Genomic DNA, 72,089 nt, shown 5'->3' with positions numbered 1-72,089 from the left:
TGAAGAGAGCGGAATGTGAGGAGCTTTGAAGATCGTGAAATTTTGGTGGTAGAACTAAAGAACATTATGCTTAAATCCCTTTATACATGGACAGCGGCGTACACAGTTTGCATTTTTCTTTTTCTTTCTTTCTTTTTTTGAATTTTTGAATTTTTGTTCTTCTTTTTTTGGGTCTCTCTTGTATACTTCTTGTGTACTTGGGTTGCACCTCTGTGCTTTTAATAAGAAGATTGAATTAGTTATCAAAAACAAAATAAAAACCAAAAAAAAAAAAAAAAAAATCCTCAATTTAGGAGCATAACAATAAGAGAATCATTTTTCTATAAATACAAGATTTTGAAGTTAGTAGGCTGAATTGCGAATTTTGCTTCAATTTGACATCTGAATCTGTTCAGTAATATAAGGAGTCATTTTGAAGGGCATTGCTATACGGAACCCCATCAGATTCAGTATAACTATGTGTGGTATACCCATGAATTTACTAAAACTAGGGTATCTATGCTCACAATTTTATTTTATTTTATTTTTAAATCTTTTGCAGTCTGAATCATGCTCAAACCCTCCAAACTGTATTTTATTTGCTTATGTTAAGTTATTTGTTAATATATAAATGATGTAATTGTGGATAAAAAAGGAAGGGACAAAGGTGTATTCGTTTAAAACTTATTGTGAATATGGACTTCTCCTTATATATCTGTCTTGGTATATCTTCATTATAACTACTAAAGGAGAGATATACCTCTGACGTCCAGTGTCCCTGTTTCGGAGAACCAGTTCGTTGCGTCTTCTTCCAGAACCGAGTGGGGATCTCGACCAGAAATCGCCGCAGTGGCTGTGAGGGAAGAAATGGGTCTGGTCGGGATGATGGTCCGATTACGGGAAGCACAGAAGTCGCCGGTGGTTTATGTCCCTCCATCGATATCCATGCACCGGTAAGCCTTGCCTCTCTTCCGGAATTGAGCACTGGGCCAGATATCCCAGCTCCTGGCTCTGAGGCCATAAACGCAGTGGTCAATGTCCCTGGCCCATCTCCCCACATCGTCGGAGGCCCGCTTATTCCCCCTGTAGTCCTTGCCCCAGCAAGTGCATCTCCCCAACCGGATTCTAGTGCTGGGACTGAGCTGTCCGTCTCTGTGTTGGAGGTATTACCCATAGTCCCGATTGTTCCTGCCAAAGTCCCGACGGATTCAGAAGATGTGCTGGTTGTTTGGGCTGGTCGGGGTTCTTCGGACTCTATGGTTTCCTCGGGTATTTCTTCCTCTGTTTCTATGTTGGAGACTGCCCCTTTAACCTCTTACCCCCCTCCGGTTTGGGGCCCAGGAATGGATTGGAGCTAGTTTTGTTCCCGGAGGAAGAGCCGTCTCCTTTGTCTTGCTGTCCTAGTGACAAGGTTAGGGGTTTTTCTGGTAAGAAATCTTCAAAGGACTTTTTGAAGGTGATTCTGGAGTACAGCTATTCGGTGGGGTTTACGTGTGATGGCTATGAAGGTCAGCTTTCAGTCGTGTTTGAAGCTATCCTTGCCGATAATGATAAGAAGGAAACGGGTTCTTGCTCGAAATTGGGCAATAAATTCTCTAGGGAACTAAACAGATTATCATGTTCTATTAATTATGACGCGCGTAGCGGAAGCACCTCTCAGAGTAGGTGCAAAGGGAGTGCGCTTGGAGGTTTTTTATGAAGCCAAAAATTCTTTCGTGGAATGTCAGAGGGTTAAACGAGGGTGGTAAGCGGTTGAAAGTCAGAAACTTAATTAGGCAATGGAAGGCAGATATTATTTGCTTGCAAGAAACTAAATTGGAGTTTATTTCCAACAGTTTAGTGAGAAGCCTTTGGGGATGTCACTTTGTTGATTGGTGCTACTTAGCCTCTTGCGGGGCCTCTGGTGGTATCCTAATCTTGTGGGATAGGAGGATTGTTGAGAAGTTAGATGTGTATGTGGGTGAGTTTGTTGTTGCTTGCTCTTTCAGGAGCGTTGCCGATGACTTTTCTTGGGCCTTCGCTGGGGTTTACGGTCCTAACTTTGACTCTTTTAGAAGCTCTCTCTGGGATGAGCTGGCTGGCCTTTCTTCTTGGTGGGAGTTGCCTTGGTGTATTGGGGGTGATTTCAATGTCACTCGCTTTCCTGCTGAAAGATCTAGGGAAGTTCGTCTTAACGCTGCTATGATGGAGTTCTCAGACTTTATTTTCGAGCAGGGCCTCATGGATTTCCCTCTTGCAGGAGGGACTTTTACGTGGTCCAATAATTAGGAGAATCCCTCTTGGTCTCGTCTTGATAGATTTCTTGTTTCTCCAGACTGGGAGGTCAAGTTTCCAGGTTCTATACAGAAAAGGCTTCCTAGATTGTGTTCTAATCATTTTCCTATTCTTCTTGATTGTGGTGGCATTCATTGGGGTTCCAGACCGTTCAAGTTTGAGAATATGTGGTTAAAGGCTGAAGGGTTTGTGGATAGGGTCCGGCTTTGGTGGGCGTCTTATCGCTTTCAAGGCTCTCCTAGCTTCATCTTCTCTCAAAAGCTTAAGGCTTTAAAGGTTGATCTGAAGAGATGGAACGAACAGGAGTTTGGTAATGTGGAGTTTCGCAAAAAAATGCACATGGAAGAATTATGTACTCTTGATAGGTTGGAGGAACAACATGGTTTATCTCCCGAAGAAAAGGAGAGGAAATGTGTGGTCATCAGAGATCTGGAGAATTCTATTTTACAGGAAGAGATTAGCTGGAGACAAAAGTCTAGGGTTCTTTGGCTTAAAGAGGGTGATAAATGCACTAAATTTTTTCATCAAATAGCCAACTCAAATAGGAGGTCTAACTCCATAGAGTCGCTCTCTGTCAATGGCTTTATTTCTTCCGACCAGCAAGTCATCAAGGATCATGTTGTTCAATTCTATGAGTCTCTTTTTGCATGATCTCTCCCATGGAGGCCTAGGATGGATAACCTTGCTTTCGACACTCTGGATGCAGCTGAGGCCTCTTCCTTAGAACTTCCTTTCGAGGAAATGGAGGTCTTAGAGGTGGTGAAATGCATGAATCGAGACAAGGCACCAGGTCCTGATGGGTTCTCTCTTGCGTTTTTCCAAGACTGCTGGGATATGATCAAGACAGATCTCATGGGGGTATTCTGGGACTTTCACTCTCATAGCAAGTTTGTCAAAAGCATTAATGCCACTTTTATTGCCTTAATTCCGAAGAAGTCTGGGGCTGTGGATCTTAAGGATTTTCGTCCTATCAGTCTTGTAAGTGGTGTTTACAAGATCATTGCAAAAGTCCTTGCAAATAGACTTAAAAAGGTTGTGGAGAGGATTATCTCGTCCCCTCAAAATGCTTTTGTGAAAGGTAGGCAAATTCTTGTTTCAGTTCTTATAGCTAATGAGTGCTTGGATAGTCGCATTAAATCCGGTGAACCAGGGTTACTTTGCAAGCTGGATATTGAGAAGGCCTATGATCATGTCAACTGGGATTTCTTATTATATATGTTGAGAAGATGTGGCTTTGGGGAGAGATGGTGTTCCTGGATAGCGCATTGTATTTCTACGGTGCGGTTCTCTGTTTTGGTGAATGGATCCCCAACTGGTTTTTTCAGCAGCTCTCGTGGCCTTAGACAGGGTGATCCTCTGTCACCTCTCTTGTTTGTTATTGTGATGGAGGCTCTTAGTAAGTTGTTCTCTGCTACTGTCCAAAGGGGCTTCCTATCAGGTTTTTCTGTGGGTTATGGCAGCAGTGAAGTGATTAACATTTCTCATCTATTGTTCGCAGACGATACTTTAGTCTTTTGCGGGGCTAATTCTCATCATCTTCATTATTTACGTTTGTTACTTCTGTCCTTTGAAGCTGTTTCAGGTTTAAAGATTAATTTGGCTAAGTCTGTTATGGTTCCTGTGGGTTATGTGGATAATATGGGCGATTTGGCTTGCATCTTGGGCTATGGAGTTTCCTCTCTTCCTATAAAGTACCTTAGTCTTCCGTTGGGGGCCCTTTTTAAGGCTAAGTCCTGTTGGGATGAGGTAGTAGGTAAGATTGAGAGGCGGTTGGCTAGCTGGAAGCGGTTGTATCTGTCGAAGGGTGGTAGGGTTACTCTTATAAAGAGTATTCTTTTCAATCTTCCTACGTACTTCCTCTCCCTTTTCCCTATTCCCTCCAGTGTCGCTAGTCGTATAGAGAAGTTGCATCGAGATTTCTTGTGGGGTGGCATAGGCGAAGAATTCAAATATCACTTGGTTAGTTGGTCCAAGGTTTGTTCTCCTATCTCTGAAGGTGGTTTGGGCATCCAGAACTTGAGGATTTTCAATAAGGCGCTCTTAGGGAAGTGGTTGTGGCGTTATGCTTATGAGAGAGAGGCTTTGTGGAAATCTATTGTGGATGCAAAGTATGGTTCTACTGGGGCTGGTTGGTGTTCCTTAGACCCCCCTGGGTCTCACGGAGTGGGGATTTGGAAGAACATTAGGAAGGGGTGGAGCTTGTTTTGTAGCTATACCAGACTTATCTTGGGAAATGGGTCCAAGATCCTTTTTTGGGATGATGTGTGGTGTGGGGAGATGTCTCTCAAGGAAGCTTTTCCAGTTTTGTATGACATAGCTTGTGTCAAGGATGCTCAAGTGGCAGACCACTTGGTAGTGGTTAGCGGGTCCTATCAGTGGGACGTCAGATTTTTTCGAGCGGTCCACGATTGGGAGGTGGATGTCATGGCTTCCTTCTTCTCTTTACTGTACTCCTCCAGAGTTGTTCATGATGGGGGAGACCGGCTCTGGTGGTCTCTTTCTCACAAAGGGTCTTTTGATGTTAGTTTTTTCTATAAAGCTCTTGCTTGCAAAGATACTATCTTTTTCCCTGGAGAAGCATTTGGCGGACCAAGGCTCCTTTGAAAGTAGCCTTCTTCGCTTGGACGGCAGCGCTAGGGAAAATCCTTACCTTGGACAATCTCAGAAAGAAGCGTGTCATTGTGATTGATAGATGTTGCATGTGCAAAATGAACGGGGAGACTGTGGATCACCTTCTTCTTCATTGCGAGGTTGCACGCGCTCTTTGGTATGCCATCCTTAGTCGCTTCAGTCTGTCTTGGGTGATGCCTCTTCGGGTGATAGACTTATTCGCCTGCTGGTGGACGCTCTCGGAGTGAGGTCGTGTGGAAAATGGTTCATTGTTGCCTTATGTGGTGCTTGTGGAGGGAACGCAATGATAGACAGTTTGAGGACAAAGAAAGAACCATAGAGGAGCTCATTTCCTTTTTTCTTCATTCTTTGTACTCTTGGACGGCTACGTATCTCGCACCTCTAGTGATTAGCTATAACGATTTCCTTGTATTGTTTTCTTCTTCTTCTTAATTGCCTTTCTTGTATACCCCATGTGAACTTGATTGCGCTTTGCGTTTTTTAATAAAACCTCTCTTACTTATCAAAAAAAACTACTAAAGGAGAGCAGCCCAAAACATAAACTTCTCTCATCGGAAGTTACTTTGGGAGCATACAGTTGGAGGGAATAACACCTGTTCATAGATTTTGTCCAAGTTTCAAGCAATCACAAATATCTCATATTCATTGAATAGGAGCGACTTCTCCTTCCTGTCAGGATATTGATCTTCTTTCTTTTTAATTTATCAAGTAACTATCATCCACACTGTCTTGATATCATTTTTTTAGAATTGTAGTTGTGGCTGCAACTGTATTATGATGTCTGGTTAATCTGATGGCCAAAAATAGATAACAAATAATATGCTCTATACATTTTGGTAGCACTCCATGTGGCAAATAATCCTCCATTACACACTACTAAGCAATCTTCCATGTGCATCTATTGTATTTAAGTTAAATCATATGTTTTTTCTCCATACTTGTAGATGGGAGATGAAGTCCAGAGTTACACTGTTGATGAAGCTCTTGTAGCCCTGGGGTTTGGAAATTTCCAGATTTTGGTGCTGGCTTATGCTGGCATGGGCTGGGTTTCAGAAGCAATGGAAATGATGCTACTCTCTTTTGTAGGACCAGCAGTTCAGTCTGCATGGGGTCTTTCTTCTAATGAAGAGAGCCTAATAACTAGCATGGTGTTTGCGGGCATGCTAGTTGGAGCATATTCATGGGGCATAGTTTCTGATACGCATGGAAGGAGGTTCTTTCATTTTCGTATTATTTGTATTTAATCGCTGCATTATTTGAACCCTCTTCATTTTATGGAACCTGTTTAATATATCATTTACTTCACAAGCACCGTTAGTCCTTCTAAGTCAAAATGTAATACTTCAAAATGATTTTTTTTTTTTTTTTGGGTCTGGGCTTCTGATTTTAGTTAGAATGCACGTGAAGATCTTGCTTGGATACTCTCTACCAATTATAGACTAATTACTGAAGTATGCAAGTCTAGATTCATCATAACCTTCACCGTCTCTCTCATTTTTTTCCTTTTCCATTAGATTGCGGGTTGTACATTAGGTTTTGTTGCTATAGAAGGAAAAAAGAAAAAGGTGGAGTGGGGGGTGGGGAGGGGAGAGTGCTGCTCTCTTTTCTGAACATGACTTTCCAGTATCTTTTAAAATTGTTGTACTTGTACTAAAATTTGTTCTTTAGCTTCTTCTTTTGCCCTCATGACTCGTATAACATAATTCCTTTTATAGCTTTTTAATAGATTTGTCATTTTGATCAAGAAAGACATACTTTGAAGGGGACAGCTATGTTAGCAAGTAAGGTCTCTTGATCATCATACTGGAGACATGGGATCCAAAACTAATTTCACTGGCCGTGGGGATTTGAGGGATAGGGAGCAGAGACTAAAATCCTGCTGTATAAAAGGAAGGGGACAGCTATGTTAGCAAGTAAGTAAGGTCTCTTGATCATCATACTGGAGACATGGGATCCAAAACTATTTTCACTGGCTGTGGGGATTTGAGGGATAGGGAGCAGAGACTAAAAGCCTGCTGTATAAAGCACCTATAACTATCTCAAACTCCAATACTATCCTACTATGACCTTCAAATGTATTGAATCAAAACTCCAATACCTTGCTACTATAATCTTCCCGACCATGATTTATTGGTTATAGTTACCTAAAGTCTCGAGTAGAATTTGCACTTTTAGATGGACGTTATTGAGATATATTCTTCTTAATTTTACAAGTTGCCTACATATTTGTTTTAGTTAAAACACTTCCCTGATTTTCTGTTTTTAACTTTTATCTATTTCAATATAAAATAATGGCAACACATACTTTCAACAAAGTATCACACTTTTCAGTTAGCTGGAAGCTTGTACGTTATTGCTAGGAATAGCAGTTATTTTTTATTTGAGGTAACTAATCATTGCTAAGATTACTGATGAGCTACTGATATGTGAAATTAATAGTAATAAAATATTTATATCTACAGAAATTATTGGTACTCACCACTGCTTTACCTTAAATATCAATAGGAAAGAATGCTTTACCATGTTTTCTTTGGAAGTATGCAAGTTACAATTAGGAAAAATATGTGCTTATCAATATCAATTAGGAAAAAAGTATGCAAGCATGCTTTTCTAGTTCTTTTCTCTCCTATTTCAAGTGCCTGCTTATCCGTCCTGCTTTCAGCTTTTGCTTTCCAGATTTCCTGAATTCCCCACTTGTTTCAGTAACTTTGGCTTTGCAACTCTTGATAATAAATCACATTTGATTCATTGTTTTCTTGTTTCCATAACTTTTTTTTATATTGAGTGCACTTTTTAACTCTCTTAACAATTCTGCTTCCTATTTTGTTTTGCTTGATCCCTTCTATTCCTTCAGGAAAGGATTCATCATTACAGCAACAGTTACTGCAGCAGCGGGCTTTCTGAGTGCTTTTGCTCCTAATTATATATCATTGATTATTCTTCGTTGTTTGGTGGGTATTGGTCTTGGAGGTGGCCCTGTACTCTCATCCTGGTTTCTAGAGTTCATTCCTGCTCCTAGTAGAGGCACTTGGATGGTTGTTTTTTCAGCATTTTGGACGCTCGGAACGATTCTTGAGGCTTCGCTTGCATGGGTATGCTTTTCACTACCTTCTCATTTTTGTTCTTGTACTACTGTTTCGTACTAGATTTTGGTATCTTAAAACTTTCAATTTATTCTCAATTTTCTATATGTAGATTCAAGAAGTTAAAGTCAATTTTTGTCCTCTTGATAAATTTTTTATGTTGTTTTGGAAGGGACTTTGAAGAGATTTTTAGGACCTCATGTAGAGGGACTTGTTGGCAAGTTTTACCTTTCAACTCCCTTCCACTATTATTATCTTTATTTTTTTTTGGACATCAATTATTCTTAATGAAATTTATTCTTGCTGTCTTACACTGTTGTGGTTAATCTTCTATGTTCTGCACCAATCTTATGTGATGATCCTAGCTATTTTCAAATTAAGTTTGGCCATTGGGTATGTGGGGCTATAACACACTGGTATTTGATCATCATTGTCATCATAACTTGGGAAATCCTGGGGTAGTGAGCAGTGTTGTGGCCATAATGTGGGAAGCTATTCCCCATGTATTATCTTATGGAGTGCTTTCAATGAATTCAGCTATATTGCACTTGAAGAATTTTTTAGAAGAAAGCCTTGTTGTTGAGTAACTTACTCGGGTTCAGATAATTAGATTTTTTCCTAGTTTGGGATTGTGAGTGAAAAGAAGCATCGACAGGTACCTTCATCTCTATGCTGTGTTATTTGCAGTTTGTCATGCCAAGACTGGGTTGGAGGTGGCTACTTGCATTGTCTTCTCTCCCGTCAGCACTCCTCCTTTTTTTCTACAGGGTAACACCTGAATCACCTAGGTATTTATGCTTAAAAGGTAGAACGAGTGATGCAATTAGTGTTTTGGAGAAAATTGCCAGAATGAATGGAACGAAACTCCCTTCTGGCATTCTTGTTTCTGATTACCAAATTAAGCTACGAGAAAAGAGTATCCCATCAGAAGATACACTTTTGCTTTCACCGAGAAGAACTGAAAATGCAACCCCTAAACAAATAGATTCTAATATAGCGGGCATCTCATCACTGTTGGTGCTTCTTTCACCCAAATTAGTTAGGTCTACGTTGCTCTTGTGGGTAGTATTCTTTGGGAATGCTTTTTCTTATTATGGCCTTGTGTTGCTGACATCTGAGTTGAACAATGGACGTACTAAATGCATGCAGACAAAATTGCAGTCACAGAAGTCCCAGGATGTGAACTACAGAGATGTTTTCATAGCGAGTTTTGCAGGTAACCTGGTCTTCTTATATCAATATCATCTTTCTTGGTTATGAAAAGAGAAAGAAAATAAAAAACATTTCATACTGAAAGATTGCCAAGTGACATTTAACTTTGATTTGCATGAAGAGTTACCTGGGCTCCTCATATCAGCTGCTATAGTAGATAAACTGGGTCGTAAGCTGTCAATGTCAGCTATGTTCTTCCTGTGTTGCATTTTTCTACTTCCATTGGTATTCCGTCTGCCTGAGGGTTTAACAACAGGCCTTCTGTTTGGTGCTCGCATTTGCATAACGGCAACATTCACAATTGTATATATATACGCTCCAGAGGTAAATCATAGAATTAGTTTATCATCTTAAGAGTCAATAAATATCATAATGTCCTAATCAGTACCTCTGAGCCCATGCTTCATTAAGTTTTGTCTTGTATGTTATTGCTTGGATCATACATTTCTCTGACATTTAAGCTGTGTTGAAATATCTCTGAATATTTGAAGCCTTTTTTGCTCAATATGTGTGTGAGTCCCCATTGCTGCAATGGTTACAAATCTCTATTTAGGACAGTTTATGAAACCCTAAAACTGGTTCTTGAGGATTAAAACTGATGCATCTACCTTTAATAAAATCCTACCTAGAACACATAGAATTGTATGACATAGACCCTGACGCATGTAGGCAAGGTGTGGCTCACTTTGGAAGCTTTGCTAACTGCTGCTTAAGAAATTACACAAAAATTACTTTTAAGATTTATGTTGACATGGATTTGTAAATTACCCGAATATTGCTTATTTCCACTGATAATATAATCATTTCTTTTCTCTTTTTATGTTGGTCTATTTTACACACCTAGACTGGTGATTTTATGGTAGACTGGTAGTAGTTACCCTACTGTTGGAAGACCCACCTTGAGAGTCAAAGCTGAAATTCATTTACAGTCTTCAAGACATTTTTAGTTGTCAAAATGTTGATTGATATCTGGAGAAACCTGCTATTAATGGAGGTAGCCTTACAACACTTGCATGTTCTCATAAAATTATAAAATTACCCTTTTCTATTTACTTCTGTTTGTGGAATTCTGATGGTTGCAACTGAACTCAACTTTTTATTTGGATTCAATATCAGATGCTCCAAGGACTACACAAGTTCTTACTTTCATTTGTCTAAAGTAAATGTTGTAGCCTATGCAAGAGACATCATACATATGAAGATATGTCAAATTCTTTGAATATTTTCTGGTCTTTGTTAGTGTAGTGTTCTTGCTTATCCATGAAAGAATTCCAATTAAGGGCAAGAATTTAATCTGTATATGATGTTACTTGAACTGTAGATGTACCCAACCTCGGTCCGAACAACAGGTGTCGGAGTTGCTAGCTCGATGGGAAGAATTGGTGGAATGATATGTCCTCTTGTGGCAGTGGGTTTAGTACAGGGGTGTCATGAAACAGCATCCATTGTTCTTTTTGAGATTGTAATTTTCCTTTCAGGGATCTGTGTAGTGCTCTTTCCGTTTGAAACCAAGGGCCGTGAATTGAGTGATAGTGTATCCAGTGCAAAACATACTAATGAATCAGTATGAATTGACCACAGTGAATGAGGCTCTCCCCCTCCCTTATACAATGTTTATTCAAATAAGATGATAGACAAAAAGAATTAGCTTTAACCTTCACTTGATTACTAAGTGCTTAGGTTCTAATTAGCTATTCAAGGGTTATGCTGAGATAGGCTAGAGGTTGTAGATTTTATTTAATTAGGATTGGTGGTTATTTTAAGATTAGTTTCATCAATTAGGATTAAGATTAGTTTTAGTATCATTAGTTTGGGGACTATCTACCTTATCTGTTTGTAAGCCTATTTAAAGACTGTATTAATGTTAATAAGAATCATCCAAAAGAATTCATCATTCAAAGAAGTTGATTACCATGTGACCCAAAGATGGACGTAGGGGAGACCAAAAAATTTGAGTTTGGCCCTTGGACCCTTGGGAAGTAGTTCATGTTTGGTCTCTCGTCTTAATATATTTTTCATTTATGCTTTTGTCCCGTCAGTAAGAATCTCTGATTCCGTCTATGATCTAACCCTTGGAGTAGTTAATTTGATAATAGTGAAGAAAAAGTCTTCTCTCATGTGAGGAGGTACTTTTTGGCGACGATTTGTAATGCTCAGCGACGACTCACTGATTTTTATTTTAACGATGGCACAAATGCGACAACATTATGGTCTTTTGCTCGTCCTTAAATACCATTTTTCATGCAGTGGGTCCCAGTTGATCGAGATATTCCAAGACAACCATTGCAATTTTGACATGTGACTCAGTTGATCGAGGCCTAAACTCGATTGATTGAGGTAAACTTAGCCAGCAAGTTGACTAAATCACTGCCCGGTCGATCAAGATCAACCACTCTCATCTCAGCCATTGGTTTTCACGCGCGAAATCCCTCCCGACATGTGGAAAGCCTAATTCAGATGATCAAGCTTCTTGAAAAAACTCTTCACATTTCTATTGACGGACAGTTTTGACCTAGTAAATGGTGAAATTTGAAAATCTTTCATAAAAGATCAATTTGTATCCATTTGAATAACCATTTTAATTCCACCAATTTTGTCTTCATCTGGTACTATAATCCCATGATATAGATGTTTCAGTAGGACTCATTCGCTCATTCTCACTTGCATCACCATTTTAGCGCCTATGAGCCTCATCGGGCCTCATCTTTTTTTCTTTTTTTTTTTTTTATGACGGGAAATCTCCAAGGTTAGGCTACTTTGTGTACCACCCCTGAAGGATAAACTCCGGACTCATGCAAGGTGCCTCCTCACACGGATTTGGTAAGACTTAATTTTGTCCCCAACATGGTTTCAAAGAATTATTTGAACCCATGGAGATTCAATTCTTAGACTTGATGAGAATGCCACTGAGTCCAAGGCCTTCACCACTTGGATTTAGTAACATTCTCATCAGATTTAAGGTTTGAATATCCTTCACAACTTGGGGTTTCATCACGCCTTATTTGTCCGCGTCAAAACATATCTTTTTATTTACTATTTCCTTTATTCTATTATTAAATTTCTATCTTTATTTTCTTTCCATACTTTTCTTATGCGGGGTGCTACACATTTTAATATGAGAGGCTCCATGGATGCTTGTCATGTAGCAGCTTGTAGCAGTCAGATTATTGCCATGTAGTGGGGTTGTATGTATGCATGAGATTATTAGGCTTTTTTAAGCCTTTCTAGTAAGTAGGCCTAACGCTTTGGGCCTAGGCTGATTTATGAAATCATCAAATCATATGTTGTATATTCACTTCTAAAACAAATGATTGATTCCCTTACTACTAATGGTTCGTTTGGGTGTTGAATTTTTGAAATCAGAATTGAATTCTTATTTGGTTTGCAAATTTTGAGGTAAAGAAAATGTGTTTGGGTGATGAGTAGAATTTACTTATCAAATCATATATTGTATATTCACTTTTAGAACAAATGATTAGTTCCCTTACTATTTTGGGAAAACGTCAACGGCTGCTGTCTTATTTGTCAAAGAAAAATAGAGTACGTTATAAAAACTTAATTAATGCTTTGGGTATTCGGGAATCAAAAATTCGTTAATTTGAAGAGTCATTTTGAATTATTTGATTTATTAGATCTTGAATTTTGATGAACTTTTTTTCGTTTTACGCAATTCATGGAAAAATGAATCGAGGAAAAACTTATGAATATACCAGCTACAAGAAAAGATCTCATGATAGTCAATATGGGCCCCCACCACCCGTCAATGCACGGTGTTCTTCGACTCATCGTTACTCTAGACAGTGAAGATGTTATTGACTGTGAACCAATATTGGGTTATTTACACAGAGGAATGGAAAAAATTGCGGAAAACCGAACAATTATACAATATCTGCCTTATGTAACTCGTTGGGATTATTTAGCTACTATGTTCACAGAAGCAATAACCGTAAATGGGCCAGAACAGTTAGGAAATATTCAAGTACCTAAAAGAGCCAGTTATATCAGAGTAATTATGTTGGAATTGAGTCGTATAGCTTCTCATCTGTTATGGCTCGGCCCCTTTATGGCAGATGGTCCGTTTGGATGTTAAATTTTTGAAATCAAAATTGAATTCTTATTTAGCTTGCGAATTTCGAGGTAAGGTTCTCAAGGCCATGTATTTCCAATAGGGTTCTGTTTTGTCTACTGAGTTGGGGTCTTGTCCTTCCTTTATGTGGAGAAACTTACTTTCGGCCAAAAACTTATTACAATAAGGTTTGGTGTGGAGAATAGGAGCTAGGAAGAGTATTCAAATCTGGAAGGATAGGTGACTGCCTACACCTATTTCTTATTTGGTGCAATCCCCATATAGGGTGATCCCTGAAGATTCTACAGTGTATATGCTTGTTGATCCTAAGTTGCGAGGGTGGAATTTCAGTCTTATCAATACTATTTTCAACAGAGAAGAAGCTGAGGTCATTGTAGCTATTCCATTGAGTCCCACCTTTCCACCGGACCGACTTGCATGGAATGGCACAACAAATGGGATCTTCTCTGTCCGAAGTACTTATTACATGGGCATGGAAATCCAAGAACTTGGCCAAGGAAGCACGTCCCAAGAAGGAAATGGACACCTAGTTTGGTCCTTTATTTGGAGTCTGGAGGTTCCAAATCCAGCCAAGCTCTTCATGTGTCGTGTATGCAATGACTTACTCTCCACAAGGAGTAATCTGGCCCGACGGAAAATTGTGGAAGATAACTCTTACCCTTGTTGTATGAGAGATGTAGAATCGAGTCTACATGCGATATAGAGTTGTCCGGCTGCTCAAGATGTTTGGGAAGGAGGTTCAGTGCTCTTTCATAAATGTTTGTTCATGGGAGATAGTTTCTTGCAGCTAGTGGATTACTGCATTGACTGGTTCACCAAGGCAGGATATAGGGCTCATGGATGTCCTTTCTCGTCGTATATGGCTGAGAAGGAACAAACTTATTTTTTAGAACAATTTTACTCATTCTCAGGTGTGTTTTTAAGGAAGTTGTGGATTCACTTGATGAGTTTCGCAAGTATAATACAAAGGAGGAGGAGAGGGTGAATATCAATGGGGTGTCCCTTATCCATAGATCTACAACCGACTGGAAACCACCACTTGTTGGTGTTGTCATGGTCAATTGGGATGCATCATTGAACGTAAAGAAGCATTACATAGGCATTGGGATAGTGGCCAGGGATCATAATGGAATTTTTTTGGGTGCATGGGCAGTCACAAAAATTGTAGTGGGTGCACCTAAAGTTGCTGAAGCCATGGCAGCCCTAGAAGCGGTGCTGTTTTGCAAAGAAGTAGGCTTTTTTGAAGTGCTTCTAGAAGGAGATGCTAAGCAAGTGGTAACTGAAGTAAATGTTGCAGGTCCAAATCTGTCAGCAGTTCCAAATCTGTCAGCAGTTGGCCAATTTGTGACAGGGATTCAAGTAGAATTACAAGGCTTAAAGCATACTACAATGGTTTATGTGGGTAGACAGTGGCGGAGCCAAGATTTTGGTTTAGGGGGGAGAAGTTTTTTTTTTCTGATAAATCAAAAAAAAAAAAAAAAAAAAAAAAAAAAACCTAAAGTTAATAAAAATTTAATTAAAATTATTAAAAAAAATATATAGTTAATGCAATATTGTAAGCCCCCACATGGTTCTGAAACTTTTCTTTCTTTTTTCAATTTTTAAACCCTTCAGTAACAAACGAGTCTCCTCCTGCTTGATGTTCAGTATCTAGTTTGAAAAGATAAGAATATAGGCAATATGCAACATCTTCTAAAATGTTGTATTCCAATTGATCAGCATATTCTGTGAACCATGTTAAATTAAAATGACGACATATTTTTCTATATTATGTTTTTAGAAAATCATGATCAATTGGTTAACAAGGTCTTTTTTGTAGATATGTTATTCATATTTGATTTCTATCACTAAGATGGTAATCAATTTTTTTTTTCTTAAACAATGATTTGCTCACAAATTTACTAGATCTACCTCGACACGAACTTGTTTAGAATTTGATTAGAGTTCAATAAAATTATTGTTGTTCTCCGTAATCACATGCAACTATAATTATATATTTCATTAAATCAAAATATGTAACAAAATTATATATATATATATATATATATATATAATTTTTAAAAAGTAGGTGTGCCTGGGTGGATTAAGCCTTGATGAGTTGATGTTCAGAATTTTTTTAAAAAAAAAAAATTAAAAAAATGGCCTCTCAATAACAAAGAGACTCACGTACACTTTAATGATCAATTTATTTTTTTCCTCGACTCTTCACTCTTTCACCGTACGAGTCATGATAGACTCAAATCAGTTTAATCATAAAAAACAAAAAACAAAAGTTGACCGTTTGACGAAATGCAACTCTTCCACAAGCAAGTCGCAACGCTGCGTTTTAGAATTAAATGAAACGATGCGTTTTGAATCAAAACTTTTGTTTTGCAAACTCTTCCACACGCAACACTGCGTTTTGCAATTAAATGTACTGTTCATCTTCTTCAACCTTGGTCTTTCTTCTGAACATATTACACCTGAGCGACCTAATTTTAAAAAAACGCAATAAATCGTTGCGTTAAATGGCTTGAGTCATAAATCACAGTAATTCTGAAAAATAATTTGCCCCTTAATGAGTGGTTGAGGGTGGGCAACAAAGATATTAAAAAAAAAAAATCACAAGGAGTAAAAAAAAAAAATTGGGAAGTGAGGGGGGCACTTGCCCCCTCTCGACCCCCCCTGGCTCCGCCCCTGTGGGTAGAGAGTCTAATAATGTATTGTCCGAGAAAATGTTTTATTTTGATCCCATGGACTTCTAAATGGTAGCTAAGAAAATAAAATACAAGAGAATATTTTTGTAGTCTAAAGAAAAAAGAAAAAAAAAAAAATGGGTCGTCACAGCTAATGGTATCAGAGCCATTGCCCAGCCTGAGATGGGGGGAGCATGCACAAACCCATAAGGGTTGCCAGCGGGCACTCGTTGGGACACCAAGAATGGGGTGATCCCATGAGGGTCGCCAGCGAGGACGTTGGGTTCCAAGGGGGGTGATTGTGACGTCTCACATCGTCTGTGAATGAGAATGTGCTTATATGTATAAACACACCCTTCTTGACACAACTCGTTTTAAAGCTGGGATGGTCATGAACCTATCAGAACTCCGCAGTTAAGCATGCTTTTGCAAGAGTAGTACCAAGATGGGCGATTTTCTGAAAAGTTTGATTTGGGGGAGCCAAAAGCGGACAATATTATGTCGTTGATGGTGGATCATTACAAATAATGTAGCTCATGTTTTATCTAAGGAGGCCTCTTCCAAGGTAATAGGCATGGTATGGCTGGAAGGTATACCTAGCTTTATATTGCAAGATGTACTTAGGGACCGATTGTGTCCCTACATCCTATAATGGGATCAATTTTTTTTTCTCAATGAAAGAATTTCAATTTGTTCAAAAAAAAAATGATTAGAATTGAATACATATTAACCATTTAATTTATACCAACATTCAAGAATGGCTTCATATTGACCCCTCTGATCGTTCACAAGTTTGAAATTCTCCTTTCCCTGCATAAAATCAAGGTTCATTATGCTTGTCGCATATTGAATTTAATTATTTTTATTTTTTTGGTTCATTCATATAATTGATGCTTCACAGCCAAAAAAAAAAAAAATAAGAAAAAAATGCAGTTAATAGAACTTCAGGTACTCCCAGTCGGACTTGGATTCCTTCTAGTGAATCATAACAATTGATGATGTATGAGTTGTTCTTGCTTTTATTTACCATTTTTTTTTAACAACCAAGAAGCTGGGAGACCCAACAATAAGTCCAAAACAAATAGAGTAAACATTAATTAAAAGGGAATGCATCAAATGAATGACGCAATCTTATGGATTCTTAGCACGAATACTAAAAAAAGTGGTCACCAATTAAGGCGGTTAGACAAGGCGCGACTAAGAGCATGATATTCGCAAGACCCTTCAATCCTAACTGAACCCCCAGTACAAGGAACGCAGGTAGGGGCATGACCTTCAAAATACCATTCAACCCTACTTGAACACTTGTAGAGAAACAACAACAACAACAACAACAACAATAAAATAAAATCATAAGAAAAAACATAAATAAATCACCAAACTCAAAAACACTGTAGCACTAACAGAGAAGATGGCAGAGACATGTGGTCATGTGAAAACCACACGTGGGGGCGTGAAGCCATGCGGAGGAGTGCGAGATAGCTACGGGGAGCAGGGAGGCCAAACAAGACGGTGATGAGACACGTTTATAGACGAAGCTGACTGCGGAAGATGGCAAGTTGGAGAGCAAGTTGGAGGAGAGAGAACAGAGTTATGGGATTTGAGATTTTTATGAGAGTTGTTTTTTTGGTTAAATATTATTTTGCTCTCTGAACTAACAGTCATTTGTGATATAGAATCAAGAACTGACAACTCACATGATATGATCCTCTAAACTATCAATTTGATATGATTATCTCCTTTCACCAGTCTTAACCATTATCTTGGATAAAAAAATAAAATTTGACCAAAATGTTTCGAAAATACCCTTAATTTGACCATTGAAAAACCAAAAGTACTCTTTGTATTTATTAATTAGTAGAAAAATACTTATTAGAAAGAAAAAAGAAATCTAAAAAAATCTAAGGATAAATGCAAAAACATTCTTTGTGTTTGGCCGAAATTACAAATAACTCGTAGTGGAATAAAAAATAACTCAAAAGTCCTCGAAATAGGCCAAAATAACAATTTAGTCTCTGCAATTAAATTTCGTCAAAATACGTGACGGATTCCATTAATGTACCACGTGTCATCACCAATAGAATGATGACACAGGGCACTATTTTTTTTAAAAAAAAAAATATGAATAAATTATAAATATAAATAAATAAAAATTAAAAACTTAAACAAATTAATTTTTGGGATAAATGAAAAATCAATATTTGTGGTTGGTCTAAATTATAAATCACTTTTTCATGTATAAAAAATAATTCAGATATCATCGGAGTAGGCCAAAATAACAATTTAGACCCAGTAGTCAAATTTTATTAAAACACTTGACGAATTCCGTTAGTTTGTCACTTCATTGCCAATAGAATAATATCATGTGTCACTCTTAATTAAAAAAACAAAAAACATATTAAGATATTAAATATATGATACATAAAACCTAAAAATTAAAAACTTCAAAATTATTATTATTATTATTTTTAAAAAAAAAATAAAAAAGAAAGAAAGAAAAATTGAAAAGGCAAGGGGGTGGCTCGCCACCACCCCAGGCACATGGGGGTGGCCGCGCGCCACATCCACACCATCTGGGGTGCTTCGCAGGCCACCCTAGAGGTGGAACTGGCGCGCAAGCCACCCTTAAAGGTGGTGCTGGCCACATCTGGGGTGGCTCGCGTGGCCACCCTAAGCTTGATATGAGGTGGCTCCAATAGGGTCGGGGGTGGTCGCGCACTACCCCATGTGCTTGGGGCGCCGCCACCCCAAAGGAGGCCAGTGCCACCTCTGCGAGCCACCCCCCTAGCCTTTTCTTATTATTTTTTTAAATATATATATATATATATATATATATATATATATATTATTTGCACAAGGATAAAATGGGTAGAATTAGATCAAATTGGTCACATGCCACGCACGTAACCAATTTTCCGTCCAAGAAGATAGAATCTCTTAATGGAGTATCTACATCATATCAAATTTGAAGTTCAGGGACTAAATAATATTTAACCCTTATTTATTTATTTCTTACCTTTTTTAATTTGAAGTTTTAAAGAATTGAAGTGGTAGGGTTTAGCAAGCCCCACAACGCGAGACCCATCCCCACACGTGCAGTAAGCATTGGATTTGGGTGTTGAGCTCGGAACTCATAAATTAAAGAAAGATTTCCTCAAAAAAAAAAAGAAAAAAAGAAAAAGAAAAGACATGAAAATAAAGACATAAATTTCCTACAATCCTTATACAAGATTGACATGTGTCATATAAGCATGTGAGAATCACATATTGTTTCATTAATGTTATTAAAAAAGCATGTGAGGAGTACATGGTATTAAAACAACATGTGCAGAAGCTAATAGACACATGTCAATTTTATATGTGGGTTGTAGAAAATTTTATACAAACCAGTTTGTAAGAAATTTCTGTCCTAAAAATATTACATGTTCAAATTATTAAAACTAAACAAAATAAATAGACAAATAATGTAATATCCCATATTTTTAATAATAATAATAATAATAATAATAATAATAAATAAATAAATAAAAAATAAAAAACTTATTAAGTAAGTAACTTAATCAATAAGTTAAAAAAAAAAAAAGAAAAAGGAAACAACAACTTGCACGGCAAGTTGTTTTCTCTTTTATTAATTCTTCTTCTTTTCTTTCTTTTCTTCATCTTCTTCCTTCTTTATTTCTCCTTTTTTCGTTCTTCTTCTTCTTGTCCGGATACAACACAGAGAGTGAGAGGGAGAGAACAGGGAGAGCAGAGACGAGATGAGACAGAGAGAGAGGAAGAGTCAGAGATCGGGAGAGAGGGAAGTTGCTGAGAGAGAGATGCCAAGAGAGACAGAGAGACCTGAAAGGAGAGTTCCGGGAGACCCGTGAGAGAGAACCGTCGAACCCAGGGGAGACTGGAGGTCCGACTTTCCGGCGGTTCATGGTGGGCGACGTTCGTGACTTCCGGTGAACCAGAGGAACCGTGAGACCGAGAAAAATCAGGAGAAATCAGGTGGAGACCCGATCCTTCAGGACTTGGTTTCCGGTGATCTGAAGCACAAATTCCGGCGGCCAGAAGCCGATTTCCGACGGGCCTGACGTTTTTCGGCCGAACCTCTGAAGACCCACGGCCCGTGCAACCTGTGCGACCCGCAACCCAGAACCCCGCGAACCCGTGACCCGCTGAACCCGAGAGGAAACCCGGTTCTCCATGGGTGTTTCCCGGCGGTTTGGAGGTGTGAATTCCGGTGATTTTTCGGTAGTTTTCCAAGAAAATTCTTAATGTAATTTTCCAATCTCTTGAGTAATTAGTTCACTGTTAGATTGATATTTTGGTTGTTATTTTAAATTGTTAAATCTAGATTTGGGTTCTGATTTGAGCTGTTCGGTCACTGTGTTTGGTGAAGGTTCTGATTTTGTGTGTGTGTATTCCGATGGTGGGGTTTTGAAGCTCGATGTCTCTGTGTTGTGTTGTGATTTGTGGAATATTGACCGTGAGTGTAACTTTTGGATAAATTCAGTTATTGATGTATAAGTATTATGATCAAACTCTGTTCAGGGTTGAAAATAAGAGATGAGTTTTCTTGTGAGTGTTTTGAGGCATGCTTTGGAGATTCGAGGAATTATAGATAATGTTAGTGATTGTTTGTTAATGATCATTTGAGTATGGGATTTCAGTGAGTATTGGGATTTTGAAGATATGTAGAGTACTTTTTATAATAAGGTGTAGGTTATATTGGTTAAATGTTTTAATCTTTGGATATAAATTTTGGTTATAAATATATATAGGATAAATTAATTTAAGTCTTAAAACTGAAATTTTAGAACGCTCCGCTAAATTCATCCTTGTGTTTTATCTAGGTAAAAAGTCGATTCTGACGCTAATGGAAAGTCCAGGTAAAGGGATACAACACCGAAAAACCCCCAACAAGATTTTATTACAAATCTTTTGAGAAAGTGTTGGGGAATTTTACAAAGCGTTTGCTCATGTGATTTTTAATGCCAAGTTTTATTACTCATATGTTATTGTTCAAGAATTTTGTGCATAAATCACAGATATGATTAAGAGTATATTTTAAAGTTATGATTTATGCATAATTACAGTTATAATTAAGAGCATTTTAAAGTTATGGATTATGCATACTTATAGTCATGAAAAAGAGCATTTGAAAGTTAAGATTATAGAGCATTCCGAAGTATATGATTTTATTCAAGAATACAGTGTTGAAAGAAAAGAGAATCTAAAGTTTAAAAATCTGCACATGACTACAGTTATTAAAGCGGCTCTTACAGTTTTAAAATAAAGTGTACAGTTATAGCAGAGCCTACAGTATTACAGAAAATGTTCATGTGCAGTAATTGTTTAACCCTGAGGCACTACTACAGTTAAGATCGGTTTCACATAGGATAGCATGGCAAGTATACCAAATTACGGTGTGTGCTACCGGCCGGGGTTGGCCTTCACCTACGGAAGATCCCCAACCCGGCGACTCTTTTCTGTGACGACATGCTGAGTCTATAGGTCCTTTGGACAAAGCCAACGTGCGCCGCTCACGGGAACTGGCGGTGTAGAGTCTATAAAGGGATAAACCACAGAGAAAGGATTAAAGAGAAAATAGATAAAAAAGAATTTATTGGATCATTAATAATTACATATGTCATTATTCATATTCCTCATTCACCTGTTCATAAATTCTGTTAATTGTTCATATGATTATGCCTCCTGCCTTAAAACAATACATTTTATATCACGAATCATGCTTTAACACATGTTTTCTTATAAAACATAAACATTCTAGCATATCATTTCTTAAACAATATGCAAAGCTTTAATCTCCAACTTATACTCACATTAAAATCACATAGCATATTCATACTTCTAAAGATCATTATAATTTCAATATATTCAAAAATACTCAAATTATCCAAAATAAATTAAAATCAACATACAATTGGTTCAGGTTGTAAAACAATATACAATATGCAATTCATCATATGTGTAATTAATTCTTATCAGTGAATAGAATAAATCTGTCATTATGCATGACTAAAGATTATGGCATAAAGGTTTATAGCATGTTTTATTTTCCTGGTGTTGTATTTTCCTTACTGAGTTGTTGAACTCACCCATTTTTCCTCCAACCCTTTTCAAATGACCCAGTAAGATGAAGTCATTTTCTTGTAAGGGCGTAGACCTCGCTAAGAGCAATAGTTCGTTGTGAACCGGCTAAACTTTAGTTTTGTATAGTATGTCTTGTTCCTTTTGGAGTTCATGGCTTTGTAAAGAATTATTAATAGACAGAATTTATAAAATAAGTTGTTTAAATCTAGATATTCTAAATGCACGCTTCCATTTAAATGTTTTTAGCACTCAAATTCACGTTTTCCTTATATCCCAAAACGGGGGCGCGACAAATAAACCCATTGCATAGTTTATTATCAAATGGAACCCGAATTTTTCTATTTCATTTAATTATATAAATAATAAATCTTCATTTAAATATTTTAAATAACGTAACAACATATTTCTTTATTTTAAGTGAAACAAAAGAGAATTTATTTGTTTTGTGTTTAAAAATTTATTTTTTTGGCAACTAAGGTATAAATATAAATAAGTTAAAATAAGTTATGTAATTTAATTTTTTTTAAATAAAATAAAATTATATATGTATAAAATTTAACCTCAACTATAAAATGGATCCTCTTTCACCATTCTTTTTATTGGGAGTTATATTATTATGTATGATAAATTGCTGGAAAATATACTAATATTTATGCTCCATTTGTTTCGGAGTAAATTGGTTTCTGGAAAATGATTTCGGTATTTTTCGATGTCTGGTGGGAGCAAAAATATTAGTTAACCGAAAAATGATTTTCGTTTGACAAAAAATGCTTCGTAAATTTCAAAAAATGATTTACGCTTTTTAAAAGCATAAATCATTTTCCCTAGACAGCAGACACATTCGACCATTTTTTAAATGATACGATTGACCTTCACGTTCAAACAGTCGACATCCACTAGAATTTTGCTGGTGCCGGAATCCGAAAAAAGCCGGTCACTGTTGCATTCCAACGACCATAATGGTCGGATCCTGGCCATTTGGCCATATCTGGCTAGAACGGTCGGGATCTGCCGGATTCCAGCCGTTCTGGTGGGATTCCGGCCAGATGGTCGGATCTGGCCAAAACGGCTGAATCTGGCCAGAACGGCTAGATCCCAGTCATCTGGCCGGAATCTGGCACAAATGGCCAGATTCCGGTCACTTTCGCTGGAATCTGGCCAACCCAAATTCTGATGAAACTATCTTGATTTCGGCCTTTATCTCAAATTCTGGGAATAGTAGCTAGAATTTGATAAAAGTAGTTGGAATTCTGCCGGTCAGTGACTTTTATATTATTTTACATTAATATTTATATATTGTGAATAAAAATTAATTTTTATAAGTTAATTTGATTGAATGAAAATATAAAAAATATTTGTAATTTTTCGTACGGCCAAATACTAAAAAATACTTTAGGCGAAAAATATTTTCTTAAAAAATGAGTTTTCTGAAACCATTTTATTATGAAAATCATTTTACCTCGGAGCATTATAATCAAAATCTACTAATCTAAACTAAGCTGAATCAGAAAGCATGAAACTTCTTCCTGTTTCCGCAAAACATATAAATATGATACACTTAAGGTCATCATTATAGCAAGAGATAGACATAGATACTACTATATCTGTCTCTTTGTGTGTCTTTTGCGTAGATTCGCGTGCCAGTGTTGAAGATCCTTGCCTCTTCTTAGTTTCATGGCGGCAAGTCCAGATCGTACCCCTGGTACTTCTTCAATTCCATTTCTTTTTCTCTCTCTTTCAGTTTACAATAGTTTGATCTTGGCGGTGTTACAATTTTCCTGTTCCTGGTTTTGTTGCGTGTTTTGGTTTGATGGGTTTCAATTATTTATTTTTTAAAAATCTTTTGCTATGAATCTCGTATCGAGTCAATGAGTTCGTTCGGCTGTACAGGACTGACTTGTTCTTGGAAAGATTGCTATGAGACGGTGGATTATGGGAGAAGTTTGTGTGGTAGATTTGATGGGATCTTTCAACACTTTGGGTTTTTGTATTGTGGGGTTGTCTGGAAAAATGTTTCTTGATCTGTGTTGCTGGGAGGTTAAGGTGTACCTTATATTGAGATTGGGGATCTGGCTATTGTAAGGTGATAGGAATTATTGCAAGTTTTGCGTGTTTCTGATCATATACGAACTTCTTGTTCTTCTTCTCTTTTTGATTTATTGGAATTCTTTCGAGGAGATCACCTTGGTTAGAATATTGTTATCAGGTTGGGTTCGTTTGGTTACTTTAATTCTTCATTGACAGCAAATATTCCTGATAAAATATAGTAGAAGATACAAATGGCGCTGTAATTGGTATATTTGGGGTACACTTGAAAGTTACAGAAAGCACGGTCAATGTGAAATTGGATTAGATGTTGAACTTTGTGAATTGGAAAGGGGAAAAAAACTATGTGAGATAAAAATGGAAGAGGATAACTTTTTTGGAGCATCAGCATGCTGCTAATCCTATGGCTTGCCTACAGTTTCGTTCACTATAATAATATATGCACAATTGCTATTATAAATGGCAGATTTTACTTGACAGGGGGGAGGGGACATATGTTTTTCATCGAATTAGTATGAGATGGATGAAGTGGGGAACTACAAGTGTGGAGCGTTTGGTGATGGTTGGATATTGGACAAGTTGAGGAGAAACTTTTTAAGATTTGGCATGGTATACTATCTTTTGCTTTGGTGCATCATGGTTGTTGAAATGTACGTATTTAAGAGGTGTTATGGGTGTCACCATTTGTGGACATGGTAACGCATAACCCTAGTACAGAGGATCGTTTAGATTTTAAGTTGAAACTGCTAAAAGGACAGTTGGAAGCTCTAAAAAGTATGTTGGTCAAGGTGGTGATTAAATGACCTATAATAAGTGGAATATTTGTAGATCTGGTGAAGTGTTTTCCCCTGTCATTCAGCTGCATTGATTTTTCCCACCTTTTTTTATTTTTATTTTTTAGTTTTAAAGCATGTAAATCAGATATCTTTGTAAGGTTGTTGTTATTCTTGATGGTTATATATACACACACACTTTGGATAGCGTCCCGTCTTTGCCACCTAGGTGTTTCTACTTTTGTAGACTTTCTAAATTTATTAGCTGTTCCTCCCGTTTATGGGCACTCTTGTATACTTCCCGTGTATTAGGGTTGCGCCCCTCTACGCTTTTTTATTGAATTTGAAATTACTTATCAAAAAAAAAAAATATATATATACACACTTTTTCACTATGTACAGAAATGAATCCAAATATAGAGTACTTATCAAAAAAATGAATCCAAATGTAGAGTTTCTATGGTTTTAATAATTACAGAATACCTGCACATCTTTAGCAGAGCATCAGTCATCTATTTCTTTTACACAGTCATGAAATATTTCATGTACATAGTGCTCAAGATTTAGCCTTTTTTTTTTTGGCCATTTTCTCCTAGCAATGCCAGCCGTTGAGTAAATAGAATAATTTTTGGATTCTTAAGTTTTATCGACTGAAAACGGTGGTTAGTTTTTTATTCATTGGAAAACAGGTTAAGTATTGTAAATATCCACATTCTTGCACAGTAAAATGCAGGAAAACAATGGGAAAAAGAAAGAACAGGAGAAATCAAGAAAGAGCGGTGCTTGGCTTGTTGGAATCTCCATTTTTTCCAGATCCATTAATTATAAATAGGCTTTTACCTCCTTTTTGTACTTCATAGGGGCTTTGCTTCCTCATTGTTTTGAGTTTGTCATTCTTCATTATATAGTAATAGTGAAACTAGTGATGTATCCTGACTACTTTTACTTTAAAAATATTCATGTTCTCCATTTATCATGTGTGCATAGGTGTGCACGCGTGGATTTGTGCGCACATATTTATAGCTTCAAGTTGTCCTATTCCAGAATTTAGCTTTGTTTGGTCAATAATTTGAACTGCCTGTGTTTCTAAGACTCTACTAAGTCACTGAGCATACTGATCATGGTTGCAGAAGAAAAACCTGCTGAACCAGATAACATGAAGGAACAGGTAATTGTCAACTGCCTTTCACCTGTTCCATTTTATTGCATTTTCTATCAAGACAGTTGGAAGAAAATATTTTTAGTGATATCTTTCATCTGTATACATGATTTCAGCCTCATTCAGTGAAAAATGAGGTGTCAGTTTCCCCTAACTCTTCTCAGGATGCTGCCACAATGGTCCCTCGAAGGGATGGTGCAGGTCAAGCAGGCTCTTTTGGTTCAGGAGGAGATTGCTCTGTTTACCCACCTGATGTCTATGCTCCTCAGGCCCAGCCCTTCTACTATCGAGGTTAGTTTTTCATTCCTCTGTAGAAGCCATAAAATTTGGCTACTGCAGCTGAATCCAGCCTGAAAGTTTACCTCTTTGTGGTGTTCACCTTCCTCGTGTATGGTTTTCAAGCTTTATTTAGGAAGGATTTTCATTTTGCAAAGTAGTCCAATAAGTATCCTTTTTGTTTTTGTATGAATGCTTATACTCTGTACATATTTGTTGCTTGATTTGCTAAGTGTGTTCTCCTGTGTACTTCTTGTGTACTTGAGTTGTATGTATCCCTTGTGTTTTTAATGAATTTGTTTTACTTATCCAAAAAATTTGTTGCATAACTGAGATACACTAAGTGCTGTGTACACCTAAAGTTATCCCAAGAGATTATTTTGAAAATGATAATGCATGGTTCTATATTATGAAGAGAAATTAATAATGTTCTACAAACTAAGGCCACTGTAGGAAACTTCTTTTATTGCCTAGGTAGGTTAACAACTAATATTGTATGCTCAGTTTATTAAGTCTTGTTTTGGCTTTTGCTTTAGTTCTTGGCTTAAATAGGAAAAAGAGGGTGGTGAAAGTTGAGGTGGAGATTGGGTGCTGTCTACACTTGGGAAATAATTTGGCAAGTGAAAATTCCCCAAAAGTGCCTTTTTGTCTCTATTAGTGACTTTGGGTGAGATCTTAATGGTAGATAAGCTAGGAAAGGACATAATTTTCCTCCAAACTGCATTGAAGAAAGTTTCTCCAATACAATCTAGAAAAATGATGTGTCTCTTGAGTATGTGAAAATCACATGCTTTTTTAATAGTAAGGACAAAGTTGGAAGAAATTTTATTAAAAAAGCATGTGCATCATGCTATTAAAAAAGCACGTGAGAAGGGACACGTGCCATTTTTATAAATTAGCTTGAAGGAAGTTCCTCCAACCCAGTTTGGAGGAAATCTTTATCTGCTAAGAGCATTTACAGCAGCTTCCCTATAGGGGTCCTATTCCTTAAATTTTAGGAAAAATTTCAAGAAAGTCATAAAAACCATCCAAGAGCAGCTTCCCTAAAATTTTCTATTCCCTGGGAAGTAAACAATACTTCCCAATGCATAGGGAAATACTGTTCACTTCTAAACAATTGACCTCTCTCCTCTCTGCGCATTTCTTCCTCTCTCTTTCTCTTTCTCTGCCATCACTGCTCCTCTCTCTCATCGCCATCTCTCATCTCTGCTCCTCATTTCCTTGTGCATCTCTCCATTCCTCTCATTCCTCTCTCCTCTCTGTGCACGGCATCACTGCTCCTCTGTCTCTCCGATCGTCTCTGGCACTCTGCAACACGCATTCGGCATCCACCACCCCCACCTTCAATCTCCACTGCCACCTGAAACCCCAATCCCTAAGATCGCCCATGAAATTTCCCAAATTCCCCGAAGTGACAGAAAACAAGAGCGAAATTCCCTCCCAGGCACGATCCCCCACCAACGGCTCCAGAACCCGTTGGTGCACGAATCAATGGTGCAACCATCACATGTTCGAGTTCATGGCCGAATCGAACGCGAGATCAAGGTTGTTGATTTGGAGTGAGATTTGACAGTTAAAACTAGGTGCTGATGGTGGTGGGGAAAAAAAGAACCAAAGTGCTTGTAGAAGTTGAAGAGTGGAATTTTTTGTCGATTCCATGGGTGTGGACTCTGCATCTTGTGGGAGAAGACAACAAAAGAGAAGAAAAGAAAAGATTAAAAAATCATAAATAAAAATTAAAAAATAATATTTAATTGATATAGGGAAAAGTAAAGGGAAGCTGATGTAGAGATTTTTTTGATTGGGAAGCAAAAAAATGCTTTTGTTCCCGACATATAGGGAAAATGGTTGGGCAGAGAAGGGAAGCTGCTGTGAATGCTCTAAGAAAGCATGGAAAGATTTTATTAGATTTTTTTTTTTCTCTTGCAAATGCAGTGGGGAGATAATTGGTCATATTCTACTTCATTGCCCCATTGCCATTGAACTTTGGTCTTTTATCTTCTCCTTGTTTAGGATTTTGTAGGTTATGCCAAAGACTAGTTGTGACAAAATATTAGAAAGATTTTTCTTCCCTTCCCACCCCCCCCCCCCCCCCCCCCCCCCACACAAACCCTCTCCTCTCGGCGCTTGTAGGCGGGTGCTGACACTTTCTTTCTTATGTTTTTCTATTGTACTTCATCTTTAACGTTGGGTTATTGTTGTATTCGGTGGAGATTGTGGACAATGGGCTATGTGAGTTGATTTTATGTTAATGCTAAAGCTTTTGAGCTCTCGGTGGATGAAGGGTAATCATTTCTTCAGTTGGTTGAGAGAAGATGAGGGCTAGCCCATGTTGTGCTGTTGGGTAAATGGAGTGTTTCCTGGCTTAAAAACACGGTGGAGTCGCTGTTCATAAGCTAGAGGTTACGGAGTTCATTAAATTGTCTAGGGAGGGGAATAAGGAAATTATTGTCCAGAGAGGGGCTAATAGATCAGGCCGGTATCAAGAGCTGGTAGAGTATGTGGTGGGAGGCTGTAGAGGTATCATCGTAATCTCGGAGGGGCTGCCGAGATGAGAAAGATTGTGGCTTTCTTTGGGCTCTCCCTTGGCGCTGGGAGTATCGCCTTGCTTTCGAGACCTTGTTTTGGTGGCTCGCTATCAGTTGACGTAGGAGGCTCTTCTTCGGGGTCCATGGGCAAGGAGATGGTGTTAGGGGGTGGTAGGAAAACATTTTCGGAGGTGGTGGGAAAGAGGGGGTAGCTGGAGGGGTGCTCCTTAGCGTCAGTGAAGGCGATGTGAGTTCCTCAGCCCCTTGGACCTCTGGGTAATGCAACGTTTGAGCCCCTAGCAAGTATCGTTGCATCTGATTTGTTGGGTTAGAAGAGCTTTGCTCAAGGTTTGGTTAGTTCCTCTTTTAGCATTGAAGTAGGTGACGAGTAGGAAAGAAGTGTTGGGGTGGTTAATTGTGGTACTCTTCAATTATGGAGATGTCAGTTGGAAAAAATCAAAGAGGAGGTGGACCAGGCTTGTGTGTCATTGAGGGGCTAAATGTATTTGGCTGGAGGATTCTAAGGCCCATTCCGAGTTTAAAAAACCCATTCCAAGGTTTAAAGCCCATGCCGTTAAGAAGACTATTTGTAAGCCCCTTCAACACATGAAACATGCGTTTCACAAGCCCATCTTAAAGTGGGCATTGAAGAAACGGGTTGGGGAGGGCCTTGTGTTGGGTAAAGAACTAGGTTCGGTTTCAGGTTTGGAGAAATCCTCTTCCACTCTGGCAAATGAAGCTATGGATGCCTCGCCGGTGGTCGTCCGTACCAAGTTGATCGTAGAGCGAGGCCTACAGATTCCTCTGGTAATCCTGCCGGTGGTTGGAACCCATGAGCCTACTTGTGGCTCTCGGGTGGACTCGCCGTCGATTGTCGGTGCTAAGTTGGTTCTAGATAAAGCGTTAGACTCCTTTGGTGGACTCTCTGGCAGCCGGAACCCTTTAGTCTAGGTTGGTTACTCTAGTTTTGCAATCGTAGAATGCAGTCATCCTTCCCCTTCGGCAGATTTCGCTAGCGAGGTGGTTGATTTGGTACCCTTTTCTTCTAGGATTTTAGTGGCGAACCCTTTAGCATTGACGATAGGCTTGGAGGTGAGTCTTACCAGGTCTAGCAAGAAAGTGGGGTAGATGATTTTGTTTCTCGAGATTTCGAAATGAAAGACGACTCTATTTTTTTTTCATAGAATTTCCTTTTGTAGAGGCGCTCTCTTCCAAGATGAGCACTATGCTAGCTAACCTAGAATGAGCTATTGCTACCAAGGGAGTTTTCTCTTTTCCCAAAGAGGTGGTACAGGGGAGAAGTAAGGATAAAGGTGTTGAGTTTTTTGAGTTGGTTGGGAGTGTTGTGGGGGGAATGGGTAGGTATGATGTAATTTGTTGATGTCAAATTTCGAATGTGACACGTGGCAGCTCCTGACTGGTCTCCGGACTCCGAGTTGATTGGAGTGGAAAACCTTCGAACGATTTCCTCCACGCCCTGCAAAACAGAAGGACCGGCGGGGTTTCCGGCCAAACCCCCTCCGACGGTCAAATTAGTATGGATTCGAAGATGGAGGGTGGAAAATCTTTTAGATCAGAGAACCTGGAGATGTTTTTTTCTGAATCTTCCCACTTCTGTTTGTTTCTTCTTATATCTTTTTCTTCCTTGGTCCGTACTGCTATTTATTACTTTGAGATGCTCATTTTTTCCTCATTAATTCCCTTCTACGGTCTCAAATGATCTTCTCACGCCGCCATTGGTGCTTTTCTGGATGGCGGCGATTGTCTTTGACCAGCTGGATCACTGCTTTTTATGAAGTGATTTCCCCATCAAAGCCTTCATTTAATGTTTGACTGCTCCTCCTTTCCTCTCCGGACTCTCCCTGTTATAGCCGTTGGGCTCTGCGTTTGTCCGGGGTCACCAAAAGTTTTTTTTTTTTTTTTTTTTTTTTTTATAAATTTCCCTAACAATTACCCCCCGAATTCTCTCTCCTTTTTCATAAGGAGACGGGAATTCCGGCGATGCTCTCTGAAACACCTAGAGGCCGGACCTTACATTGACCTTTCTTCGACACTTGGGTTCTAAGAATTAGGTCCTCAGCGCTGCAATTTCGGGTAATGGGTCTCAGATACCTCAATTACTCGTTGATATCATATCCACTCCCCCTTTGCATGAGGAAGCGACGCGTCCGTTCACTGCCCTGCTATAAGCGGGCATTTATATCCCCTTTACCATGGGTGAATTTCGATCGCCTGAAACGGACGGCCGTTGGAGTGTTTTCGTGCTGGTTAATTGTACTCAGCCTTTAAGTGTGAGGCTCCTAAAATAAGCAATCATTCAATGACTGAAGTGTACTTTTTCGGTTACTGTGCTGACAGTATGGACGCCCGCCGCCATCAGTCAGACAGTCGCGTCCTTTCACCTTCCAGAGGCTGTCGGCCTCATTATAAATATCTCCTTTTGATCTCGATTCCGGTCATCCCTTCCATCGCTTATCCCGTTTTCGTCTTCTTCTTTAGTTTCATTCCTCCGTTAGTTCTTCCAATCGCTGTATGACTATCACTCGCAGAGGAGATTCAATAGTTAGGGGCCACGCGGATGCCTCCGGTGAACCCATTCCTTTGGCCATTGTTCCACCTCCGGCTACCAGGTCTGGGGCCGTTCGCCTGGTACCACCGGAAGACCGGTTGGAATCGACTTGGTTGGCGAGTCATGAGTCGACCCTCCGGAGGGCCTACGACATCGGCCCGTCTGTTGACATCTTCCAAGAGTCCGGATCGCTGGGAATAGCCGGTGGCGAAGTTACCCTGACAAAGCGGATGCTCATGGCAGGTGTACGACTTCCGTTTCCGAAGATTGTTCGCGAGGTGTGCGCGTTCCTCGGGGTAGCCCCCAGCCAGATAGCACCGAATGGCTGGAGGTACGTAGTGGCGTCGTCTATCCTATGGCGGCAGGTCCTCGGAACTGAAATGGATGCCGCTCAGTTCTTCAGCATATACCGTCCATCTACCAAGGACGGGGCCGTCGAATTGCGAGTGCGCCAAGATCCCATATTCATCTACCTCGATCAGCGCAAGTACGGGAACAACAAAGGTTGGAGAGAGCAGTTTTTCCGGGTCTCCGGGGAATGGGAATGCCCTTCCCAGTCGGTTATTTCGGACTCCCAACGGGTGCCCAGAGAATGGAGGCCATTGGTCGATGACTTACAGATCCTACCCACGCTGAGCATCGCTAAAGTCAAAGAGGTCAACGCCATGCTCTCCTTTTCGGCCAGGGCGGTCCAGTCGTCGATCGACTACGAGAATCTCGTTTCAGTTCAGAGCCTGAATGAGTGCTTTGGGTACCAAATCCTGGAGCAAAAAGTAATCTTGGACAAGCGGGGGGCCCCGATAGCTGGGTGGTCCGTAACGACCTGTAGGCCCATTCCGGGCAAGGTTCTGAAGAAGGTTGCCCAAAAAGGGAGTACGTCAGGGAGGCAGGCAGATCTGTCTCCCCGGAGAACACGCGCCTCAAAGGTTCAACAACCATAGGCCCCGGCTTCCCGAGCTCCTGAAGCCCTTCCGGACAGGCCGTCATCTGACTCCTCAATCGGTTCCGACGACTCGATTATGAGGGAGATCGACGAAGTAGCCGAGGCCTCGTCCGAGGGAGAGGAGGGGAATTCTTCCCCAGCCGTAATGATCCTTCCCCAAGACCCTCGGACGGGTCCCTCCTCCTCGGGCTTAAGCGCCCGCTTGCCTCCCATTTCTTTCGAGGATGTCGTCGAAGACGTGTCCACTGCTGCTGCTCCCATCGAAGTGTCCGGCCGCTCTACCGTTTCTCCAACTGATTCCAACCTTCCTTCACAACCTGTAGAGGGCTCGGTCATGCGACATGAGGTGCCCCCACTCCAGCAGAAAGGGAAGAGGGTCGCTCCGAGGGCCGATGAGGGTCCTGAGTCCAAAAAACTTCGAGCCCAACGGGATAGTGGGTTCATGGTCGGCCGGATTTTAGCCATGGCCAAGGTTTACACTCCCCCGAGCAGCCAGAACCCTCCGACCACCACGTCCCTTCCTGCGTCTACCACGCCGATGTCCCCTCCAATCGATCCCGTTGCCTGTCCGGAGGCCGAACCGACCTCCGGAGTTCACGTGGTTGCGGGGGGCGAAGTTCCTCTTAGTGGATTACCAACTCACTCACTACTGGGGGAAGAGTTGGACACCTTCTCTCAGGAGTTTGATAAATTACAAGAAGAAGTGGCTGCTGAAAGGGAGGCCCTCGAATAGGTTTCGCAGACATTTGCTTCATCCATCAGGCCCGAGTCCCCGACCCCGGTTTCGGTCCATGCGGTCCCCCAGGCTTCAACCTCTGTTCTTCCGGCCGCCCCTGCGGCCGCCGGGCGATGGCAGGACTTCCGAACCGACGGGCTGGCGAGATGTCCTTTAGAAGCTCTGAGCTCTCTGGTCACTCCGGACTATAGTCCCCAGTTCGGGCAGCTCCCAGTGGAAAGCTACGCCGAGCAGCTCACCGGAAAGATCCTTCAGGTAAATGATTCTGACAATCTTTACTTGGGCTGTTCTGTATCTCCCACTTCCATTCACGTGCTGACACCTTATTCTTGTTTAGTTCGCCGTGGACGTTGCCACCTCCTGGAGGAGCCTTTGCGACCCTGAGCAAGATCAACGCGAATCCATTCGGTCACTAGAGGCTCACGTAAAGGAGTTGGAAGAGGAGTCCAGGGGACAAAGGAGGGCCTTGGCCGAGTCCGAGAAGCATCGGCTAAGACTTCAAAAACTGTCCGAGCTCCGAGAAAGCACGCTACAGAGCACCCTGAGCAGTTGCGAGAGAATGGTCAACGACATGGAGGCCTTAGAGAGCAACCTATCTGCAGCTCAAGCTCGCTTAAAGGACGCACTTTCCGAGAAGGCCAAACTTGAGGCTACATTAGAGGTCGAGCTTCAATCTTTCGGCTCTTTGCGGGCGGCCATCCAGTCCTTGCAAGCCGAAAATTCGGCGTTGAAATCCGAACTGCAATCAACCCAGGCGGCCAAGGAGAAGCTTGCCGGGGAAAGGGATCAAGCGTCGTCCGAGAAGGGCATAGCCCTTACCGCCAGGGATCGGGTTAAGTCGGAGCTCGAACAGGCCATCACTGATAAAAAGCAAGCCCTCGACCTCCAGATCAGTGCATTCGAGGAAAGGAGAGAAGCGGTGGAGAGAATTGAGGAGCTTCATCTCCAAGTGGTTGAGCTCACAAGGGAGCTCTCTCGGGTTTCGGAGCTCCGGGACACATCATGGGCCGTGGGCTTCAATTGGGGTTTCGAGCACTACAGAGGTGTCGCCAGAAATGCCCCTCCCGGTGATGAGTCCTTCAAGGATCTCGATATCAGTACCATCCAGATCCCGGACGAGGCCTTGGAGACCATGGCTAAGTTAGGAGTTGACCAGTTCCCTCACGTAGCCGACTGGAGTCCGAAAACCTCTGAACCCGCTCCCGCAAGAAACTCAGAGTCAGGGTCCACTTCTTCTACATCTGGAGCGGCACCGTCTCCGGAGAGAGGGGACATTCACCTGGGAGGAGAAGGGGCTCCTTCCTCCAGTTGCGCCCCCGGCAACCCTTGATAACTCCTTTCTTCTTCTTCTCTTTTTTTTTTTTTTTGAAAATATCAATGTATTGCTTTACTTTATCATTTTTCAATGAAAAGGGGATCCGTATGTTTTATTTATTGGCGCCATTAATAACCATCTCATCTGGTCTTACCCTATTAATGGCTACCGGCCCAAATTTATTTCCAATCCAGCTTTTTAGCATTAGGTATACCTGCCATCGCGGGAATCGCGAACGCATTAAACGACTTTGCGTGTATATATATGTGTTCCCAGGCCTCCCTTGACCATCATATTTTCGTTCCAAGTTCTAACACTTGCCTTCTCCGGTCTGGGGTCGCGATGCTCTTATGATTCCAACACCTAGGCATGGAGCTAAGAGCGCCCAATTTTTGCACTTTGGTCCCCAATTCAAGCACCTTGACCCACCTGGAGGCACGATCTTCGGCTTTATCAAGTAAGGGAGGCGCGATCTCCGGCTTTACGCCGGAGATATTCCACTGCTTATCAACCACTGCCGCCTCGTCGTCGGCCTTGGCGTCCACTGGACCCCATTGTCCGACTCCGCCGCCACTCTCCAACTTTGCATTGGGCATACCGCCAAGCAGACGGGAACCCAACTGTTCAAAGGTGCGAGGCCGGTGACCTTCATGTACGCCAGGCTAAAATACTTTGCAACGTGTAACTGTGTATTCTGTCAATAAGCATGTTCTTTTTCTGTCTCAAAATATTTCCTTTAAAGGTTATTCCTGTGTTATTCTCAAGCACTTACGAAACACCTTTAACTATCGCAACCAAATAAAAGTGCACGAACATTACCAGGAGTGGGGTTACCTAGCTACCTAGCTCTCCCTTCCCCCCTAAATCCATGCGTTCCCTGTATGAGGGAACGGAGGGATTTGTTACTGGAAATGGGTGAGTCCACTCCATCCAACGTAAGTGGTCGGACGTTCTGCCGCTATTCCCCTATTTAAGGGCGGGCTCGTCTCCACCTCCCTGTCCGAAACCAGGGGGAGCGTAGTCCGAGATCGGACATCCTCCCATTAGTCCCCTATTAAGGGCGGTTTCCTCTCCAATCCCCTGTCCGAAACTAGGGGGGGCCTAGTCCGAGATCGGACATCCTCCCGTTAGTCCCCTATTAAGGGCGGGTTCCTCTCCACCCCCCTGTCCGAAACCAGGGGGGGCCTAGTCCAAGATCGGACATCCTCCCGTTAGTCCCCTATCAAGGGCGGGTTCCTCTCCACCCCCCTGTCCGAAACCAGGGGGGGCTTAGTCCGAGATCGGACATCCTCCCGTTAGTCCCCTATTAAGGGCGGGTTCCTCTCCACCCCCCTGTCCGAAACCAGGGGGGGCCTAGTCCGAGATCGGACATCCTCCCGTTAGTCTCCTATGAAGGGTGGGTTCCTCTCCACCCCCCTGTCCGAAACCAGGGGGGCCTAGTCCGAGATCGGACATCCTCCCGTTAGTCCCCTATTAAGGGCGGGTTCCTCTCCACCCCCCTGTCCTTAACCAGGGGGGGCCTAGTCCGAGATCGGACATCCTCCCGTTAGTCCCCTATTAAGGGCGGGTTCCTCTCCACCCCCCTGTCCTTAACCAGTGGGGGCCTAGTCCGAGATCGGACATCCTCCCGTTAGTCCCCTATTAAGGGCGGGTTCCTTTCCACCCCCCTGTCCTTAACCAGGGGGGGCCTAGTCCGAGACCGGTCATCCTCCCGTTATTCCCCTATTAAGGGCAGGTTCCTTTCCACCCCCTGTCCTTAACCAGGGGGGGCCTAGTCCGAGATCGGACATCCTCCCGTTAGTCCCCTATTAAGGGCGGGTTCCTCTCCACCCCCTGTCCTTAACCAGGGGGGGCCTAGTCCGAGATCGGATATCCTCCCGTTAGTCTCCTATGAAGGGCGGGTTCCTCTCCACCCCCTTGTCCGAAACCAGGGGGGCCTAGTCCGAGATCGGACATCCTCCCGTTAGTCCCCTATTAAGGGCGGGTTCCTCTCCACCCCCCTGTCCTTAACCAGGGGGGGCCTAGTCCGAGATCGGACATCCTCCCGTTAGTCCCCTATTAAGGGCGGGTTCCTCTCCACCCCCCTGTCCTTAACCAGGGGGGGCCTAGTCCGAGATCGGACATTTATATGATTGCCTTTACTGTCGCCGACATAGAATTTCAAAAATAATACTTTTTAAGATGATCTACATTCCAGGCCCTCGGCACTGTTTTCCCTTGTCCTGTGGTCAGGCGGTAGGCCCCATTCTTGCTGGAACTGACTATCTGGTATGGCCCCTCCCACTTTGGGCCCAGTTTTCCGTCAGTCGGCTCTTTAGTCATTAGGTTTACCTTCCGCAGGACCCAGTCACCAACCCCGAATGACCGAGGCTTCACCTTCTTATCATAATATTTAGCTACTCGGCTCTGATAGACTGCAGATGCCGCACGGGCATCTTCGCGCCTCTCCTGCAGCAAGTCCAGATGCAGATTTATCCATTCTTCGTTCAACCCCGGATTATAGTGGGCTACCCTGAAGCTCGGTGACCCCACTTCCACAGGGACTACTGCTTTCATTCCATAAGTTAAAGCAAAGGGGGTCTCCCCTGTAGCAGTTTTGACAGTAGTTCGATAAGACCAGAGCACTTCGGGGAGATATTCGACCCAGGCTCCTTTCTTGGGGCCGAGCTTCTTCTTTAATATTTGAACCAGCGTCTTGTTAGTGGCCTCAACTTGGCCATTGGATTTAGGAAACACGGGGGTCGAAAAGCTTTTTCTTATGCCCAGCTCGGCACACCATTCTCGGAAACGATCACAATCAAATTGCTTTCCATTGTCGGTCACCATGGCATATGAGATACCGAATCTGCATATCACGGACTTCCAGAGGAACTTTATAACATTCTCCGTTGTTATTGCGGCCAACGCCTCAGCTTCGGCCCATTTGGTGAAGTAGTCGACCGCAACCACAATAAACTTTCGATTACCCTTGCTCGGCGGCATGGGTCCGACGATGTTAACTCCCCATTTTGCAAACGGCCATGGCGAGGCAATTGAATGAAGATATTCCGGGGGGCTGTCCGACAAGCGGGTGAATCTCTGGCATGCGTCACACGTTTTCACCATTTCCTTCGCGTCTTTGATCATCGTCGGCCAATAATATCCTGCCCTTACAATCTTATTTGCCAACGCCTTCGCTTCTGAATGGTTTCCACACACACCGTGATGTACTTCTCTCAAAACATAGTTCGCGTCTTTATTCGGCAAACACTTCAGCAGGGGCAGAGAGTATCCCCGTCTGTAAAGTACCCCCCCTACTAGGACGTAACGAGCCGAATTCCGGATAACTTTCTGTGCTTCCGCTTTCTCAGGGGGAAGTTCTCCCGTCTTCAAATAACGCACGATTTCTGTTCCCCATTCAGGCTCCGTTTCATTTAGCTGCATCACTTCCGCATCCGCTGATATCGTTGGGCAGGCTTTAACCAAAATCTTGTAGCCTCTTACGGTTACTGCTGGGTCAGTACCCGAGCCGATATGCGAAAGGGCGTCCGCCAGGCCATTCTCTTCTCTGGGGATTTTGGTTAGAACAACCTTATCAAAGTAATGGTAGAATTGGCGTACCTTGTTTAGGTACTGCAACATCCTCGCCTCTTGGGCAGCATAGCTCCCGTTCACTTGTTCAACCACAACGCGCGAGTCACTCCGGATCTCCAAATTCGTTATTCACATCTCCCGGGCAATCTCCATGGCCGAGAGTACGGCCTCATATTCAGCTTCATTGTTGGTTGCGGCAAATCCGAACTTGAGGGCATATCGGAATTCTTCTCGATTGGGACCCCGTAAAACTATCCCGGCCCCACATCTACTCCCTGCCGACGAGCCGTCTACACAGGCTATCCAAGTTGAGTCCTTTGGTAACTCCTCCACACCCGGCGCCTCATTCATCTCTACTACGAAATCAGCCAGGGCCTGCCCCTTCACTGCCGTCCGGGGGTGGTATTCAATATCATATTGCCTTAACTCGATTGCCCAATTGACCAACCTTCCTGATAAATCCGGTTTCTGCAATATTTTTCGGAGGGGGTATTCCGTTAATACCCGAACAGCGTGTGCTTGGAAGTAGGGTCTTAACCTTCGTGCCGAGATTACAAGAGCATATGCCAACTTCTCTATGCGGGGGTATCGTTCCTCCGCACCATGCAGCACCTTACTCGTGAAATATACCGGCCTTTGCCTGCCCGACTCTTCTCTTACTAGCACCGAGCTGACCGCAGTCTGCGAAACCGCTAGATACAGGTATAAGATCTCTCCTTCCACCGGGCGACTTAGAAGTGGGGGATTAGCCAAGTATGTCTTTAATTCCCCGAAGGCTTGTGATGTGGGCCTGGGTTTGGGATCGTGTGATGGGTTTGTGGATGGGTAAAGCTGCAGGATTTGACTTCCTGAGTTTCCCTATGGTGGAAGGTGAAAGATGGTGAATGGATATGAGGTATTCGAGGTACCTCTGCCTCCCAATTTCAACTACAAGAGTTGTGATTTTTTGATAAATTTCAGCCTGTATTCTTCTTATTCAGAATCACTACTTATAGAACACAATATCAATACTGTTTTGGCTAATGCCTTATTTTTAGGAATCCTTCCCTTATTTCTCTCCCTAAAAATCTTGCTATCAATCCCTTAATTATTGGAATACATCATTCCTTATTTGTAGGAATTTCCCTCCCACAAGTCTTGCTCCCCACGCACAGACTTGTGCCTTACTTCTTTCCTAAAATACATCAGCCGCCACTTGGATTAGGTTTAGAGTGTGCAACACAGTTAGGGTTTCATCATGTTGCTGCACTTGTTTGGGCCTCCTAACATAGGTCCGTAACAGCTTGCTCACATTCTTCCGTCCAACTGAAGGCTTTCTTCAAGACCTTAAAGAAAGGTAAACATTTATCCGAGGACCGAGAAACAAAACGATTCAACGCCGCTAGCCTTCCCGTCAACTGCTGTAGCTGTTTGGTCGTCCGAGGGGACGGCATTTCCAGAATAGCCCTTGTCAGGATTCGCCTCGATTCCCCTTTGCGACACCATAAATCCTAAGAATTTTTCGGAATCAACACCAAATGCGCATTTCTGCGGGTTCAATTTCATGCGGTATTTGCGTAGTGTATCAAATGCCTCCGCTAGGTCCGTGACATGATTACACGAGGTCAAGCTCTTAACCAACATGTCGTCTACATACACTTCCATGTTTCGCCCGATCTGTGCCTCGAACATTTTGTTTACAAGCCTCTGATAAGTGGCCCCAGCATTCTTCAGTCCGAACGGCATAACTTTGTAGCAATATAGCCCTCGATCAGTCGTGAAGGAGGTTTTCTCCTGGTCAGACTCCGCGCATCCGTATCTGATTGTAGCCGGAGAAAGCATCCATAAAGCTCAGCACTTCATGTCCCGCTGTCGAATCCACTAGCTGATCGATTCGGGGAAGGGGAAAGCAGTCTTTAGGACAAGCCTTATTGAGGTCCGTAAAATCTACGCACATCCTCCACTTCCCGTTCGCTTTTTTCACTAGGACCACATTGGCTAACCATTCCGGATAGTCAACTTCTCGAATGAACCCGGCTTCGAGCAATTTACACACCTCGGCCGCAATCGCTTGGTTGCGCTCAGGCGCAAAAGTTCTCCTCCGCTGCTTTACTGGTCTGCAATTCCGGTCGACGTTTAATCGATGCTCGATGACAGAGGGATCTATTCCCGGCATTTCATTATGTTCCCAAGCAAAAACATCAACATGGTCACACAAAAACTCCACTAGCTTCTTCTTTTCTGCCTCAGGAAGCTGCGCCCCAATTCGAAGCTTCCGGTTTTGGGGTCCGACCGTTACATCTTCTAAGTCTCCGGTCGGACTCCTCATCTGTAGTTGCTACTTGTTCGAAGAGCCTGCCCCTGCATCGGGGCGTGTATCTCTGGGAGGGTTTCCCAAGGAGATGTTATAACATTTGCGAGCTACCTTCTGCTCTCCCCGGACCACACCTACTCCATCATCCGTCGGGAACTTCATGCAAAGATGAGGTATCGAGGTTACCGCCTTCAACTCGGCCTGCGCCGTCCTCCCAAAGATTGCATTGTAAGCCGATGGTTGGTCGACTATAAGGAACTTGACTGGAATTGTCTTCTGGGTAGGGGGCTCCCAACGGTAACCTGTAGTTCAATCGATCCCAAGGGCATCACCTGCCCCCCCAGCAAATCCTACCAAAGGGAAACGAAAGGCAGAAACTTTGTCCCTGCTAATCTTCATCAGATCGAAAGCTGACTTATATAGGATATCGGCAGAGCTGCCATTGTCCACCAAGACCCGGTGTATCTTATGATTTGCTATCACCATGGTCACCACCAGGGCATCAGAATGGGGCAGATAAACCCCTTCGTAGTCTTCGTCCGAGAAAGCGATGGTCAGCTTCTCGCGCTTGGCAGCTTTCAGCGGTCTTGCGACCGAATAGATGGATACCTCCCTCATCTCTCGGGCATACGATTTTCGGGCCGAATAAGTTTCGCCCCCTCCTCCGAAACCTCCAGCTATAGTTTGAATTTCTGGAAAATCACCCGGCCCAACCTGCCGGCCGCGGCTTCTACTCCGCTCTCGGAACGCCCGGAGGGTTTCTTCCTGGTTCACAAATTCCTCCGCTCGATCATAAAAGTCCTGCAATCTCTTAGCCGGCTTCCTTGCCAAATCCGCCATAAGAGCACCATCCTTCCTTATACCTTGGTAGATGGCACAGTTAATAAATTGTTCGTTTTGGCTTTCGGTGGCCAACCTCTCCTGGTTGAAGCGAAGCAGATAACTTCTTAATGACTCCTGAGGGCCCTGCTTGATGGTCATCAACTGTTGAGCGGGCTTCTTACGGACAATGCTAGCCATAAATTGGGACGCGAACTTTTTAGCGAGGCTTTCAAAGTTCGCGATTGAGCAAGGCGGCAGGGTCCTGAACCATTCCCTGGCTCCCCCCGCCAAAGTTAGGGGAAAAGCTCGACATGCCACCTCATCGGGCGTAGCGTGCAGCGCCACATGCGCACGAAAACTCGCCAAGTGCTCGATGGGGTCTCCCAATCCCGTATACACTGGTATTTCAGGCATTTTGAACTTGCTTGGGAGTTGGCACGACATGATACGTTCAGTAAAAGGGGACACAGCGGTAGAAAATAAACTGTCTGTCAACAAAGCTTTTCCCTTTACTCCCGTTTGAGCAGAACCCATCAAATAATCACACTGCTGCTCTAATTTAGCCAACTTCTCCACCCACTTCTTTTTCACCTTTTCACCCTTCTTCGTAAGGTTAGCAGGCTCAACATCACTATCGGCCTCACTCTCATCCCCAACTGCTCCTTCCGGTTGTCCGGCATCACGCTCGAGGTTCCCGCGGTCGCCCTGCGACATTTCTTCTTGAGCTTCCTGCCGTTCCGTGCGGTCTCGTTCCTGCAATTCCCTCTCGAGTCGTGCTACCTTTTCATTCAGGCGGGCTATCTCTGCCTGGGGGTCATGTGAGGTCCCTGCTTCTCCACGCATATTCTCTTCAGTCATACTTCTTCGAGTTAACCGCGTACTCACCATGGAAGGTGTTAAACACGCTTGTGTTGGCGGGAACACGCGACCACGTCGTTCCCACAGATGGCGCCAAAATGTTGATGTCAAATTTCGAATGTGACACGTGGCAGCTCCTGACTGGTCTCCGGACTCCGAGTTGATTGGAGTGGAAAACCTTGAAACGATTTCCTCCACGCCCTGCAAAACAGAAGGACCGGCGGGGTTTCCGGCCAAGCCCCCTCCGACGGTCAAATTAGTATGGATTCGAAGATGGAGGGTGGAAAATCTTTTAGATCAGAGAACCTGGAGATGTTTTTTTCTGAATCTTCCCACTTCTGTTTGTTTCTTCTTATATCTTTTTCTTCCTTGGTCCGTACTGCTATTTATTACTCTGAGATGCTCATCTTTTCCTCATTAATTCCCTTCTACGGTCTCAAATGATCATCTCACGCCGCCATTGGTGCTTTTCTGGATGGCGGCGGTTGTCTTTGACCAGCTGGATCACTGCTTTTTATGAAGTGATTTCCCCATCAAAGCCTTCATTTAATGTTTCACTGCTCCTCCTTTCCTCTCCGGACTCTCCCTGTTATAGCCGTTGGGCTCTGCGTTTGTCCGGGGTCACCAAAAGTTTTTTTTTTTATAAATTTCCCTAACATAATTGTTACCCGGCCTTGTTTGGAACTGGATATGTTCTCGGAGGTGGAGCCCAATCTGTTGAGAACTTTTGCCCAACAGTAAAGAATAAGAAAAAAGTTGGGACATTGGCTTCAGCCTAGGTTTTGCAGATAGTAAAGGAGATTTGCCATTTTGTGGGGCTTTCGTGTGATGGATTTGAAGAGGAGAGCTCTTGGCCCTATTTGTGGCCATTGAAGCGAGTAATTCTGAGTAGGGATCGGGTTCTTGTTAAAACCTAGGAAAAAAATGTAATAGAGAACTAAGGAGGTTATCCTGTTTCGTTAATTATGATGCGAACAGTGGCAGTGCTTGCCGTGGTAGGAACAAGAGAGTTGCAAGTGGGTTTTTTTTATTAGCCAAAGTTGCTTTCTTGGAATGAGAGGGTTGAATGCGGGTGACAAGCATTTGAAAGTTAGAAACCTCTTTAGGTAGTGTAAGGCAAACATTATCTGTTTTCAGGAAACTAAACTAGAGCTTATTCTAGACCTCTCTCTTTCTTGCTCACTCACACTTTCTCCACTAGCAGTGGCGCGTGAAGGCATGTCCCGCTAGATTCCTTTTTCATATTGCCTTTTTGTTTCTTCTCAGTAACTTTTCTAGCTAGATTTGCTGTTATAGTGCTCTCGCTCTTGAGCTTTCTGCTCTCTCTGTCCGGTGGTTTGTGTTCCCGGAGATCAAAGTTGCTTTTGGGTGCTTCGGTTCCATATGGTGAATCTCGGGATGGAAAGAAGATTTTTGGTGGAGGCAAAATCGTTTGTCCTCACGGTTCTTGATGGGATGTCAGTGTTGCGGGTGGTAGAAAAGTGAAATTCTTTTTCCAGTGAGGTTCTCCTTAGCTACCAATGCTTCGTATGGATGGTGTCAACGATGGAGGAGCTGATGGGTTCCCCTGGATTTCCTGTCTTTGTCAAATCTTTCAGGGAGGGGTCGAAGGTGACAATCGTTCGCATAGGAAGGAACGCTAAGGGCCTGTTTGTAGAGGTAGCGGTCTATGGTGTGGGAGGTCAGAGAGGATTCCTGCTTATTCCTGAGGGGTGTGGAGGTTGAGGGTGGATCTAGTTTGCTGGTGAGCTGAGTAAGGCTAAGGACTTCGTTGTCGCTACGATTGGGTGCCGTTTTGGCTCTTCCTCACCAGTGGAGAAGGAAGGTGGAAGAAGGTGGGGCCAGGGACGGGTAACATGCCTTCATTTGTGGAGGTGGTGTGGGTGGAAGTTAGTGTTTCTCCAGTGGGGGTTCTTAAAAGAAAAGTGTCGGCATCTGTCTTTGCTTCAGGTGGACAACCTTTGGTCCCGTCGTCCCCGGAGATGGATTGGTGCAAGGTGGAGAAGTTTATTCCTCTGAGACGACTCGGTACAATGGTTCGGCAGGCTTTGGACTTCTCTAAGTTTGAGAGTTACTCGTTTGATTCATTGGTCAAGGTGAAGTCTTTATGTCCGCTGGGTAAGAAGATTCCTACAGCTGGATACTCTGCACGAGGCGAGGTTGATGTTGAGGGTGACGCTTTACTGCAAGGGGATGGCGTGTTTGGAGTTTTTGGGCAAATTCTGGAGCTTCTTGGACGCTTCTCCAAGGCGTTGGTCTGGCGCTGTGGGTTTTTGAAGAGATTGGGTTGTAAGTCCCTATTTGGGCTTAAACGTAGGGTGGGTTTTGTGGTGGGCCAGATGTTGTATAGGTACAAGGCTCCTTTCAAAGGGTTACAGGTTCAGGCTGGGGCTTTTGTGCATAAGTCTAATGCCAAGAGGGCTGTCGTTTTGGGTCATGAGTCGTTGCTGGTTTCTGGTGTGACTTTGCGGTGGGTCTCGGGTCCGGGTTCGTGTCCTAGCCTGGGATTTGATCAGGGCTCTCTCTTCTCGGAGTCGTTGTCTCCGGCGGCCTTTTCGTTCTCGGCGGTGGTTCTAGGTCCTCTCTGGGGTCCTGTCTTGTCGTTCTCTGGCCTGAATCCTTTTCAGGCGTCCTTTGGGCGGGGCTTTGTTGCTTCGGCGATGTACCTGCGCAAGCCTAAGGTTGTGTATCTGTTTGGCCTGTGTTTTTCGTCGGTTGCTGGTATCTCTTCTATTTTGACGAAGGCTCTTCCTCAGGTGCGTGCGGCTTCTACGGGTAATGACGGTCTTTGCGGTGGGTCTACTTCGGAGTTGTCTCAGTCCTCGACCTCTGTTTTGAAGGTCTCAAATCATGAAGCTACGGTGTCTTCGAGACTTTTGGGTTGGAATGATGAGAATAACTTGGATGTAGTGGAGGTCTTGATTGGGATGAGGAGGGTGTTGAATCGGTTGAGGAGGAAGGTATTACTTGGGTTGAGGAGGGTGATGATTATCCGTTGGAGGGTGCTAGAGTTTTTCTTCAGGGTCAGAAGGTTAGGGATGATGCAGCTGGCTATGTTTCTGACGGGCGCGTGGTCTTTCCCCTAGGTGTTGGACAGGTTGTCTCGTGTCCTTCTCCCTCTTTCGAAGGCGGGCTCCATTTCCAAGCCTAAAGGCCAGAGGGAACTGAATAACTTGAAATTTTCTATCAATTATCAGGGGTCTAGCCGTGGCAAAGGCAGAAGGAAGTAGTGTTCTTGGGTTGTTTGGGCTGATTTGTGGGTTTCTTTTTAGTCTTTTTCCTGTTGTTTCTCTCTTGTCTATGGTGTCCTTGTGTATACTTCCAGTGTACTTAGGAGCGCCTTATGCTTTTTATAAATTTCTCTTACTTATCAAAAAAAGAAAAAGAAAAAGTGTTGTGCGAAGCTTGTAGGGTGTCAACATATGGATTGGTGAGCTTTAAGAGAGGCATCCAGTGGAATCTTGCTTATGTGGGATAGGAGGGTTGTGGAGAAGATTGAAGAGTGTGTGGGGGAGTTTGCTGTTGCCTGTTCATTTAGAGATGTAAAAGATGGCTTTGCTTGGGCTTTGCAGGGGTTTATGGGCCTAATTCTGATAGTGTTAGGTCCCATTGGGAGGAGTTGGCTGACCTAATTAGTTGGTGTGATATGCCGTGGTGCATTGGGGGTGATTTCAATGTCACCCGTTTTCCTAGTGATAGATCGAGGGAATCTCATTATTGTCCTACTATGATGGAGTTTTCTGATTTTATTTTTGAGCGGGGCCTCGTGGATCTTTCCCTTGTAGGGGTTCTGATGTGAACCCGTGGGATCGATCTCCCTTGAACCCACAATCAAATTGAAACCTACCCAAGAAAGCCAAGAATCAAGTCAAGAAGATTTAGACCCGTTGAAATCTTGTTTCAAGAACCTAGATTGGTGAGAACGCCACAAAGCAAATACCTTTGATAAGTTCTTAGTTCAATAAAGAACAAGTAGAGAAAACTGAAAATTCTCTATGAAGAAAACTTTAATAAATTCTAATTCTAATCTAATACTAATGAGTTGGTATTATATTCCAGCTCCACCTCTTACTCTAATATGATCCTTGTTAATCCACTAGGATATAGTAGATAATCTAATCCTAATAAGTTGGAATTTCATTCCAACTCAACTATTAAACCTATCTACCATAATCTTATCCTTATCAATAATATTATCCTTATGTAGTTTGGATCACATGCATTAAAGCTGGTTTATCTTCTTTTAAGCCCATATTGAATGTTGGGGTCTTGCTCGATAAATTTGCAAACTCGGCCCAAGTTGATTGCACCAATCCTTGCATTGCTTCCTTGATCTTTTTAGCTCTTGACCTTGTGATTGGCCCATCTGGAACTTGCAAAGGATCTTTAAGATTCGGCCTACCATGGGGCCCATCATTTCCCCTCTCCTCAAAAGGATTCGACCTCGAATCGTGACCTGCATCATAGGGAGAAAAATCAGAAATATTGAAAGTAGCAGAGACATTATACTCATCAGGAAGATCCACTTTATAAGCATTATCGTTAATTTTCTCAAGGATGCAATTTAGTCCTTCTATGGGCTGGGAATCTTTCTTTGCGCATGTGAACCCAAACCCAATCTCCTGGTTCAAAGATGACACGCCTTCGCCCTTTATTGGCTTGGAAAGCAAATTTTTCATTCTTCTGCGCAATTTGAAGTCGTACCCTCTCATGAATTGACTTCACCAATTCGGCCTTCCTGTGTCCATCCAAACTACTCCTTTCACCAATAGGTAAATGTATCAAATCTAAAGGAGTAAGTGGATTAAAACTATAAACAATTTCAAAGGGAGAATAAGAAGTAGTAGTATGCATAGTCCTATTATATGCAAACTCTATAAATGGTAAACAGTCCTCCCAAGTTTTCAAATTCTTTTGAATGACAATGCGTAAGAGTTGAATTAGAATCTTGTTGACTACTTCAGTCTGTCCGTCAGTCTGTGGATGACAAGTAGTGGAAAATAAAAGTTTGGTACCTAATTTTCCCCACAAAACCTTCCAAAAGTAGCTACGGAATTTAACATCCCTATTAGAAACAATACTCCTAGGGACACCATGGAGTCGTACTATTTCCTTGAAAAACAAATCAGCTATGTTGGTAGCATTATCTGTTTTATGGCATGGAATGAAATGTGCCATTTTACTAAATCTGTCCACTATCACAAAAATAGGATCACTACATTTTTTTGTCCTAGGCAGCCCCAAAACAAAGTCCATAGATATATCTACCCATGGCTCACTAGGAACGGGTAAGAGTGTATACAACCCGTGTGGTAAAACCTTGAATTTGGCCTTGCGACATGTAATGCACCTACCACATATTCGGGTGATGTCTCTTCTTGTTAAAGACATATCTACCCCTCAGCTAGATATGTCTTCTCGAGATAAAGTTCCTAATTCTATGCGATCTCAAGATGAAGATAAAACCTAGATTATAGGAACTAGTGATAAGATAATATTTTGAATTCAAATACTTTTTTTGATAAGTAAGATAATTTCATTAAAAAAAGTGTAAGGCGCCCCTAAGTACACAGGAAGTATACATAGAAGCAAACTCAGCTAACCCACAAAAAAACCCAAGAAAACCCACAAGAAACCCACAGGAAACCCACAAGAAAACCCCTAACAAGCATATAAGGAACACCGAACCCAACCCAATACCCCAACAGGACCCCCAAATTAGATTGTAGTGTTTCATTCCTATCAGAACTGTAGTCTCCTAAACTCATGTAACTATGTTCTAGTTTCTCTATATATACAAACAGCCTCTACCAACATTTGGTAAGGCAGCACAAAGCATAAACACAAGATCCTCATATTTTATATGGTATCAGAGCTACAACAGTGACTCACATCCTCCTCCTCCTTTTTTTTTTTTCCCTTCCCACGTTTCAGTCATGTCTGCCTCAAACCCAACCTCACAACCACCACTTGACACCAACTCTCCTTCTGTTGTTGTCTCCACTCACTACCAAACACCTCCGTTGGTGACCTTCACCAATTTTAATCCTACCAAACTCACCCACGTTAACTACCCGGTTTGGCTGCCTCAAATCGTTCCTCACCTCAAAGGCGGCAACATATTTGGTTATGTTGATGGTTCCACGCCCTGCCCTCCTCCCACTGTGACATCCACCAAAGATGGTGTTTCCACCACGTCTCCCAATCCGGCCTTCCTCCATTGGAGCATGCAAGATCAACTGCTGCTTGGAGCTATTAACTCAGCTCTTTCCGAAAAGATGCTGACCCATGTCACTCGCTGTGCCACCTCCCGAGATGCATGGACAACCTTGGAGACTCTTTTCACGTCTCAGACGAAGGCGCGCACCATGCAGGTGCATTATCAATTGGCGACTCTTAAGAAAGGATCTTCCTCCATCGCCGACTACTACTACACATTTCAGACGTTGTGTGATGCCCTTGCTGTCGTAGGCCAACCTCTCAATGGCTTTGAGAAGGTGTCCTCCCTTCTAGCTGGCCTAGGCTCTGACTTTGATCCCTTTGTAACTTCTGTTACAACCAGAGCCGAACCACTCTCTGTGGATGAAATCTACGGTCATCTCCTCTTTCACGAGATGCGCTTAGAGCAGCATCAAGCCTCTCTTAATCTCTCTGTTGCTGGTGCAAACTTTGCTTCCCGAGGCAACTCTTCTCCACACTCAAATCGTGGCATGCGTGGTTCCCGCGGTAATCACTCTTCTGGCCGTAGCTTCTCTGGCACTTCCAGGCCATTTCGTGGCAGAGGCCGAGGACCCTCATCTGGTCGTGGTTCCTCCTCCAACCGCCCATTATGTCAGGTATGCAACCGTTATGGTCACGTTGTCCTGGATTATTACGATAGGTTCAATGAGGCCTACACTCGAGAACAGCCTTCTCAGGCTCAGGCCTATCTCTCTACCCCATCCAGCAGCACTGATCAGAATTGGTACCCGGATTCTGGAGCTACACACCATCTGACATCTGATCTGGCCAATTTAAATATCAAGGCTGACGACTACTTGGGCTCAGATCAAATCCGTATTGGCAACGGTAAGGGGCTCTCAATCAAACACATTGGTACAACTCGACTCTCTACTCCTAATTCTCATTTTGATCTCCTTGATATTCTGCATGTTCCTCAAATATCCAAGAATCTCATCTCTGTTCAGAAATTCACCAAAGATACTAATACGTTTTTTGAATTCCATCCATCCCATTTTTTCTTAAAGGACCGACGCACAGGGAAACTCCTCCTCCACGGCCTGAATAAACATGGACTCTATCAATTTTTTTCTTCCGCAAATAAACAACCCCGTCGTGCCATGGTGGGTGAACATGTTTTTGCTTTTCAGTGGCACTCACGGTTGGGCCATCCCACCTTGAAGATTGTCCGCCGTGTGCTTTCTTGTTTTCAGCTTCCAGTTGCTTCTCCAAAAGACTCCACTATTTGCACTGCCTGCCTTAGTGCAAAGAGCAAGCAACTCCCTTTTTCTTCAGCTTCCGGATCTGCCAATTGTCCTCTTGATTTAATCTATACTGATGTATGGGGACCAGCCCCTGTTAGCTCTAGATCTGGTGCCAAGTATTATGTTTCTTTTCTTGATCTTATAGCAAATATAGTTGGCTTTATCCAATTTCCTTAAAGAGTGATGTTCTTTCAGTTTTCTGCACTTTTAAATCTTATGTTGAACGGTTTTTCAATACCAAAATTAAATCACATCATCCAAACCATCTGCAGTTTCTACACTTTTACAGACATTGAAATAGGAATTTGCTGTCAAAGACCTCGGGAAACTCCATTTTTTCCTTGGAATTGAAGTTCTTCCAAGCTCCAGTGGTTTTATCCTGTCTCAGCATCGGTACATTTTGGACATTCTCAAAAGGACCAAAATGATTGAGGCCAAACCGATCAACTGTCCAATGGCATCTTCCACTCACCTCTCGGCTTTTGAAGGTGATTTATTCTCTGATCCAACTTTATTCCGCAGCACAGTAGGTGCATTGCAGTACCTCTGCATCACAAGACCGGACATCTCATTCTGTGTGAACAAACTTGCTCAATTCATGCATAATCCCACGGATCTACACTAGCAGGCTGGAAAGAGACTCTTAAGGTATCTCAAGGAAACAGTTCAGTATGGTCTTCACTTCTACTGTGCACCAACAGCCTCCATTGAGGCCTACTACGACGCAGATTGGGCTGGAGACCAAGATGATCGTCGCTCTATGGGTGGATATTGTATTTTCCTTGGAAAAAATCTTATTTCATGGAGTTGTCGAAAGCAACACACTGTTGCACGCTCCAGCACCGAGGCCGAATACAAATCCCTAGCAAACACTGCAGCTGAACTCTCTTGGATTATGTCTCTCTGTTTTGAACTTGGGCTCAGCTTTACACGTCCTCCTACACTATGGTGTGACAACATCGGAGCTACTTACCTATCTTCAAATCCAGTTTTCCATGCACGAACAAAACATGTCGAAATTGACTTTCATTTTGTTTGAGACATGGTTGCTAAGAAGACCATCCGCATTCAATTCATCTCCAGCAAGGATCAACTAGCGGATGTTCTCACCAAGCCTCTCTCCTCCGCCCGTTTTGCTTTCCTTCGTACCAATCTCAACGTTCTCCCTATACCGTTGAGATTGCAGGGGCATGTTAAAGACATATCTACCCCTCAGCTAGATATGTCTTCTCGAGATAAAGTTCCTAATTCTATGCGATCTCAAGATGAAGATAAAACCTAGATTATAGGAACTAGTGATAAGATAATATTTTGAATTCAAATACTCAGATTAGATTGTAGTGTTTCATTCCTATCAGAACTGTAGTCTCCTAAACTCATGTAACTATGTTCTAGTTTCTCTATATATACACACAGCCTCTACCAACATTTGGTAAGGCAGCACAAAGCATAAACACAAGATCCTCATATTTTATACTTCTCATCCTAGGCCAAAAAAAATGTTCATGTAAAATTTCTAAGGTTTTCTTCACACCAAAATGTCCCATTAATCCCCCACCATGTGCCTCACGCACCAATAATTCACGCATTGAACAATTTGGCACACATAATTTGTTTTCTTTAAACAAATAACCATCATGCTTGTAAAACTTACCAAATGCCGCTTTATCACACGCTATATACACATCAGAAAAATCAGCGTCATTGGCATACACGTCTTTCACATATTCAAACCCCAAGCATTTTAGCACTCAGAGAAGTAGGAAGTACATACCTCCGTGATAAAGCATCAGCAACAATGTTCTCTTTACCTTGCTTGTAACGGATGACATAGGGAAAGGTTTCGATGTATTCAATCCATCGAGCATGTCGCTTATTTAATTTACATTGATTCTTGAGATGCTTTAATGATTCATGATCGGTGTGGATCACAAATTCCTTAGGCCAAAGGTAGTGCTGCCACGTCTCTAGAGCGCGAACAAGAGCATAAAGTTCTTTGTTATAAGTGGGGTAATTCAGGGCCGCCCCACTTAGCTTCTCACTGAAGAAGGCTATGGGCCGCTTATCTTGCATTAAAACGGCTCAAATTCCTATTCCTGAGGCATCACATTCAATCTCAAAAGTTTTGTTAAAGTCAGGTAATGCTAACACAGGTGTAGAACATAACCTTTCTTTAAGAGTAGCAAACGCATTCGCTTGATCACTCCCCCAATGAAATCCGACATTCTTTTTAATTATTTCAGTGAGTGGTGCAGCAATGGTGCTAAAATCCTTAACAAAACGCCTATAAAAACTAGCTAAACCATGAAAGCTTCTTACCTCGGTAATGCCTTTAGGCGTTGGCCACTCCTTGATAGCCTCGACTTTCTCTTCATCCACCTCAATACCTTTTGTACTAACAACATAACCAAGAAAAACAACTTTGTCCATGCAAAAGGTACATTTCTTAAAATTAGCATACAACTTTTCACATTTCAACACATCTAACACACATCTCAAATGCTCAATATGTTCATCTAAGTTTGTGCTGTACACTAGGATGTCATCGAAGTACACGACTACAAATTTGCCTATGAACGTACGTAATACATGGTTCATTAATGTCATGAAAGTACTAGGCGCATTTGTAAGTCCAAATGGCATAACCAACCATTCATAAAGTCTATATTTAGTCTTAAAAGCAGTTTTTCATTCATCTCTCTCTTTCATTCTAGTTTGATGGTATCCACTTTTAAGATCTATTTTACTGAAAATACATGAGCCATGCAATTCATCAAGCATATCATCTATCTAGGAATGGAATGGCGGTACTTTACCGTAATATTGTTGACCGCTCTGCAATCAATGCACATCCTCCAAATCCCATCCTTCTTTGGCACTAGTAGCACTGGTACTGCACATGGACTCATGCTCTTCGCCTCATGAGAGCTTTCAACTCACCCCATGTTTCTATAGGTCTCTCATGATTGCTTCTCCTATTGGTCACTAATTGATCCCACCAAATAATCGCATAATCAGTGAACTCAATTACTGCCAACTTCACCTTCTTTTATTCAGAATAATTGTGACAATCAAAAATCAATTCTATTTTCTTCTCCCACTCTAAATAGGCTTCAGGGTCAGTCCTACCTTGGAAAGATGGTATTTTCATTTTGATGCTCCCAAGGTTCCTATCTACCCCATCTCGACCCCTTTGATTTCTCCCATGTCCTCTTCCACACCTACCTCCTCTAGGTCTGTCAACTCTACCCATTTCAACTTCAGATGCTATGTCTTCCTTATCATCATCATCTCCTTCGTTCTCAAACTCATTTTCAACGCTAGGCGCACGTCTCCTCCTATCTCGCCCACCTTGCAGATTTCTAATCACTACTTCTTGTTGATCCATCCTATCCTTTACCTCCTCCATCACCAAATTCAACTGTTCAAACTGTTGTTGCATGGCCCGTAATACAAAGAATGAATTATCCGCCTCCTCCTTAGGTGATGAATCACTCTTATGAGACATTTTCAATGCACTGCAAAACAAAAATGTTAGTGGTAAAACCTCACACACTCCCTTACGTGTTTACACTCAAATATTGTCACTCCACTCGTGTTTTCACTCTTTCGGTCTTTCACCACACCTATTTTCTCTTTCAAGTTCTTTAAGAACTAGTTGAACTAAATCAAGACACCACTTTGTATTATTCCAACCAGCAATAGATTCCAGAAACAAGAAAGGAATAAAATGACACGGATCTCAAATAATTTGTACAAGGAAAGAGCAATTAGGAAACAAGATACTGAAGATGATACATTCGATCCCTTTGAAGATAAAGATCAATCAACACCAAATCACTTCAATTTTTGGATTGCAAAGTATATCAAACAGCTATTTTCGAAATTTATTTCTTTCTTCTTTCTTCTTTCTTTTTTTTTTTTTTCTTTCTCTTTTTTGTTTCTCTTTTTTTATTTTTTATTTTTAGTCTCAATCAACAACAATAATTGTAATTTCCGAAAAAGATTGATCAAATTTCAACAAGGACATGGAAATGGACAAAAGGACAATTGAAAACGACATGTGATTCAAATATGGAAGTTGCAGATATGGAAAAGGAATCCAAATCTTGAAATTACAGATCTGGAAAATTTCAACAAAGATTTGCGTAATCAATTAAGAATGGAAACAAAATATGGAAATTACAGATTTGAAAAGTTAAAGCAAAGATTCGCAAAATCAATTAAGAATGGAATTCAAATATGAAAAAAATAAAGCAAGGATTTGCGTAATCAATGGAATTCAATTATGGAGAAAAAGAATACAGATCTGGAAAATTAAAGCAAAGATTTGCGTAATTAATGAAAGAATTCATAGATCTGAATTATTGAATCAAGTACACGAGTAATCAATTGTGAAAATCATAGATTTGAATTCTAACACACGAAATTAACGAGAATGAAGAAGGAATCACAACTCCAAATGCAAGAACTAAAAAAAAACAAGAAAAAGAAAAAGAAAAAGATGATAAATAAGACCTGATTTGGAGCCTGAGCTCTGATACCAAATGATGTGAACCCGTGGAATCGATCTCCCTTGAACCCACAATCAAATTGAAACCTACCCAAGAAAGCCAAGAATCAAGTCAAGAAGATCTAGACCCGTTGAAATCTTGTTTCAAGAACCTAGATTGGTGAGAACGCCACAAAGCAAATGCCTTTGATAAGTTCTTAGTTCAATAAAGAACAAGTAGAGAAAACTGAAAATTCTCTATGAAGAAAACTTTATTCATTATCAAATTCTGTTTTCATCAAGGACCCAAAGGGTCTTTAAATAGAAATACAAATGGATAAAATCTAAAGTGATAATAGAAATCAAATTCAAATTCAAATAAATTCTAATCCTAATATAATATACTAATGAGTTAGTATTATATTCTAGCTCCACCTCTTACTCTAATATGATCCTTGTCAATCCACTAGGATATAGTAGATAATCTAATCCTAATAAGTTGGAATTTCATTCCAACTCAACTATTAAACCTATCTACCATAATCTTATCCTTATCAATAATATTATCCTTATGTATCTTGGATCACATGCATTAAAGCTGGTTTATCTTCTTTTAAGCCCATATTGAATGTTGGGGTCTTGCTTGATAAATTTGCAAACTTGGCCCAAGTGGATTGCACCAATCCTTGCATTGCTTCCTTGATCTTCTTAGCTCTTGACCTTGTGATTGGCCCATCTGGAACTTGCAAAGGATCTTTAAGATTCGGCCTACCATGGGGCCCATCAGGTTCTTTTACTTGGTCTAATCTCCATTGAGTCACTGTTAGTAAACAACTAAGTTTATTCTAACCAACTTGTTATTAGGGAACATACTGTTCAATACTATGAGACTATTTTCAAAACCATTCAATTGGAGGCCCAAGCTAGATGGCCTTTCTTTTGACTCTATAGATATGGAGGAGGCTTCTTGGTTAGAGCATCCGTTTGAGGAGAGAGAGGTCTTAGAGGTGGTGAAATGTATGGACATTGATAACGCTCTAGGTCCTGATGGTTTTTCTATGGATTTCTTCCAAGCTTGCTAGGATGTAATCAAGATAGACACTATGGGGGTGTTGTATAACTTTCATGCTTGTAATAAGTTTGAAAGAAGCCTTAATGCCACGTTCATTGCTCTCATCCTGAAGAAATCTGGGCCTATTGATGTTTAGGACTTCTGGCCTGTTAGTATTGTGAGTGGAGTTTATAAGATCATTGGCCAAGTCCTTGCTAATAAGTTGAGCAGGGTTGTGGAGAAGATTATTTCGAAGCTCTAGAATGCGTTTGTTAAAGGTAGGCAAATCCTTGATTCAATGCTTCTAGCGAATGAATGTCTGGATAGTAGGATTAGATATTGTGAACCAGGGTTGCTTTGCAAGCTAGATATTAAGAAGGCCTATGATCATATCAACTAGGAGTTCTTATTGTATTTGTTGAGAATGTGCGGATTTAGGGAGAAATGGTGCTCTTGGATAGTGTATTGTATCTCTTTAGTGCACTTCTCCGTTTGGCGAATGGCAATTTGTTGGGTTTTTTCAGTAGCTCCTGTGGGTTGAGATAGAGAGACCCTTTATCTCATTTTTTAATCGTTATTGTCATGGAGGCTCTAAGTAAAACTAGGCACTTTGGTGTGGTTAATTTATATCACACATGTTCACGGATGACACCTTAGTTTTTTGTAGGGCCAATCCTGATCACTTGCGCCATCTATGTGCTTAATTCTTATGTTTTGAAGTTGTTTCTGGTTTGAAGGTTGACTAGGCTAAGTCAGAATTGGTTCTTGTGGGTAATGTGGATAGGTTGGCATTTTGGGTTGTGGAGTTTCCTCTTTTCTTTGAAGTATCTTGTTCTTTCGCCGGGGGCCTCTTACAAGGCCAAGTTTATTAGGTATGGTGTAGTTGAAAAAATTAAATGCCTCCACCTAACCTACTACTGCTAATCACACCGCCCTAGGCAATTAGTTGGAAAAAGCCAATAGCCTATCCATGCGGTTACACGATTAGCGGTTAGTGACGGTTAGCAGTTATTAACGATTAATAACTACCCCTTTGTGCAGTCTTACTTTTTGCTGGTGTGACAAATCGCATAGAGAAGCTCTGTCAAGATTTCTTATGGAGTGAGATAGGTGAAGAGTTCAAATATCACATGGTTAGTTAGTCCAAGGTTTGCTCTCAAATTTTTGAGGGAGGTTAGGGTTCGAAACTTAAGGATGTTCAATCATGCTCTTTTAGGGAAATGGTTGTGATGGTATGTGCATGAGAGAGAGGCATGATGGAGAGTTGTGGATTCTAAATTTTGCAGTTCTTGGTGTGGTGGTGTTTTATTGATCCTCCTAGGCCGAATGTGGTGGGGCTATGGAAAAATATTAGGAGGGGTTGGAAGATGTTTTCTAGTCATACCAGATTTGAGCTGTGAGATGGCTCCAAGATTAGATTCTGGGATGATGTGTGGTGTGGGGAGATGGCCCTTAAGGAAGATTTCCTAGATTTATATATTATTGCTTTTGTAAAGGATGCTTCTGTTGCAGTTCATTTGGATCTTTCTAGTGGTTCCTTTAAGTGGAATTTAAGTTTTATTAGAGTGGCTCACGATTGAGAGATAGATGTCTTGGCATTTAAGTTTTATTAGAGTGGCTCACGATTGAGAGATAGATGGCTTGGCTTCGTTCTTCATTTTGTTTTATACCTATAGAGTGAGATGGGAAGGGGAAGACAAGCTTTGGTAGGCCCCTTCAAACAAAGGCATGTTCGATGGTAGCTTCTTTTACAGGGTCTTGTACGTAATGATGACATTCATTTTTCTTGGAAGAGTATTTGGCGGACCAAGGTTCCTTTGAGAGTGGCTTCTTTCACTTGGTTGGTGGCCCTAAAAAAGATCCTTAGCATGGACAATTTTAAGAAGCGGCATGTCATTGTGTTCGATAGGTGGTGCATATGCAGGAGGAATGGGGTGTCCGTAGACCATCATTTGAGGTTGCTTGCGCCTTATGGAATGCTTTTTTCAGTCACCTTGGGTTGTACTGGGTTATGCATAGCAATGTGGTTGATTTATTTGCTTTCTTGTAGACGGGTGGTAGCTCTTAGAGTGCTGTCGTGTGGATGATGGTGCCCTTTTGCCTTTTGTGGTGCCTTTGAAGGAAAATAAATGATTAAAATTTTGAGGACCAAAAGAGGACATTGGTGGAGCTCAAGTCTTTTTTTATTTTCTTTATTCTTGGACAATTGCGTTTTTAGTTCCATTGGTTATTAGTTTTAATGATTTTCTTTTTTCTCCTTCTAGATAGGCATTTCTCTTGTATATTTTATTTGTATATTTTATGTGTACCTGGGTTGCGCTTTGCGCTTTCCGTTACTGGTTCTCCTGAAGCTAGATCCTCCGGAATCACATTTAATGATATTTCGATTACTTATTAAAAAAAAAAAAAGGAAAAAGAAAATCAGAGATACTTATGAATTTCCTACATTACTCGTGATGAATTTCTTTACCCTTTCAATAATCTATGTGATGATGTATTTCCAACATTACTCATCCATTGAGTTTAAATTGTGAAAATTGGATAATTTGATGGAGCTTAAGTTTACATGGTAGAATATCTAGTCAGGATTATTAGTCCTGTAAATAGGATCAAGCTTCTAAGATTTCTTTGTTACGGAGAATGAAGAAGTTTCTTACTATGGTTAGAGGCTAAATGGCAATGTATTACTGTATCCCTGTGGTTGTGCTTTATCTTAACAACACTACTAACAAAAAAAAAATTAAAATAAAATAAAATCTTACCGACACTTTTTAGAAAAGAAGGTTCCATTTTCTTATCTGGGTGATGGAACATCAGGTTATGACGGTGCCAATGGTGAATGGGATGAATATTCTCCATACGTCAATGCTGAGGGATTGGAAATAGGATCCCCTGTAAGTATTTTTTCTCTGCTCATATTGGCATGTCCTCTCCCAGATTAAACTTACAGTTTATTTTTTATTTTTAATTTAATTAGGGTGTCTACAATGACAATTCTTCTCTACTGTTCCATTCTGGATATGGCTACAATCCGCAAATGCCATATGGACCATATTCCCCGGTCACAACACCTTTGCCTTCTGTAGGTGGAGATGCACAAATATACTCTCCCCAGCAATTTCCATTCTCTGGGCCACCTTATTACCAGCAGTTAGTTCCTCCTAGCATGCCATACCTTACTTCACCAACTCCAGTTTCACAGCCAGAGCTGACTAGCTTAGTAAGTGTTGACCAACAATGTGATAGAATGATTTTTGGACAAAGGCCAGCTTATCCTCCTGTGGGATCCTTCAACAGAGGCAGCTTTCCTGGTGGTCTAGGTTATCATGATTCTCAGCAAGGAATTGATGGGTTAAGATCTGGAGGACTTTGGTCGGATTGGTCTAAACCTTCAGACAGGCAGAGGTCTTTGATGCCATTCTCACCAGCAGTATCTCCACAGCCTATTGGCCCACTTGGGTCATTTGGACAGAATGTTGGAATGGTTTGTTCTCTTACATATGCATCTCTATTTGTGGACATTCTTTTGAAGACCTTGTTTTATTTTACTTTTTCTAACTGACAATCTGGTTCCTTTCCTTTTACCAAAGTGAGGGGAAAGGGAGAATTTAGATATTACTCTAGGCACAAAATGTTAAATTTTCTAGTTGAGAATTTTCAAGTCCTGATTACTTGCATCAGAAACTCGGTTTTTAATTTATTCTAAGCATTTACATTAGAAGCTACATAGGCATTTTGGTGGACTGTCTTCATACAATGAAAAAGACATTGGCCATATATGCACAATGTCAAAATATTGTTTAGAAGGTTATGCTTGTTTTTTCAGGATGCAAGTTGGACTATGCATTAGAATTGGTAAAGCTGATAGATAAATTCAGTAACTTATTTTTTTCTTACTCTCTTTATTGCAGAAGACTAATGAAAACATTTACTTATCAAAAAATTAAAAAGACTAACAGAAAGATAATATTTTTCTACAACCATTCTCTGTTAGCATTTCAATGAGATTCAGGTTACATAAAAACTTGTCAAATTTTTAGCTTACAAAATGATACGATATGCATTTGTTGTCTTGTCCTTTGTAGTTGATGGCCAGAATGGCATTTGGGCTAGATGGCACTTTCACAGTCATAAGAGTGGAATGGTTGATGAAGGTCATGCGTTTAAGTTCCATTGGGTGTCTGAATTATTTTCCAATAAAAAAAAAGAAAAAGTAATGCTAATTATAATGCAATTTACTTGTCATGTGCAACCCGCATATGTTATGGGATTTCCCCACATATGCCTGATTGGAGTTGCCATGCATTGGTTTAGCTTGAACTGTGTTATGTGTTGGTCCAAAACCTTGCAAATGTCATATATATATTTATCAAGTATTGGAACTGTAGTTACTGAATTCTACTCAAGAGTTTCCTTAGCAGCCCACTTTTGGATCGGATGAGTGAAGTCTCAAATGAAAGCCAGGTTCGCTTTCAATTGAACTGATCTTCGTGCTTTCATAAGTGGAGGCTTTCCATTGCTTGACGTTAGGGGACTGACCCTTGCCTTTCTGCTGTAGAGCATGAACCTATTTGTAGGGGAGGATTCAGTAGGGGATAACCTTCTGTAGGACGCCGGCCTTTACTAGGGCTGGAACCTTTCTCAAGGGAGGAACCTTTGCCAAGGGAAAATTTGTCTATGATATAGATCAAACTAATTTTAATATATCCCACCGGCAGCCCTTCATTCCAAATAATGAGGGGAATAAAATTTGTTAAAGTAAAAAAGAAAAAGAAAATGAAAGTAAAACAGAAAGAAAATAAAGAGTTGAATGTCTCATTTTTTCTGGGAAACTTTTGAATTACTAGTAAATGCTCCCAAAAAATATTTATCAGTATGGGTATTACTAGTTATTACTTTTCTTTTCTGCAAATTAAAAAACAACAATATGCAATACAGCGATGTGCATCCTAAAATGACATGTCACTCATCATGAAATTTGATAGGGTTCAAACTTGAAGTGTCAAATTTAATTAAGTAGAATTGAAGAACGTAAGATGTAACTTGAGCCTTTGTAGTGGGATGTTGTTAATTCTTTGATTGCCATCATTGTGTCTTTGTTCGTGACTGCAATGTTTGCTTATCTTTCATTGACATCTGAACCTAGGTGAAATAAAGCGTACTCTAAAGTGATAATGCTATGTAATTTTCTTCAGGCTTCTCCACAGCAAAAGTCATTGTATGGGTTGGGATCTGGCTCAAACTCCTATAATAGAGGCTATCTGCCCAGTGGTTTCAATCAGGGCTCAAGCTTTGGAAGTGCATCCATTTCTGGTTTGGGACCAAACAGTCGGAGCTGGCTTTCAATTGAAAATAGCAGAAGACATCTCAGGGTTAGTGGTTCTCTATGCAGTTGTAATGGTACTCCCGATATCCTCAGTGAGCAGAACCGAGGACCAAGAGCCTCAAAGCCAAAGAGTCAAATCACAGCTGACAATAATTCTTCGGTTGACAATAATAAGAGGAGCACATCTACTGCCAACACCCATGACAATGCATATAACCGGCCAGATTTTGTCACCGAGTACAAGGATGCCAAGTTCTTCATCATTAAATCTTACAGTGAAGATAATGTCCACAAGAGTATTAAATATGGTGTCTGGGCCAGCACACCAAATGGGAATAGAAAATTAGATGCTGCTTATCTTGAAGCCAAGGAGAAGCAAGATACTTGCCCGGTCTTCCTATTCTTTTCGGTAAATATCTGATCATCAAGCTTTTAAGGGAAAAGAACACAACTTGGTATGTATATTTGGTGATAATATTTCTGTGGAATAACTGCTGTCAGTTAGGGCTGGTGAAGAACCAGTGAAATATCATTAGGCGATTTTCTGGTGGTGGCATAAATTAGGGATTACATATAATATTTCTCAAGCTTCCTTTCTTTCAACAAAGTTTTATCCTTGACCTTGTTTTAGTTGGCTTCTTTCTAAACAAGCCTAGTTTCAGTTGCTCCGTCTAATTAACGTGATCTGGAACTTAATTGTATAGGATCTCAAGTGTCATAGTTGGTGTTAGGTTTGAGGAATACTTCTCTGAAAGAAATGCAATTAGGCTATTTGGTCTACCTTTGTCAAGCATGTTGAGTTCCATGTGTATCATTTTAGTTATGGTTGAACCCACTGTTGTATCATGTCCTTTGCAAGGAAAGGATTCCTGTCCAAGAAATTAGTTTTTTGACCTGCACCATTTTTGCATTGAAAATAGACAATGGATGTGGTCCCTTAAGTGGACTAATATTGTTATTATCTATTCTAGACATGTTGATTAGTCATGTGGTCATTTAAAATCAATGGGTTCCCCATTGTCTATTTGTTGCTCTATTTGTAGATATTATTTGTTTGACCATTTATGTTGAACTTTGAAGAGATTAATGAGGATTTTGAAGTTGTATGCTACTGGTGGTGCCATGGGATGGGAGAGTGCTTGGCTGTAGTTTCTGTTGTATGTACTTGTTTTGAGAGTGCTTTCTGTTTTTTTATTGGACATAAAGTTCCTACAAACCGGTTTATAAGAAATTTCATATAACCCACATAAAAGATTGACATATGTCCCTTGGCATGTGAGAAGCACATGTTGTTTGAATAGAATGTGCTTCTCACATGCTATTTTAATAGCATTAATAGAAAAACATGTGCTTCTCACATTTTTAAAGAACACATATCACTCTTATATGTGAGTTGTATGAATTTTTCTACAAACCGATTTGTAGGAAATTTCTGTCTTTTTTTTATTTGTGCCTATTATTCTGGCAGGATCTTGATATGCCTTAAAAGCACTCATATATATTTTGCAATTATTTGCAGGTGAATGCCAGTGCTCAGTTCTGTGGAGTGGCTGAAATGCTTGGACCTGTTGATTTTGACAAGAGTGTGGATTACTGGCAGCAAGATAAATGGAGTGGGCAGTTTTCTGTCAAGTGGCATATAATCAAAGATGTCCCAAATAGTCAGTTCCGTCACATTGTTCTTGAGAATAATGACAACAAGCCTGTAACTAATAGTCGAGACACCCAGGAGGTAGGAGTTTTGCAGAACTCTTTTGATGCTTGCCAATATAGGAATCCATTGTTCTTTAGTTCCATGATAGGTTTTGATATTATTGCCACTGGGCTGAGGGTGGAAGGTGTGGTTGCTGATTGTTCTTTGGTTCCATAATAAGATTTAAAATGTTCCAATGAGCTCTAGCTCAAAGGTCACCTTGAGTGTGTGTATAACTTAACAATCAAAGAAAAAGAAGGTTTTAACATGGAGGGAAAGAAATGATCGGAGTTTTAAGGACTGCGAACAGATGGTGGAGGAACTGGACATCTGCCTTTGATTTGAATATTTCTAGCTATCATGTTTCTCTTGATCATTTTTCTTCTTCTAGCTGGGTATATCTTTTTTTTGATCCTGCGTATTTGGATTACGCATTTTGTGCTTTTTAATAAATTTCAATTGCTTATCAAAATTTTTTTTTGCCAAATGTTTTCTTCTGTCCCACAACAATCCTAACCCATTAGCTGTGGTCTTGTGAACCAGAGTTGGCTGTTTCTTTCTGGAAGAAATCTTAGTTCTCATCTGAAATGGCCAAAAATTGAAATGATACTCATGAAACCAAGGTCCTTTCCAGAGGAAGGATTTAGGATTCTAATAATTTTTCTGTTCGGTGTTTTCTTGCTTTCTTTCAACTATATGGGCCATTGCAGATATAAACATCAGCTATGGAAATGTTAGAAATTGCAATAAGCTTCTTTTTTTTGTTTGTTTTCAAATTAGTTACTTACAGCTACAGTTTCTCCACCTCTGTTTGAATTAAAATTTTGCAGGTGAAATTAGAACAAGGTATTGAGATGTTGAACATTTTGAAGAATTATGAAACAGAGATGTCCATTCTAGATGATTTTGATTTCTATGAGGAGCGGCAGAAAGCGATGCAAGAAAGGAAGGCGAAACAGCAAGCGGGGCCGGTGGGTGTTGGAGTAGTTGGCGATAGTGAACACAGAAATGCTGTAACGATATCTGGTGATTTCATTAAGCAGATGTCGAAGAGCTTTGCCCAAGTTGTTCGCATGGATGAGGGTAGTAAAGAAGCAAGTCTTACAGAAAGAGCTACTTCTGCCTCAGATGCCTCAGTGGGTGCTAGAGTCAAACTTGAAGATTCTCTTTTGGCAGCCGTCTCTTCTGCTCATACCATTTAGGGCAACATACCACATGGATTCTACTCCATTTTGTTTGATCCAAAATCACTTTCTTAAAAGATGTCGAAATGAAAAGGTCTTACAAGTTTTACGAAGCTGATAGGGTTTGTTATGATATGTGCATTCTGAGTGCTCCTTTTCAGTTGTAGTAGTCATCAGTTCTTCATTTTCTGTCATAAGCTTCTGCTTTTGGGTGAGACTAGTCTTGTTATTTGTTAAGATAAGCTGCCCATCATTGCAGGCACTACTTCAATGAAAAGCAATGCAGTAAAAGACCTCAAAAGGAACACCTTAAAGATGGGGTGAATTTCTTGATTGAATAAACAAAATATGGTAAGATGTGCTTGCGCCCCATGAACACTAGCACCTCTATTACTAATTTCTCAGCCAATTTAGTACTAAAACTATCAAGTAGCAAATAGCTCCTTCTGTCAGCCATCCATCCAAGTTCATAACTTGCTGGGTGGGGGCCTCAGTGTTTCTCGTGGTGTTTGAGGGCTGAGCTTGGCTGTTATTGTTGTGCAAGTGAGCAGCTATTTCAGGGTTTCTGGGGTGCTTGGTCTTGTTTTGTACAGTTCATCTTGGTGGTTTTGATACAGACTTTAGGTAGAATTCACTTTTAATATAGTTTTCTTTGTTTCTTAGGTTTTGTAGTAGTGAGTGGGAAAGAGAGTGAATAGGGAAAGCCCACATGAACATGAAGATTCGAGTGCTTGAAATGAAATGGGCAGTTCTTTGCGTTGATAAAAAAGAGAGGTTATAATATGTTTGTACTGCTAGGATCGTTGCTGGTTTTTTTTTTTTTTTTTGAGCAATGGGAATGGGTTGGGAAGAAAATCTAGGAAAATTTATTATATTGGTCAGTGTTTAACTATTTTTGAAGCCACTTCTTGAGTTTTTATTTTTATCTTTTTAACTCATTGTGTCTTTTCTCGTTATCAAATTGATCTTTCCATTTAAATTTTCTAACTGAAAAATTGGTAAGCAAACAAAAAACCATGTCAGCATCACTACAATATCAATATATGTGCAAACCTCTCAAAAAAAAAAAAAAAAAAAGTGCAAAGATTAATGGTTGTACACAAAGTGTGTTAAGCCATTTTTTTTTTTAAAATTATTTATTTATTTAATTTTATTGAAAGATGGAATACAAAGGAGTTGGGTACAAAGTGTGAACACTTTGTGTACAACAAGCATTACTTGTGCAAAACACTACATGTTGACATGTGGCGTAAAAGAAAAAAGAAAAAATAAAAAAGCCCAAATAAACCAACAAAAAAGAAAAGAAAAGAAAAGAAAAGGTGATAAGAGGGATCTCCACTCTTCCTGCCACCTACGAGCGGGGGTAACCCCACTTTCTCCAGACTGACTCGACTTGGTATCAATTTGACTTGCTTTTTGTAACAGGACCTTTAGTTGGATGGGCTTAGTTTTAGTAGTTGGCTGGATGGGCTTAGGTTTATTAGTTATTAGTAAAGTCCATTTCAATTGTTAGAGTTGTTAGCTTAGGTGCTATGTGTATATAAGGCACACGAGTCTAATTGGAGAGATACTAATGAGTGAATTGTTAATTGTTGGTTGAGCGGACATCTCAAATTGTCCATTTCAATACAATTTACAGATTTCATTACATATTTCATTGTTCATCAATTTTTTTCATCATTCATCAAATTCTTCCATTTTCATTCCATTTGCATTACAAATTTCGTACTGTTACAAGTGATATCAAAGCCCTAAGATCCACTGAATTTTTTTTTCGATTTCAATGACGAAGACTCGATCGGCGTCGGATGAAGTACGGGACCTGCAAGATGGCTTTTCATCATTGAAGTTGGAGATTGCCGGAATATAGGAGAATTTGCGCAAGCATCAAGAGGAGATGTTCTTGAAATTGTGCAAGCATAAGGTCGAGATACTGAAATCTCAAGAAGAGCAACTCGAGCAGATCAAGGCATTATTCAAATTCAAGGAATCGGAGCATCCTGATAGCACTGTGGATGGCAATGGCGATCACGGCAATGGCGAATCCAGCGGAAATGTGAATCACACCTTTCAAGCAAATTCTTCCACCGAGGCATTTTAAACTAGGTCTTTACGCCTTGATTTCCCTTAGTTTAATGGATATGATCTAGAAGGCTGGTGTTCTAGAGCATTAGAATTCTTTGACTCCTACAATATTCTAGATCAAGCCAAATTCACAATTACTAGCTTCCATATGCAAGGTAAAGCTTTGGTTTGGTTTCTAGCATTACGCGCTAATAACGGTCTCTCTACTTGGTTTGAATTTCTCCGAGCTATTCAATCAAGATTTTCAGTTCTTGAGAAGGTAGATGGTAGTTTTATTGGCTATATTTTGTTGGCAAAATCACTATCATGTAATGTTGCTACCTAAACAGGGATACCATATTATTTCAAAGTCTTTAAATATTCAGAGATTATTTTTCTAATATGGAAAGGGCCTTATTATGACAAGTTTCAGTATCACAAGCTTTAAGAAGGCAATTTCAGAGTTTCAGGAAGATTCTGTGCAGTTTCCAACTCAGCAAAATTCTGATCCCTTGTTCCCGTCTGGAAGGTCCAATGAAGCGTCTGGACGCCCTTCTATGATGAGAAGATTTTGCCAGCTCAGTATGCATCTGTCCGGATGACAGAGCAACATTGTTTGGACGCTATTTGTTAGTATTTTATATTGGCAACATTTTGGTTAACAAAAGCACTTTATGTAACGGTTGCTTTTTAACAGGATTATTGGTTCTATTCAGAGTTTTCATGTAATATGGACAGTGTCTCATTTCATGCCATGTGTTGGTCACAAGTTTCTAGAAGATGTCCATGAAGATTCCATGCAATTTCCAAGTAAGAACAACCGGGTCTTGTGCAACCGTTCGGACGGGCCTTTGAAGGTGTCCAGACGCCTTGCAGTGTCTAGAAGCTTCAGTGTTGTAGCTGTCAGGACGATCGAGCTACATCGTTCAGACACTAAGTCAAGCTACTCTGAGTTCAACACGGAGTTGAATTTCAGACGACACTATTTGGGAAGGTCCTACCAGATGTCCAGACAACGTGGCAACACATTCGGACGTTACCCAGTGTTCCAGAATATTTTGGGTCTCCTTTACGGATGAGGAAAGGAGTGACAACATTGACTGTCTGGACGCTCGGTCAAGCCGTCCGAACGCGGTCCTGTTTTGGGAAGAATTGCGCTATTTTGGAAAAGCGGTTGCAGAAGACCGTCTGGACCAGCTAAGTGACCGTCCGGACGTTACTCGCCAAAGTCTGAATTTGAACAGTATTAGGTTTTCTGTAAGCCTATAAATAGGTGGCTCTAGGCTTGTAACTGGTAAGAATTCAGTATCGAATTCCATAGTGCTTAGAGAGGGTGTTTAGGGAGAATTGAAGATCTGCTAGCTCTCTAGCCGTTGCCAGTGTGTGCTCAATTGTTCGTGTAAAGTCTATCTTAGGGTTCAGCCCTAAGGTAAATGATTCCGTTGAAGACCCTTCAAGTAGGAGACTTGGTTGGGAAGCGTTCACAATGGGTTTCATGTTAGAGTCATAGGGACGATTGCTGCATCGAATTATGTGAGTGTTAATTTCTATGTACTAGCTTGTCTTTTCAATAGTGGATATCCTGGGTTTGACTGTCCAGGAATGGTTTTTCTCTTCATAGAGTTTCCACTTTGTCAACAAATATTTGTCTATTTTAAATTCATCAATTTAAATATTTTGTTGCACACTATAACACGCTTGGTAAATTAGAAGTCATATTTTATTTTTCACTTTTCAGTGTTTGAGAAGAATCCAACGTCCTTTGCAGACACGAATTGTGAAGACTACTTGCAACCGTCCGAACGCTAGGGCAACATCGTCTGGACGCGGTCTTAATAAGGAAACGCGTGAAGCACGTTATGGAAATGCGTGAAGTCTAGCTTAGAGAGGAGTCCTAAGCTAAAGGAAGCCATTGAAGACCCCTTTAGGTAGGAGACCTGGTTGGGAAGCGTTCGTGTATAGGTACACGTCAGAGTGCAAGGTACGATTGCTGCAATGGGGTATGTGAGTGTTACTGCTTTGTCTTCTGAATAGTGGAATTTATGGGTGAAAATTGAAATTGACTTCTAAAAGTAAAGTGTGTGCACAAGTGTCAACAAAAATTAAGTACAGCGGAAAATAAAAGACACACAGATTTTTGTTGACGAAGTGGAAACTCAATCAAGAGAAAAACCACTCCGGGGCAGCCAAACCCAGGAATTCCACTATTCAGAAGACAAGATTAGATACAAGATAGTAGCACTCACATATACACAATGCAGTGGTCGTACCTTACTCTCTAACGTGTAACCTAACACGAACGCCTCCCAACCAGGTCTCCTACCTGAAGGGGTCTTCAATGGAATCCTTTACCTTAGAGCCGACCTCTAAGGTAGACTTCAGATGTAGCGCAGCACACTTGTAACGGCTTCAGAGGGATCTTGAACTTCTCTGAGCTCTTGTGAAATTCAATACCGAATTCTTGCAGTTCTCAATGCCCAGGGGCTTCTATTTATAGGCTGAGGTGCAGAATGGGAGACTGCTGTAATATGTATGGACGCCGTTCGGACGGTGAACCTGGGCAGTTCGGACGGACAATTGTGCTACAGGATTTTTCAAAAATTTCGTTGAAAATCTTTCCTGTTTATGATCCGTGTCCGCACAGTGAGACACTGACGTTCGGACGGTCGCACGTCCTTTGCAAGTAATTTTCATATAAGGCTTCGCGCGTCCGGACCAAGGGGGATGAACGTCCGAACCAAGAGAGGCAGACGTCCGGACGGTTGAAGTTGAATCGGCAATTTCCATCTTAGTTGCACGCGGGTTTGGACCAAGGCTGACTGACGTCCGAACGGTGATATTTGAATTGCGATTCTTGCCTTATGTATGAGTGCATCCGGACGGGAAACCACGTCGTCCGGACGGTGTATCAATCTTCCCATATCTGAACTTGGAAAGAATCTGAAGCTGATCGATCACTGATGGACGTCCGGACGAGATGCCGAGAGGTTCGGACGGATGCAAGCTGGAACAGAAGCTTCTCGATACAGTGGAGGGTCCGGACGGAAAGATACGTCGTCCGGACGGATGATGCTAGTCTGTCTGGCGTCCGGACGGGATGACACGTCGTCCGGACGGATGGAAGAGTGGACAGATGGGCGTCTGGACAGCTGACAGGGAATCTGAATTCTTCTATCTTCAGTGCAGAGTCTTCTGAAAATGCTCTGACAAGTGGAATTCCTGTTTACAGCACCTTTACACATAAGTGATTTTGTCCAAACACAGAATGAGGCCAAAATACTAACAATGGGTTTGGCTACCCCGGAGTGATTTTTCTCTTAATTGAGTTTCCATTTCATTAACAAAATATCTGTCTTATTTAAATTCCGTACTTTGATATTTTGTTACATATTGTTCACACACACACGGTAAATTAGAAGTCTTTATATTTTTTCAATTGGTATCAAAGCTTGGTACACTTTGTTTAGATTAAATTCTTGTGTGTGATCTTTTTGACTTCTATTTTTTTATTACCATGTCTCAAACTCTTAATTCTGTTATTGCCTTTGATGGCACGAATTATAGTTATTGGAAAGCTCATATGCGCTTCTTTTTAAAGTTGATTGATGTTTGGAAGATTGTTGAATCTGGTTGGATTAAACCAGATGATACAACTGATGAACTCACAGTTGCTCAAACCAGCGCATGACTTTCCAATGGTAAAGCCCTCCATGCTCTATGTCAAGCGCTTTCACCGTCTGAATTCGCAAGAATTTCAAACTATGAATCCGTTCAAGAAGCGTGGCAAATCTTAGAAACAACATATAAGGGCACCAAACTTGTTAAATCCGCAAAGCTCCAAATGTTGATTTCTAGATTTGAAGAAATTAAGATGCTAGAGGATGAGACATTCGGTGAGTTTTACACAGGAATCAGCGACTTGAGGAACTCGATGGTGAGTCTTGGGAAGATGGTCTCTAATGTAAAACTCATCTGAAAGATTTTAAGGCCTTTGCCAGAACATTTTAGGATGAAATTTACAACTATTGAAGAAAGCAAAGATATGGAGTCAATGAAGATTGAAGAGTTAGTAGGATTTCTTCAAACTTATGAGTATTCCCTGCCTCCTGTCAAAAAGGCAAAGGCAATTGCCCTCAAGGCATCTAAAAAGAAGGCCTAAGTCTCATCTGAGGAAGACTATGATAATGAAGAAAAAGATGCAGTGGCAATGTTGGCCAAGAACTTCGGGAGACTGATGAAGAATGAGAAATTTGAGAAGAAGTTCACTGAAAGAGTGAAGAAGGCCCCAAGAGAATCTAAGCCAGGAGAAGCTGAGAATTAGGATCCAAGAGGTCCCAGATGTTTTGAGCGCTCATGCTTTGGGCATATGTGGGCAGACTGTGGGAATCTTAAGCAGGCTAAAGGGAAGGCCTACAACGCTACTCTCAGTGATGAGTCAGAAGAAGAAGAAGAAACTCCTGGTAAAGATTAGAAATTTCTACCCTTTGTGGCTCCACATGAAGACTAGGAGGATTCCCAATCCTACTACTCAGAGCGCAGCGATGAAGACGAGGAAGAACTCAAAGAGGCCTATAAAGTCCTCTATATAAGGTTCTTGAAGCTAAGAAAGACTCGCCAACAACATGTGCATGAGATGAACAGTATGGAAACTAAGAAGTGTTCCTTACCGCTCAAGATTCAAGACTTAGAGGAGAATTTGTTGGAGACACAGCTGCAATTGGAGAGAGTCATTGAGGAGAAACTCACTCATATGCTATCAATTCAGAAGTGCCCAATTGATAAGACAGGACTTGGGTATGTAGCCTCTACCTCTGATATCCCCTCTACTTCAAAGACTGTGTTTGTCAAGCCTACAGTCCCTGAGCCCCCACCCGCTGCGTGGATAAGGGAAAGGCTGTCATTGGAGGAGAAGATCCAATTGGTACAAAAATCATTAAGAAGCCTCCTACCAAAAGAAGCCCTCCCATATGCCACCACTGTGGTGTAAGTGGTCACATCCGACCCAGGTGTCCATAGCGTCAAGGTTAGAAGAAGCTATCAAGACATGCTACATCAGGCACTAGACCTCCAGCAAGATATCAAGCTCCGCAGCATCAGCGTCAACAACAAAGATTTGTTCATGTCAATCAAAAATGGATCCTAAAGAAGGACAAATCAAGACATTACAAGGAGAAGCTGCAGACGCCCAAAAGAGACCAATTTTATGAAGGGCCGCCTTTTTTTAGTAGTTTTATGCAAAACTTGCTAAGATGGATGGAAAACTAGTTGAAAGACTATCAACCATCACCACAGGAAAGGCAGGGTTAGGACAGCAAGGATGAGAACACTCACCCCTTGAGGGGGAATGGACCCACCTAGTTGGTGAGGTCACACATGCCTAAGATTTTAGTTCCTAATCCTAGACCATGTCAGGTTTGCTTGCATTGCATTGGGTTCTTCCTATCACATATCTATTCACATGCTTTGTATTCTAGGAACCATATTTGTTTTATCTACATATTTTCTATTGTTGTCTTGAGTAAAAATTTCTACAGGTATTTGATGGGGATGATAGAAAAAGCACGTTAGGCGGCTGATTCTCTGCCTTGGTAATTCTGAACCTCTCCCTGAGGACAAGTTTGATCTTACCACACATGCTGGATTTAGATTTTGGTTCTTTATGATAGAGCATGTTTTTGTTTTTATGTCGTTTTTTTTTCTTTTTTTTTTTTCTTTTTCATAAAAAAAAATTGGGAGAGAAAATGCAGAATTTTTTTTGATAGCTTTTTAGATATTGCATATATTTTTGCCTGATATCTCAGTTCATTGTGCTTTGATTAAATATGCTTATATATGATTGAGAGTTTATGCCTGATATCTGTTAAGTTTTCCTATTGCATCTTAATGCTAAATAGTTGCTTTTCTCATGCGATGAAAAATTGTGCACTATTCAAAGCTCCTCTACGGTACATTTTTTTTAACTCTACTTCTGAAAATTCTGATCAGAGAGATTTTTTTTTTTTGCTAAGATGATCAAATTGACCATCTCTCTAGTTGAACCTAGAACCCATAAATTCTGGCATTCTGTTTAGGTTGCAGCACCAAGTGATAAAAAACATTTAAATTTCAATAAAATATGGATAATTAAAAAGATCCACTGCTTATTGTGCTGTAAATCTGTTCTTAAACTTGTCCCTATAGAAACAGTCACTAAAGGACTAAGTAAAAGAAAAGCGCTGCATCTTAGGGGGAGTATATCAGATGAGGGTGGCTAGGCCTTAGTAAAATAAGGTTTGACTTTTGACTGATCTAACATTGATTTTTTTTATCTTGTTTAGAAAATTCAGTTGCTTTAAATCATATTAGCAAACATCATACTTTATTGAGAAAGCTTTCACACACACACACACACACACACACACACACACACACACACACACACACACACACACACACACACACACACACACACACACACACACACACACACACACACACACACACACACACACACACACAGCATGAGTTGAGTAATCTATTTAAAATTTCTATCTGCAGGGAAATTTGTACTTATTGAGTACTTAAATCTCAATTATATCTTTGCAAATTTTTGAATTGCTATTTGACTGTCTTATCAATTATTTATACATGCGTGTTCTGAAGCTAATTTTATTGAAAATTATTTTTCTGCAAATTTTCCTCTAATTTCAACTTTTCAATGTGGAGTGTTCGGATAGACCTATTCTTTTGTTCTGACGCTTGCGGCCTTGCCGAAAGTTGACCTGGTAGTAGCCTTCCAGACGGTTAAGTGACACGTCCAGATGGGTACCCTACAGGTTTTAAAATCACATCTCTTCTCCCTTGCGCCGCTCAAGCCATGGT

The 72,089-nt window shown here is 41.2% G+C and overlaps 2 protein-coding genes across 3 annotated transcripts in view; both read left to right on the top strand.

Moving 5' to 3' along the window:
- LOC133864911 (organic cation/carnitine transporter 7-like) overlaps positions 1-10,833 on the top strand; it is a 13,504-nt gene extending 2,671 nt beyond the window's left edge. The window contains exons 2-6 of the mRNA XM_062301352.1: positions 5,829-6,097; positions 7,739-7,976; positions 8,655-9,183; positions 9,301-9,503; positions 10,501-10,833. Of these exons, the coding sequence (XP_062157336.1) occupies positions 5,829-6,097; positions 7,739-7,976; positions 8,655-9,183; positions 9,301-9,503; positions 10,501-10,749 (1,488 nt within the window). The 3' untranslated portion in view covers positions 10,750-10,833. The remainder of the gene's footprint in view (positions 1-5,828; positions 6,098-7,738; positions 7,977-8,654; positions 9,184-9,300; positions 9,504-10,500) is intronic.
- Positions 10,834-23,560: 12,727 nt separating this feature from the next.
- Positions 23,561-63,561, top strand: LOC133863313 (YTH domain-containing protein ECT4). 2 transcript variants are annotated; one of them, XM_062299259.1, is made up of 8 exons: positions 23,561-23,745; positions 25,993-26,030; positions 26,138-26,312; positions 57,779-57,855; positions 57,939-58,445; positions 60,157-60,696; positions 61,807-62,019; positions 62,811-63,561. In XM_062299259.1, the coding sequence occupies exons 1-8, from the start codon at positions 23,718-23,720 to the stop codon at positions 63,180-63,182; spliced, it is 1,950 nt and encodes a 649-aa protein (XP_062155243.1). In that variant the 5' UTR covers positions 23,561-23,717; the 3' UTR covers positions 63,183-63,561. The 2 variants fall into 2 exon arrangements, with proteins under 2 accessions (XP_062155243.1, XP_062155244.1); XM_062299260.1 differs by having other exon boundaries at positions 23,562-23,745; positions 26,186-26,312.
- Positions 63,562-72,089: the final 8,528 nt, after the last annotated feature.

The sequence above is a fragment of the Alnus glutinosa genome, chromosome 3 (genome assembly GCF_958979055.1).
Source record: "Alnus glutinosa chromosome 3, dhAlnGlut1.1, whole genome shotgun sequence".
Classification (NCBI taxonomy): Eukaryota; Viridiplantae; Streptophyta; class Magnoliopsida; order Fagales; family Betulaceae; genus Alnus; species Alnus glutinosa.
This window is presented reverse-complemented; position numbering and strand designations above follow the sequence as displayed.

Coding starts and splice junctions, on each gene's coding strand:
- LOC133863313 (XM_062299259.1), top strand. CDS start 23,718: ATGGCGGCAAGTCCAGATCGTACCCCTG. Junction 26,031..26,137: donor CAGATAACATGAAGGAACAG/GTAATTGTCAAC, acceptor ACATGATTTCAG/CCTCATTCAGTGAAAAATGA. Junction 57,856..57,938: donor GATTGGAAATAGGATCCCCT/GTAAGTATTTTT, acceptor TAATTTAATTAG/GGTGTCTACAATGACAATTC.